At 53.9% G+C, this 68350-nt stretch overlaps 4 protein-coding genes across 11 annotated transcripts in view; 2 read left to right on the top strand and 2 right to left on the bottom strand.

Annotated features, from left to right (window-relative positions):
- LOC104636482 (uncharacterized) overlaps positions 1–6575 on the top strand; it is a 36270-nt gene extending 29695 nt beyond the window's left edge. For 4 of the 7 annotated variants that reach the window (XM_075768555.1, XM_075768550.1, XM_075768556.1 and 1 more), the window contains 6 exons: positions 375–530; positions 844–951; positions 1118–1165; positions 2758–3283; positions 3501–4057; positions 5410–6575. In XM_075768555.1, coding sequence (XP_075624670.1) covers positions 375–530; positions 844–951; positions 1118–1165; positions 2758–3045 — 600 coding nt within the window. In that variant the 3' untranslated portion in view covers positions 3046–3283; positions 3501–4057; positions 5410–6575. Of the gene's footprint in view, positions 1–374; positions 531–843; positions 952–1117; positions 1166–2757; positions 3284–3500; positions 4578–5409 lie in introns of all 7 variants that reach the window. The other 3 variants (XM_075768554.1, XM_075768552.1, XM_075768553.1) reach the window with 3 other exon arrangements.
- Positions 6576–14899: 8324 nt separating this feature from the next.
- Positions 14900–29291, bottom strand: LOC104641183 (sacsin). Of its 2 annotated transcripts, XM_075768504.1 has the most exons (7): positions 29168–29275; positions 28656–28743; positions 28396–28498; positions 27932–28078; positions 26207–27539; positions 25875–25963; positions 14900–25245 (listed from the first exon to the last, which is right to left on the bottom strand). In XM_075768504.1, exons 1-7 carry the CDS (start codon positions 29188–29190, stop codon positions 15119–15121), a joined length of 11910 nt encoding a protein of 3969 aa, XP_075624619.1. In that variant the 5' UTR covers positions 29191–29275; the 3' UTR covers positions 14900–15118. The 2 variants fall into 2 exon arrangements, with proteins under 2 accessions (XP_075624619.1, XP_075624618.1); XM_075768503.1 differs by lacking the exon at positions 28396–28498 and having other exon boundaries at positions 28656–28727; positions 29168–29291.
- A 3325-nt stretch (positions 29292–32616) lies between these two features.
- On the top strand, positions 32617–35074 carry LOC104634998 (osteoclast-associated immunoglobulin-like receptor). Its single transcript, XM_010301670.2, has 5 exons — positions 32617–32974; positions 33065–33100; positions 33304–33573; positions 33820–34104; positions 34774–35074. Exons 1-5 carry the CDS (start codon positions 32716–32718, stop codon positions 34896–34898), a joined length of 975 nt encoding a protein of 324 aa, XP_010299972.2. The 5' UTR covers positions 32617–32715; the 3' UTR covers positions 34899–35074.
- Positions 35075–35280: 206 nt separating this feature from the next.
- On the bottom strand, positions 35281–65202 carry L3MBTL1 (L3MBTL histone methyl-lysine binding protein 1). Its single transcript, XM_075768587.1, has 24 exons — positions 65044–65202; positions 57744–57929; positions 57334–57496; positions 54942–55165; positions 54020–54164; positions 53723–53861; positions 52925–53048; positions 52201–52288; positions 50701–50792; positions 49956–50060; positions 48939–49074; positions 48319–48419; positions 47150–47301; positions 46104–46180; positions 45597–45682; positions 44913–45023; positions 44525–44639; positions 44184–44283; positions 43791–43840; positions 43030–43153; positions 42678–42724; positions 41570–41727; positions 40676–40738; positions 35281–39707 (listed from the first exon to the last, which is right to left on the bottom strand). Exons 3-24 carry the CDS (start codon positions 57467–57469, stop codon positions 39573–39575), a joined length of 2508 nt encoding a protein of 835 aa, XP_075624702.1. The 5' UTR covers positions 57470–57496; positions 57744–57929; positions 65044–65202; the 3' UTR covers positions 35281–39572.
- Between the last annotated feature and the right edge of the window lie 3148 nt (positions 65203–68350).

The following is a 68350-nucleotide window of genomic DNA, read 5'->3' as shown; positions in this document are numbered from 1 at the left end:
GTTTCTGAAACGTTACAGACGGTTTCTGTAACTCAAGGTCCCCTTAGATTTCTGAGGTACAGCTTTTCTGATGTATTAAAAAGAACGGAATTTGTACCATTGCCTGATCAGGTTAAAGGCTTCGTTGCACGTTCAGGATGTACTTGTGCCACAGTCCAAAACGCATGAAGGCAAATTTGTGTGGATTTCTTCAAGGTGATCTGGAGGAGGCCCCTAGGAAGAGAGTGTGTTGTTTTGGCCTGTGGAGCAGGAGGAGAAGAAGGGGCTTAGCACTGTCCGTTCCTGAGTCTGGTCACTTGCCATGACCTGTTGTTTCTGGCCCTTCTCAGCTTTCAGTGGCACCAGTTCTCACGATCTCCTCTCTGTGTACCCAGCAGGCTACTGCAGAAGGGGAGCAGCTCTCCTGGCTCTCGGAGAAGAGACTCCTATCACAGCGGCTGGAATGTCTGCAGCGAGCAGTTGCAAAGCTGGAACTTGAGAAGACGGAGCTGAAGCAACTCAATGCTGAGCTCAGGAGGACTCTTGAGCAGGTGCCTCTGCAAAGCCTCACAGTCCTCTGGAACACAACACACTTCCACACATCACCCTTTGGAGTCCTCTGCTTGTTCCCTTCCCTCTCCCACTTCCCCCTGTGGACACACAGATTTGACTCTCTTGTGTCGGGAACTGTTTCCTCTTGCTTTTTCTCTTCCATAGTCTACACTGAATGCTTTTTGCCCCCAACATTCTCTGGTGCAATTAACAGTCTCTGAGTAGACATGTCCTTGCCGTGCCGTCCAAAGGTCCTTTTGCTCCTTGTTTCGTGGCAGGTTTCTGTGACACTTTCTCTTATCCAACGCACAGGTGGAACGTGAACGGAGGAGACTGAAGAGAGATTGTGGTAGTCAGTCGCTGCCAGATGCGTGCGGCTTTTCTCTCTCTGACCAGCACAAGGTGCCTGCTTCTCGACAGGTGAGAACAGCTTCGTACTCAGTGGGAGGAGGGTCTGGCCATACAGAGGAACAATGGCAAATCCCAGCTGCAGCAGCCCCCCGTACAGACCTAACAGAAGTCAAACATAAACCATGACCCTGACCACACTGGAGACTAAAAAAAGATCCTTGCATTTTCTTCACAGGAGGAGCCTCACGCTTGCTGCAGTCGATTAGCTGAGTTGCAGAACCAGGTGAGGAGTGGGAAAGCTCTCATCAGTAGCTGCTGTGGCCGTACTGCTGGGCACGACTTTGCACGATGCTACAGCCCGAGCTTGGTTTGGCCGTCAGGAAGCGAGTGCACCGGGCAGTGGAAATACCCAGTCAGATGCAGCCGTGGGCCGTGGCCAAACATCATTCACCTAGGTCTAGTCTCTGACTTGCCTAAAGGTCAGGCAGGGTGGGAGAGGGATCGGAGGAAATTCAGAAAACTAGAACACGCCTGAAAATACAGAACATTCTAAGGTTGCCTTGAGTCTTACTCATCTTGTTGATTGTTTCCATTTTCGCTTGACTCCGTTAACAGTGGAGCTTGCATCATATCAGAGCTCCAGGGATCTGAGGCAGTGCCAGAGCTTATCATCTTCAGGCAATCATTAGTCTTGTATTGCTGTTCTGTGCTAATCATGATCCCAACATCGGACCGAGTCAGAGACCTAAGCACTGTTGTATCGGTGTAAGAACATACGGTCCAGCTACTGAACCGTATTGCTTCCCTTGACAGCGGTACTGGCAGTGGCAGGCATCACCAAAATTCTCTCCCATGTACTTTTATGGGTCTGGTACACCCCAGTCTCCCTGCAGAGGTGAATCTTTACAGGTGTTCAGGGCAAAATGCGTATAATGTTTATGGGAGTAAGGTACATGATGCTTAGCTCTGGCAAGTGAGCCAGGAATACTGCTGAAGCCATCAAGGTATATTTTAAGGATGTTTTTCCCAGGAAACCTCAGTGTCTGAGGTTCTGTTGCCACACAGAGCTAACTGAACCCCCTTCCCCTTGTGACTGTTGTGTCTGCCTGCACTGTGGACCTACTTCAGCAGTTCAGCAGGAAAATGGAGGTACTCTCCCACCAAAAAGCCCAGCAGGCACAACTCCATGTTGTCAGAATAGAATTTGAGGAGTTTCAAGGCCTCAGTAGTCCTTTACAGCTCATTTCCCTCCTGGGGTTTGTTCATCAAATTATGCTCTGCTCATTTGTGAAATGGTCTATAGTTAGGAAAAAATCAGAGTTTGCTCCTTTTTCATAGGCTAGCTGTCAAGTTTTTAAACTAGATCATAACAGAATAGTTCTTCAGCACCTTGTGTAACCAGTAGTCCTCCCGCTGAGGAAAAAGCATGTGGAACTAGGGTGTCAGTAGCGCAAATCTCACTTTTGGAAAGAAAAAAAATTAATCATAGAATCATAGAATGGTTTGGGCTGGAAGGGACCTCAAAGCCCGTCTAGTTCCACCCCACTGCCATAGGCAGGGACACCCTCCACTCGACCAAAAGCCTTAGTTAGGTTATTAAATCCTATAGGAACCTCTGTCTCTGATATACCTGTAATGTCTTGGTGTTGTACGTATGAATGGTATGCCAGAAAGAAACTGGAATTGTTGATGATCTGAGCTGAGTTCAGGGCGACTCTGGGACTCTGGGAACCTGTTGCTTCCCCTTCCACAAGGACAACGTGTTTGTGAGGGCTGGAGTTAGCGAGTGCATCTTCCCTGGCAGCCGGTACCGTGGGGCTACGGATGGTCCTAACAGCGTGGGCTTGTCTGAGCTCGGTCTTTTGCCTCTTTCAGGTGTCCCTTCTGCAGACGCAGCTGGCACAGGAACGAAAATACAAGCAGGACTATATCGAGTGCTGTGCAAAGACCAGCCAGGAGCTGTCAGACCTTCATCAAGAGCTGTCCTACTCCTTAGCAGCTGTGGTCAGGGAGCCCAAAGCTGCTGTTCTGGAGGCAGAGACCCGGAAGCTGGATCGCTCTCTGAACCTCAACTTGGCACTAATATCTCTGGACCATCGATCTCCTGAGAGACAGCCATTGCATTCAACAGCCAGATCCGCCAGAAGTGATGACCTGAGGTAGCAGGACCAGTGTACAGTAAACAGCCTCAGGAGGAGCCAAGTTGGGGTCCTGCTGTAGCAGGGGGCCTGTGGCAGGGGGCTTGGTTCAAGGCGAGAGTCCCAACATAAGATAAAAGTTCAGAGCATAGTGGTCACTGCAGGTTCTCCAGCAGAAGCAGTGGTGGGACTAAACTGGTGCTTGCTTTGTGTGGATGGGGTCAGTCATAGGCCTGGAAAAGCAGGATGAACCTGATGAGCAGGTAAAATTTCTTCCTTTTCCACAGCACTCCGTCACAGCATGCCTTGTCAATCTCCACACAGCCCTCCACGTTAGGTTGTTCCTCTCAGTCTCTGTACTGTATACAAAGACCTTTTGTCTGGTTTTATTTTTTCAGTACACTTATTTCTCCAAAACACTGCACAGTTCCTGAGCAGAAATCTTGCAATGACGTTCTGTTGCTCCTCTGCTTTCTTCAGCAGCTGCTCCAGGTGGGCTTTCTCTGCGCAGAGCTCTTCGTTTGTTCTTTTACACAAGTTCAGCCTCTCCTGGTCAGAGATCTTTGCTCTCTCCATGTCAGCCACTTTACCTGACAGAACTTCACTCTCTTGCTCCAGCTACAATCACAGAAGGACAGAGGAAATACAATACAGTAAGATTTACTACGAAGAAGGTTTGGCTTGGGCAGAAAAAGGAGCACCATTTCCACATTCAGTCAGTCATGCTGTCGGAAGGCAAGAAGTCTGAGAAGAAGCCCCAGCTGGAGATGAATGCCTGGCAAGATCTCTGGCAACTCTGCTCACCTGCAGCACAATTTTCTTCAACTTTATCCAATGCAAGAGCTTCATTGATGCCACTCATGTTCGCTGTTGCAAGACATAGATCAGCTACTTCAGCGCTCAACTTATTCTGAGCCCCTGTCAGCTCTGCTATGGACTGCTCTGCCTGAAGAGACAGAAGAGAACATTCCTCAACTCAGGTCACAGAAACTGAATAGCAACACATGCTAAAACATCTGATAATGATGAAAACCAAGGTAAAATATGAACAAAGTCTATGCTGCAGCAGTACCTCTAGTAATAAAGTGCTCAGCGTCCATTGGTCAGCTGAGAAGAGCATCGCATCTCCTTACTCAGGAACCAGCCAGGAGGGAAAGCACAGTAGAAGTGTTATCTTTTCTAGATACAATGGGGGTTAAACTTTATCAGCTCTTGGGGGTGAAACTTTATCAACTCTTGAGTCTTCCAGTTAGGTATACGGGAAATGGGAATATGGATGGATGAACAGATAAGAATTGAATTAACCCAGCAGAGCTGGACATTTTGCTTCAGTTCTCTAAAGACAGAAAAACAACTTCCCTCAATTTCCAAATTACATTTCCTTCCAGGCCTGGGGATTATGAGAAACCAGAAGGAATGCAAAGCTGTCTTTAATGACTGTGCAGAACAACTTTCACCTGGGTTGGGTACATGTGTATAAATATGGAACCAACGTCAACAGAACACGAGAACAAAGGTGTTACATAGGAGCAGAGAAAAACAGCCACACAAACAGCAGTAAGTGCAGTGAAATAATCGCACTGGGATTTCACATCATGCAGGCAGACACAAAACAAAATAAAAAGGACAAAATAACTTTTTTCTTACAAGTGGAGAGACTGTTTCGGGTTTTTTAACACAGTTTTAGTTTTTCACCACTTCCAGTGTTTCTTGTTCCCTCAGACACATGAGTATTGCATAAAGACAGGGATGAGAACTTGTGTTAAAACAAGTGAAATGCCCAACACTTACTTTGCAAAAAAATAAAGATTATCAGGAGACCATCTGAGGTCCTTTGGGCATAAAGATTACCATGGTATGAAGATATTTAAGAAACAGTTCTGGGTATTTATTGGGTAATGTGTTTTTTCTGAGAAAGTGAGATGTTAGGGGCTTGATTTTTTATTAAAAACCCTCAGGATATTTAGACTGCCAAACACAAGTGAAATGTGGTTTGAATCTATTTCAGCAGATGTTACCCTATGATGAGATAATGCACTTGCATCACCTAAGAGCATAAGATTCATAGGCTACCTGCTTCAAAACTGATTCTCGTTAGTCAATATATATGTCTGCGTTAAGACATACCTACGACATTGCCAGTAGGTAACTCAGAATATCCAAATGTGGTTGTAGGTAAGAAAACCTGATATTCAGTAACCTGATATTAAGAAGGGCCTTGGTGAGGCTCACCCACTCACACAGTATTTAAAAATGAAAAAAAAATTGGAGAGCAATTGGTGATAATCAGATTTTGGTGGCTACTCATTAGCATTTTCCTGAATAGGAAAGTAACTGAATTTAGATAATGTTAGCAAATTTGTACGTAACTTCAATCTTTTTTTCCTAGTCTAAACAGGAACTCTGATCTTCTGTGGCTTAAGGGAAGGATTTCTGCCAAGCCAAAGACAGAATCAAGGCTCGTGGATATGAGAAATGGGATGAACTCCTCTGGGCAAGGCCGCTCCCTGTCTTCTACCTGTATTCCTCTCACATTCAGCTGGTGCTGTCAGAGCTCGCCTGATGATGAGTACTAGAATCTATAAAGCATTATTTCAGGCAAATTATTTCTGGGGACAAAACATGAGTATGCAACAACAAAAACAGGCCAGGAGAGAGATCTGTGTATGGAAAAGGAAGACCAAACAGGAAATGAATAATCCCTGAAAAATAAGACTTCTTCTGGAACACATCTATCCTAGAGCAGCTACTTAAATACAGTAAAAGGACATAAAGGTTGAGCTACACACGACTAAAGTAACATAACTAAACCAAAATAAAATTGCACCTTATTCAGTGCTGGTTCTGGTTTGCATGTCTGTTAGCCCCCTGTCTTCTTTTACTTCTTACTCTGTTTTCTGAAAAAAGCAATTTCAACTTGCTTCTACCCAGGAGAGGAGTCACAGTTTTGAAGATGTGAACACTAAGCACATGACAACAGTTCAGCAGCTCAGGTCAGAATTACATTTACGGTCAGATTTACAAAGCGCTTCTGATTAGGACCCTTCGCACTGCCACGAAGATGCCTGTGCAGGTTCCCTGGCTGGACACCTCTTAAACAACAGCAACAGAAGTGGAGAGTAACAGCATAAGAAACTGAAAAGCTGGTGTGCTAGCTTCAGTATTTGAATAGCACCACAAAATAAAAGTATGGACTCGGGACTAACCATCAGTTTACAAACATGGTGTAGCTCCTCTGACATGAGGCAAGAAGAGTGGTGGAATGGAACGAACTTTCCATAGTACTGACATTCACCCCTCCTGTTCTCTACTGATTGAAATCAGTAGGGAACAGAAGGCAGGAGCAAAAATGCTGTCAGTCATCACAGTTTTGTGCCAAATAGGTCTAGTAAAATTACCATTTTTTATAGGATTGTTAATGTGGTTTGTGATGATAACAGTTTGAAATATTCATACTTCTCTTAGACATTCAGCTTCATCCTGCACGACATTCTGTTAAGTGTATTAATGGGACGGAGCGTTAATGTAGACCTTATTAAAGGGATCAAAAAATCACACGCATGTAAGTTCTTGTGTTGAATTATGATCCAAACAAGATATATCCAGGGGAGCTCACAGAACTTTGACCAGTACTGGTCAAGATCTTTATCTGTAATTAAAGGGGAAAACCCCCTCCTTCTGTAAAGTTTAAAAAAAAAAAAAAATTATGAATAAAGGTTATACTTAGGCAGAAAACAGTCTCAGTTTCATGTACAAAAAAACCCTAACCCAGCTCTGAGCTGTCCATTTCCCTCGGGGGTCGGGGAAAACTCCTTGGTTGTTGGTTGGTGCCATGAAGATGTTGCCCAGGAAAAGGTGGGGAAAAAACAAAAAAGGGGAGGGGAATCTAATGTTACGAATAACTAGGAAAGCAAGAGGGGGCAAAAGGAAGACAATCATGCCACTGCCTATGTAATGCTTAGCCTGGATTTTAATCCTGGGTGCAGTCTTGTACCTCCAGACAGAGCCGAACTGAAAGGCTCAGAGAAATCCAGCAAGGAAGCTCGGAGGTCCAATCGCTTCAGCAAAGGACCATCTGCGTAAGCTGGAACTCTTCAGCGGGGGAAAGATGTGGCCTGTAGGCTGGCACAGGAAAGGTCTACGACATCCTGAGAGGGAGGGAGAGAGCGGGCAGCGAATGTTCACTCTTCCAACAGAGGATCGAGGGCTGTCAAATACAGCTAGTGGGAGCAAGCGAGGGGAGGTGGTTTTTCTCACAGCAGAGCAGACCTGCTGAGCGCCTTGCAGCAGGGTGTTGTAAATGCAAAATGTTTACACGGGTTTGTGGTGAGATGGGAAAAGACAGACCTGAAAGACAGCCACTGAGGGACCGCAATAGGCCATAACAGACTCAGGAGAGAGCTGAAAACAGTTGCACATGGAGAAAAAGTATTAGAAGCCTTTATTAATAATTATTTAATGTGACAGAATTCCCAGACAGTGGAAAGTTTATCTGCCCATCATCCCTCCTCCTACTTCTTTTCACTGTCCTCAAAACATTAATATTCCTAACTCTGCCTTCCAAAGGTTTGCAGTAACTATATCATCCTTTCTGGTTTTTACCTGTATTTTCCCCAGTGTAAGCCCTTCATTTTTCCGTTCAGTTGTGCAAGACTTGTGGGGCACATGCAATTAGAGAGCTATCCTGACCTCATCCCCTCCCCTACGTACTCCAAGTACTTGCTCTCAGGACAGCCAGCTTGTGTTCGTGCCGATTAGAGAACAGATGCAATGTAGAGATGTATCTCATTGACTTGGATACGTGCTGTGAAGTTGTAAATCCTGGCTGTAGTAAGGTTGCTGATGTCATGCTAATTTAAGCACATAAAGCAAGTTCTGCGGGAAGAAGTGAAATATTTCATTAGAATAACTAATATTGTGGGGAAAAACAGGCAACGTTTTTGCACAAAAGTGTTTCTTCATTTCATCTTTAGAAACTGTACCCATGATGATGCTCAAATCACAATGCCTGGCTTCATGAGTAAAAATAAAGACTGTGATCTCCTGGAAGAGTACACGAATATGTAAAAAAACCCCAGAACTTGAATTAAAAAAATTACTTCTAGAAGCCACTTGGGTATGTAATTTGCATGCCCAAGTGTTCTCGGTTTGGTAACCCTTCAAATGGCAAGGTAGTTACATAACTATTTGTATATCTCATACAATCATAGACTCACAGAAGGGTTTGGGTTGGAAGGGACCTCAAAGATCATCTAGTTCCAACCCCCCTGCTGCGGGCAGGGACACCCTCCTGCTATCCTACTATCTCATACTACATTTTCATACACCTTACAAAAAACACCTCTCTGACCAGTTTCAGCTTTGACAACCAACTTGCAATTCTTGCTTCCACTGTTTTTCTGAAGATAGCATTCCTCTCCCTCCAGCGCCTCGTCCAGCAAGCTGTTTGACGTGGTTTAGCCCCAGCCAGCAGCTGAGCACCACGTGCCGCTCACTCGCCCCTCCGCCAGCGGGATGGGAGGAGAATGGAAAAACAAAGCTAAGCTTCTCCAGCCAACAGGCTTCCTACCAGCCCACACAACGAAACACAGAATTACTGGAAGTGCTGCTCGAAGTACCCAGCGGGTCTGGCTGGAATCACAGCGTAACCACAAGGGATCACCAGTTCCTCTGTGTCTGTGGCCCAAGCAGCACTGCAGCGCTCGGAAGCACCAGGCACACTGAGCCTCTCAAGCCCTCGGCGAGTAGGAAAGCTATCCCAAATATTCAGAAGTCTGACTCGCAAGCATAATTCTGAGATGTTTGGGGCTTGATTTTTTATGAAAACCCTCAGGATCTTTAGACTTCTAAACACAAATGAAATGTAGTTGGAATCTATTTCAGCAGATGTTACCCTATGATGAGATAATGCACTTACGTCTCTTAAGAACATGAGATTCATAGGCTAACTATGCTAAACAAACCCAACTCTGCTGTGGGAAACCCAGGGTGAAAAAACGTCCTTAACAGTTTGGCAGCACAGACGGGACCATAGGCCATCACCTTCAGATCCTCTTGTCAAACATCCAACTGCCGGCAGTGGTTGAGTTCACGTAGGACCTTTGGAGTGGGAGGCACCAAAGGGTGAGTGTTAAATTTCCCCGAGCAGATTTGGTGAAAGTACTTGCTGCAGCTGTTTGTGGTGCGTGGCCAAAATTTATGGTACCGAGTTTGTTGAAAAAGCACGCAGTTACTTTGTGTCAGGAAGATTGGCTATTTATAACTAGAGATGTTAGCCCAGCAGAAGACAGCCACTGCAGGGAACTTTGGACTAACAGAAACGCACCTTCCTGCAGCACCATCTAGAAGATAGATTTCCAGAACAAATGGATTACTGGGATGATTGGGCATGGGAGAGGAAACACCCAGGTAGAAGGCATGAAATGAAAGAGGCCCTACCAAAGGTATCACTTGCAGTGGAAGACTCTGGTACCCCAAAAGACTCCAACTGCATCTGTTCCACCTTATACAACTAATACTCCCTCTCTTTCTTCTACCCCTCTGGCTGCCAGGCTCTATCCTATGGTCTCAAATGTTTTGCCTAACCCTGTCACTATGCAACAGGGGGTTGAGCACCCCTGCAGGTACCTGCACCTACTTACCAACCAACCTTGGAACCCTAGCGACTCAGCCTTTTGGGACAGTAAGATGCCGAGGCTTAGGGACAATGCTTAGAAATATGCTCAGCTATTTTTCCAACATGTGTACTGGATACAACCCGAACTGGGGTGACACTCGGGTGCTTTTAAGAGAATTATTTTGGCTGGATGAGAGGGAAAAGATAATCAATAAAGATGCAGAACTGGCACAACAGGCCAGAGGAAATTGAAACCCCTGGCCAGTGAATGATCCAAACTGGGATTATAATAAAGCAGAAGATATAGCCACTGGTCAAACAGAACTCCAGAACCTAATAGAGGCAATTAGAGAATGTGGTGAACTAAGGGTAAATTGGACCAAAGTACAAGAGTGTAGGCAGCAATTAGATGAATATCCTAAGTGATAGTCACTGGGGACAACTCTGAAAAGTCCTGTTAAAATATGGGGGAACGACCCCACAAAATTTTAATGATGCACTAACAGTTAGTGTTTTTGTGGATCAAGCAGCTCTTTGACATATGGAAATATTTTAAAGAGCATGTGCCAGGCTGGCAAGGAGAAAATTTGCAGAAAATTTTAGATGTGGCAGTGATCATATATGATCGTCAAGAGGAAAGGCAGAAAGCAGAGCAAGTGAAGAAGAGAAGGAAAGTGGATGAACAGCAAGCCAAGTTACTGGCAGCTGCATGGGCAAAAAACTTGCCAATAAAGAGAGGCAGAGGAAGAGGAAAGCTAGGTATGGGATTTGGCCGAAGACAATGGAATAGGGAAAGGAAAGCAGGGGAAAATGGCAGGAGAATGTCATTGTCATGGATATCTGGGACATATACAACAAGAATGCCTTCTCTGTGCAAGAGAAATGGGAAGAGGAGGTCCAATGTTGAGCTGTCGGAGTGAGTCCAGAGGAGGCCACGAAGATGACCCGAGGGCTGGAGCACCTCTGCCATGGAGACAGGATGAGAGAGTTGGGGTTCTTCAGCCTGGAGAAGAGAAGGCTGCGGGGAGACCTTAGAGCCCCTTCCAGTCCCTGCAGGGGCTCCAGGAAAGCTGGAGAGGGGCTGGTGACAAGGGCAGGGAGTTACAGGACAAGGGGAATGGGTTTAAACTAAAAGAGGGGGGATTTAGATGAGATATTAGGAAGACATTCTTCCCTGTGAGGGTGCTGAGGCCCTGGCACAGGGTGCCCAGAGAAGCTGTGGCTGCCCCTGGCTCCCTGGCAGTGTTCAAGGCCAGGTTGGATGGGGCTTTGGGCAACCTGGGCTAGTGGAGGGTGTCCCTGCCCATGGCAGGGGTGGGACTGGGTGGGCTGTGAGGTCCCTGCCCACCCAAACCAGTCTGTGGTTCTATTCTATGATCCCATGAGCAGGACAAGTGCCAACAGCAGGCCCTGTGAGAAGGACAGCAATACTCCAATTGCAGAAGGCATTGCTAAGGCAGGAGCTCTCGTGAGGTTTTTTCCCAGCGAAAGCCAGTCCCGTCATGGTAAAGGTAGCCACAAGTGCCAGCGCCTTCACAGTGGCTTGAGGGGAAGATATTTTCACTTGCAGGTAGCAGCCAGCTGGAAGTGTGGCAGTGTGCAAATGGTGCAAGGTGGTGAAGCAATAACCAGATCATTTACTGCCAAGTGTTACTTTCTACAGTTCTAGTTTGTGTCTTATTTTTCTCTCTTGACTGCTAAGGCTGTCTAGGTAATAATCTCCAATACAGTGGAAGCCTAAATATAATTGAGATGGATTCAGCTCCGTATATTTTAACATAGCTGAAGCATCATTAGAAATCTAGGCAAAACAAAAAATATTCAGAGCCGAGGGTGGCATCTTGTGAAGCAGTGATTGCGAAGAAGGGTTTAGGGAATGAGCTCTGAAAACCTGCTTTATACGAAGTGGCTGAAGGAACTCTAGCTTATTGATCAGAAGGTGAAGAGAGAGGTTAATTTAAAGCTATAAATTCCTGTCAAATGAGACAAAGATAGAAAAGAAATCTAATGTCTGAAACTGCAGCTAGACAAGTTCAATCTAAAAATACGATGCCCTTCTGAATACAGCACTGCTGCTGGGTGAGTGGATCATTTTACGCCGGCTCAACTTTTCATATCTTCCTGAACTCAAGTGCTGCTCTGTAAGAGCTTAGAGCTCTGAGCACTCGAGTCCTTGGATCTACAGTGGGAACGAGTTCTCCAGCCTTGCTAGCAAACTGCTGCGGCCGGAGCTGGGCTGTCGTCATGAGGCTTGATTCCTGGTGGCCTGGCTTCATTCTCACCTGCAGTGTTTCAGGTAAACTTCTTGTGTAAGGTCTCCTGACATTCTTTCTTGTTCTGGATCCTCGCCATTTTGAGACTGCTCGGATCCCAAGACAACTGGCTTTCCGTTATTCCAAGTGACATTCCAAAATGCTGTTTCCTTGTTCATGCCGTGCCTGGCTTTCTGGACGCACTACCGATGCATCATTGCAGCGGAGAGGTACTTCTTAGCACCAGTGTTCCTGAGACAGGACGTGCAGCGGACGGTACCCCTGTGCTTTGCTCTAGGCTTGTCCCACCCAGAGCTCACTACTGTCCAGAGGCGTAGTCAAGTCTCTTGATAACCAAGGGCACAATTCTTTCTTTGGACTTGCGCTTTTTTATTTATCATCGTAACATTGTAGTACAGCCTTTTAAAATTATGCCACAATTTCCCACCTTAGTAGGAAATTTATTATCTTTGTTTTGCTCTGGCCCAAGACAAGAACAATTTTTAACGACAGCATCTCTCGGTTTTCTGTAATTCTTTCCTTTCAAAAAGCACAGAGCTGTTAAGTTCCTTCCTAAAATTACCTTTCCATACTTTTAAAAATCATTCCCCAAAAAGCTATGGTGCTGAGGTCTAAATTCTCACAGAAATGTAATGTTAATTAATTTTAATAAGCAAAAGGAATGTGATGGCAAGTGGCTTAATATATGGAGTTTACTCAACTCGACCCTGTCTGCCCTGTCTGCCCTTTCTGGAAATTAGTCTACCTGGGAAAGGACGAGGAAATTCCTGATAGCCGACAAGAATGAAGATTTCCACGTGCAGCTCAAACTGCAAGTTTGCATCAGTGAACAAATTCTGACTCTTGGCATCACGTATCCGATGGAGCCTCCTTGGAGCCGTGTTAGGGTGACCAACTGTGTACGGTATAGTTTAGAGTGCACTCAGGGAGCTCAGGGCTCTGTGGGCAAGGCCGGCATTTTCTGCTTGGCTCAGCCCCTGCCTTTACTCCACAGCACCCTCTGACAGACCAGGCAGGCGATCTGATCTTTCCAGGGGGACCCTGCTGCTGCAGCACGGGGGAGGACTTTGGTTGGCTGGAGTTCGGTGGCAGCGTTGCATCCAAATGACAAACATCTGCAGGTGGCAATATGATCACAAGGTGTACCTTGCTTCAGGGAGCACATCAGGTGTTAGCGTGTGCCTGTGCACAAGCATTAAAGAAGTGTGTGGGAAGAAGCCCATATCCTGGAAGGCACTGTGCACCGTGGCTACAGGGTCTACTTCGTTGTCACATGGAATGTGCCAATATCTCGACCTGGGTAGGGCCTTTTATCCTCCTTTGTCCCTTCTAACCCAAACCATTCTATGATTCTATGATTCTATGAAATTATCAACATGAAAGGTTTACCTGGGAAAATAATGATCACTTGAAATGATTAGAGGAGGGAGACTCAGTGAATTATAAGGGACTGAGGGAGCTGGAGATTTGGCTCTATCAGCCACTCCTCCCAGTTTTATGTCATCAGAAAACTAGCTGAGGGCAGACTCTGCCCCTTCATCCAGATCATTAATGAAGGTGTTAAATAGGACTGGACCCAGTATTGTCCCCTGGGGTACACTGCTAGTTCCCGGTCTCCAACTCGACTTGTGCCACTGATCACCGTGTATTTAAGGAGGTAGTGATTTTGATGCTTGTCTGGTAAATATTCAGGAAGATCTGGCAGTGATTTCTGTTCCCTGTTATAAATGGGAAAAAATATAATGTTTCATGCTCCCGCTCACCAGAGGCGGTTAAAGAAAAAGTAGTACTCTTTTTGGTGACAATGGATGTCATCCGTACAGGGGCCATGGTAGGCTGGTGCAGCATATTGTGGAAAGGAGTACTCCGAGGAAGCTGAAAGCTGGGGTTTTGAGATTATTTGAAGACTATTCTTCAAACCATGTGAGCCCATATTTTGTGGAAACTGGGAACAATTTATTTCCTCCCAGGACAAGGGCTGAAACTGATTCTGTAAGAGCCTTTCCCTCCCAGCTCAATTCTTAAATTAATGATAACAGATCTAAGCTGAAACTTGCCTAGTCTGGATAATTCACTCATTTTATGGTGAGCTTTGATCTGAGTGAGGACTTCTTCATCTGAAAACACACAAGAAGAAGTGGCTGAGGATGTGAAGGTTGAGGGTTGAGGGCATAATTTAAAATGAGCGGATTTAGCAAGGTGAAGAGCAGAATCACAACCCTGGATGACAAGAGAGCAGATGAACAGGGAACTCCTGACCAAGCTCAGATCAGAAAGGAAGTACTCAAAATGTGGAGGAAGAATCAGGCTATCCAGGAGGAATGAAGAGACATTCCTGTGGAAGCAGTAGGAGAGTTGGAAGAATAGTCAGGCAGCTTTTGAGCCAGTTAGACATACACCAGTTCCTAGGACTGGAGTGTGCTAAGGGAGCTCTCTATCGTCTTCGAAAAATCATGGCAATAGAGGATGGCTCCTGAGAACTGGAAGGAGCATTACACCAATCTTCAAGATGGACACAAAGGAGGGTCTGAGGAACTACAGGATAGTCAACTCCATTGCACTCCCTGGGGAAGGTGATGAAACAAATCCTCCTGGGACCCACTTTCAAGCACCTATGAGGGAAGGGGATTGGGAACAGCTGGCATAGATTTACCAAGGGGAAATCATGCCTGACCAACCTGATTGGCTTCCTCAATGAAATGAATGGCTCTGTGAATAATGGGAGATCGGTGGTGGTGTTTACCTGACACGAGCAAAACATTGAACAGTCACATAGGCTCCTTATAGCCAGACTGGTGAGATATGAATAAGTGAATGGTGAAGTGAGTGGAAAACTCACTGAACCAGCGGGCTCAGTTGTATGAAGTGGCCAGTCCCTAGTGGCACCTTCACCTTCCACACACCCCCAGTCGCCCATGACATCTCCATGTCCCCGACCATACTGTTAATGAAGGGTCTACCAGCACTGCAACATTTATTATTGTACTTTATTTCCCCTGCTCTCAAGGCATGCCAACAGCACATGACTTTCGATGTCCTAAGGCCCCTGTCGGCCTTAGTCCAGCCATGCTGCAGGGCTGGACAGTCTGGAATTGCCTGTGGCAGGTTTGTGGAAAGTCCATAGTGAGTCCACGATAGGTCCGTGGTGGGTGTCTGGTGGGTCCATGGTAGTCTCGTGGCCCAGCTGCCAGTGCCCCGCTGCCAGTGCCTCACATTCCACCCACATGCTCCTGCAGCCTCCCCAGCACTCTTTGCGCTCGCTTCAGTACCTCCTCCTCATCCACACTGTGGAAGGCCTCCTTGGGGGTGATGGGGAAGGGGTGGTAACTTGGGTACTGTGTGGCCTTGCCATCCATGCCACAGCCACGCAACCACTCCACCTCCTCTGCCAGGCCCCTCAGCTTTGGCTCTGCTGCCTCCAGCCATTGGGCCAGCCCCACCAGCCCCACTGAGGCCTCAAAGGCTTCACCATAGCAAAGTACAGCAGCCACCAGCGCCTTCTCCAGGGCCTGGTGCACCTTGAAGAGGACCCAGTTGGGACAACAGTGCCTGATGTCATTGCTGGCTGCCTGCAGGTCACTCTGGGCCTGCCGCAGCCACCGCTGGGCCTCTGGGATGGATGGAGTTGGGGCCGTGGCCTCCTTATTGCACAACGAGGAGCCATGGCTTTCCTGTCCCCAGCAATGGTGTTGGGCAGCGCTTGCAGGGTTGTACCGAAGGTAGAGGTCCTGCAACACCTTTGGCCGCTTGACAGCACACAGCTGCCCAAAGGTTGTCAGGCTGTGATCCGCATCATCTTTTACCTCTGGCATCAGGCTGTGCCAATCCTTCCATGGCTTCTCCTCTGCCACGGTCTCCTCCTGCAGCGTCTTCTCCAGCTCTGGTGCAGCACCCACCAGTGCCACATTATTCTCCTCCAGAACTAAGGCTACATCCCGTGGCTTCTGGCAGACCAGCATTTCACGCAGCACTGACAAGGCAGGTGCCTCCATTTGTCCACCCAGGATGATATTGATCTCCTGCACTAGCGTCTCCAGGACCCTCAGCTGGTGCCGGTCCAGCACCATATCTGCATGCCGGATGTAGAGGAGCCGCTGGGCACCACCAGCCAAACACACATGGATGGCCCGTGACTGGGAGCTGCCCTCCACCTTTGCCCCACAGTGGACGAGCACAGTGCGGATGTCCTCACAGCACTGCACTTTCAGCTGCTGCACTGCAAAGCTACTATCCCCCTGCATTCTCATCATAGCCTTGTGGCTCTGCCACCGGAGCAGAGACTCCAGCCCAATCCTAAACCACGGTGATACCAGGAGGGTCTGCAGATGCCTCTGCCCAGGGCAGTGAGAACCATAGCGACATGGCCGCAGAGTACCCTCCTCCAGCTGCTGCTTTGTAACCTCTGACAATGCCCGCGGCCGCAGGTGCTGTGGTAGCTTTTGCAGCAGCCACCAGGCATTACACCCTGTCCCTGGCAGTTCAGCCATAAACACAAAAGTCTTCTCCAAGGCCCTAGAGGTACTTGAGGACACACAGTCATTGAAGTACAGCCTGTGGGATGACTCTAGGCAGTCAGCAGTGCTCAGCAAGTACAGCTCGGTCACAGTGGAGAAATCAGGGGGCTCTGGTGCATCCTGCAACAGCTGGAAGAAGTGCTGTGTGGCCAGCAGGACTGTCTTCTTCTGGATAGCGTTGAGGGTCCTACTGACACAGCTCTCCTGGTGGATTTGGGCCAGGACACGGCTGTAGTGAGTCAGTGTGGGGAGCAGGACCACCCCAAGGTGTTGCAGGAGGTCGCCATAGACAGCTATGCGAGGGTCAGGCATAAGGAGATAGGGGTAAAAGTCAGCCTTGTTCGGGAGCGATGTCACCACTTGCCATGGCATGGCCATGTCCCCTGACTTGGCCAGCACCACAGGCAGCTGAGCAAGGCGCCCTGCATCCACCTCGTTCAGATGGGTCTGCAAGAAGTTGTACACCTTCTTTAGCACACTGGCCCGTGTGATCACCTGCTCTGGTGTCTGGCAGGCTGCCTTGCACACCTGCTCCAGGTTGGCCACCACCAGGGCAGTGGGTATCTCTACAAGGACTCCCATGGCCTCCAGGAGTTCCTGCTTGAGTACAAAGAACTTTGGCAGGATGGTGGCTGATGTCCACAGGAGCTCAGCCACATCTTTGCAGTGGTAAACGCTGCCCTTCAGGGCCACGGACTTAGTGCAGGCTGCAAAAGGGGGGTGGAGATTCATCAAGTTTGAGGGGATGTCCAGTGGAGGCACGAAGCGGATTGAGGCAATTTGCCCCAGGAAGCCCTCTGACAAGGGATTGTCTAACAGGGTGCCAAGCTTTTTGAGCATCTCCTGCTGTCGCACCAGCAGGTCTTCAGTGTGGCACCCAGCCTGAGTGGCTTCATGCTCTATCTCCAGGGCCAGTGCCACAAAATCCTCCAGAGAGAGGCTTGTGCGGACACCTGCCCGAAGCAGGAATTTCTCAGTAGCTGTCCGGTTGTAACCTAGCTCCGCAAAGAAAGATTCAGGCACAAAGCGGTGTTGGAGCCGCAGAGTGCAGAAGGAGGGCACGTTGTCATAGAAGTAGGAGGCCAGGCGCAGCTTACCATGGGCATCAGGTATAAAGGCCACATTCCGAAAAGCTGCCACAACATCTTCCTCAAACTTAGAGTCAGAGGTGCGTGGCAGAGCAAAGAACAAGCGCAAAGCTTCCGTGAGCTCTTGCACTGTGAGCTGGGACAGCCGGGGCAGCACGACATTCATGAAGAGCTGCTGTTCATCTACGAGCTCCCACTGAAAATCCTTGGCCAGCTTCTGGTGGATCATGTCTTCTGTAAGCAGCAACATATCCTTCTCCAGGCTGTACAGGGCTTGGGCACCCTGAGGCAGTTTTGGTAATGGCCTGCTGAGCAACAGCACCTTGCGGTAGGGTTCCACAGGTACGTAGTCCCCACCATACTTTCGAAAGAGAGGCAGGAGCTTGAGCTGCTTCAGTGCCACTGAATCCAGTTTTCCCTGCACAAAGTTCAGCAGGACAGTCACATCCCACTCTTTTAAGTCCCTCCAGTGGAGATTATCTCTGGAGTCTGCCAGCTGGGCCACCACAGCCATGGGATCTGTGGCCTGCAGTGCTCTTGTTTCCAGGCACTTGTAGGCAAAGTCTAAAGGCAGCAGGGACTTCTGGAGCACAGGGATGCCCAGTTTGTGCAGCACCTTGGCCACATCCGTGAAACAGTCAAAAAGAACGTTGGGGAGGGAGGATAGTGGCAGTAGGTGGTTCGAGCCTCTCTTGTTCCCCTGAACAGGCAGCACAACCACATTCTGGAGATGATTCATGAATGACTTCATGTCTGCCTCCAACTGCTCTTTGGTCTTTGTGGATGTGTAGACCACAGTGCTGAAGAACTTCCACAGCTCCGTGAGCCACTTCTCCCTCTCTGTGGTCCAGTTCAGCTGTCCCAGTGTCTCTTGGATGAGTGGTATGGCCTCCAGGAGGCCAAGCTCCTTCACAAAGCAAGGCAAGGTCAAGAAAGAAATGAATTCGTTGGCAAAGAGATGGCAGTGGTGGGGGAAGAGGTGGGCAAAGGAGTTGTGGAAGACTGGGTGGTGGCTGCTGAGGGCATTTAGGCGGCCATCTTGTGTGGCCAGCAAGGGCAGGCCTTCTAGTTCTTCCTTGTTCCCACCCTTGGGCTCCAGGCAGTGTTTCAGCAGCATGAAGCAGCTCCTTGGGGTCTTCAGGGGTGTCTCAGCCAGCATGCAGGGCACAGGGAGTGCCAAGGCCTTGAGGAAGCACCGGAGAGAAACTGGCTGAAAGGCAACAACCTCCACATGGGCTTCAATGAACTCATTATAGATCTGCCGCAGGTGGGCAAATGCTGGCACCAGGTTCATGTTCAGGTCCTGCAGCACCTCCTGGAGATCTGTGTCAGGTATTGCCTGGAGGAAGTACGGCTTTGTTAGCACATCCCCACAACCTGGAGATGCCCAGGTGATTGTCACCATGTTGCCAGGGGGCTTCATGTGGTACACAGGCATCAGGGGCAGGCGTGTGTGACTGAGGTGCCTATAGACATCCCTTACCAGGTCCTGAAAGGTAGGATTTGCCATTGACACAGTAGGGAAGAACTGGAGGTAGCAAGAGGTCAGGTGCTTCTGGCAGACTTTCAGGGACTCAAAGTGGAGCCCTTCAGGCCCCAGGGCTTTCCACTGCCTGGTGAGAAAGGCACAGTATAGTGGAGCTACCAAGTGCCGGAGCAAGAAGCCATTCCAGGCTGCCTCGGTGCTGCCTGGGTCCTGGCGGAAGTTTCGTCTGGCTGCATCCACAGAGAAGTTGGCATTGATGTGCACAGGCAGCCCTGTGGTCAGTGGCAGTGGGAGGGTGCAGAAAGCTTTGCCCGTGACTTTTTTCAAGCCCAGTGACTTCAGGCAGGCAGCCACAGCCCCACAGGGCAGCCGCCCAAGCACTGGAGACACCTCAGCCCCCTCCTGAACCCCAATTTGGGAGATCACCCTCCACACGGTGCTGGCCTTGGCCTTGGCCTTGCTGGTTTTGACTGTCATGACATAGGAGACAGAGGTGGGGCTGTTCCCATCCGTGGCTTGGCTCAATCTTGCTTGAAAACTCTGTCTCAGCTCTGCATCACCATCTGTCAGCTCTGTGGACACCCGCAGCCTCTCCAACAACTGCTCCCCATCTGGGGGAATCTCAGAGAAGATCACGGTGCGGAGGTGCCGGAGGAAGAGCACAAAGTCCTCACCTTCCTCAGCCAGCGCTGTCATCATGGCCACAATGTCTTGGTCCCGCACAACCATGCCAGACACCTTGGACGCGGCAGCCCCGGGTGCAGTGCGGAGGGGCAGCCGGAAAAGGACACCCTCATTCAGGGTGAAGAGGGAAGGTAGGAAGGTGCCATAAATGTCTGGAAAGGTCCTCTTGAATTCAGGGTTGACAGCGAACATCCCACCAGGACGCTCAGTTGTGGCTCCAGGCACGTAGCAGCAATGAGGATCAAAGACACACAGGGCACTGTCTCCAGTAAGGAAGGCTGGGCAGTCAGTAAAGTGGAAGACAGTGTTGAAGCCAAGGCCATATTTGCCTGTGACATCCTGCCGGCCTTGTTTGCCACCCACCCCCAGACGCTGAATGCCTTCAATGTCCTGCTGCTGGAAGGGGTTGTCATTGTAGATGCAGAGAGCAGGGCCCTGCAGGATGTTCCACTTCTCACTGAAAGTGGCATCCACTGGGTGCTGCCGGCGGTCCCACACGAAGTGCACAAGCCTCGCACCAGCATCGTCTGCATTCTGGAGCAACTCTCTCACCATATCATGAGCAGCTGCTGAGTACTCACCCAAGATGTTCTTCAGACGTGTCGGCAGGTCTTCATGGGCACCAAATGGCTGTGCCCAGAGGCTCAGATCTGCAGTGAGCAGTCGGCTCCTCTCTAGTATCTGGTGCCGTGTGGTAGGCACCCCACAGTGCAGGGCTATGGCTCGGGATAGCTGTTCATGGCACAGCAGGACATCTCTGTCCACTGGCATCCATGGCGTATCATTGTAGTGGAGCTTGTCCCGTGGACGCAAAACACCCTCCTGGTCAGGTAGAAAGAGTTGCTGGGTCTGGTAGGCATCTGGCTTTTTATCATCTGCCATCAAGCCAGAAGACACCAGCCGCAAGGCCAGAGCCAGCTCCGTGGGAGGCAGCGGCTCTCCAGCATGCATCTGTGCCAGGATGCAGAGCACTCGGGCATAATCATCCCAGGTGAATGTGCGGCGCAGCCCCACACACTCCCAGAGTTGGCTGTAGGGCCGGTACTGCTCTGGAAGCTGGTGAAGATATGGGACAGCCTCAAATGACAGCGTCTCAGCCACAGCCATGACTGGCACAAAACAGGAGCTCACCAAGATGAAGGGCTCCCCTTGGGCCACTGCAGAAGCCACCTCACCCCAGCTGGCGCGATCGCTCTGGAGCAGCATGTTCAGATACCTGTAGCAGTGGTTTGTGCTGTCCTGCAGCTTCTCCAAAGGCAGAGCGTTGGAGCTACAGCTCAGTGCCTGCAGCTGCTGAAGGACTGTAGCTGCTGGTGGCTGCCGGGACAGGCCCAAGAAGGACACAACCTCATTGGGGAAGCTGAAGTTTTCTCCCAGCACTTTAGGAGCCAAGACAGGGTGGATGAGTCCCACTAGTGGGGCATGGATGTGATGGTAGAGCTGGACAGCTGGCAACAGCACATGTTCCCCAGTGGGCAGTGTACCAGGGAGGAGGGGCACAGTCTGGAAAGCTGCCTGCATGGTGTTGTTCATCCTCCCTTCCACTGCATCGCGAAGCAGCTCAAGGATGCAGGCAGCCCTCTGGCAGCCCTGGGCGTGGTCCTTGGTCCAGATAAGTTGCACTGTCTTTGCCCGCTCCAGCAGCTCTGAGAGGGTCACTGTGTCTTTAACCATGCCCAGCCTCTCCAGTTGGCTTAATCTTTCTGGGGAAAGGAAGGCATCCCCAGTGGGGAAGCGCCCATCCTTAGGATCATATAAAGAGGCAATGCGGCCTCTGGGATGCACCAGGCAACTAATGAGCTGCAGGTGGCCATGAGGGGTGACAGGAATGCAGGGCACTGTCTGCAGCACTTTGTCCACATCATCATGGGACATATCCAGCGCATGGAGAAGCAGTGAGTCCCGGTCAGCAGCAGAGAGGTCTTCCAAGTTGGGAAGCACAAGCTCACAGTAAAAGCGGGGCCAGTCATAGGTGCCAGCATCCACTGCCTTCCCGAGGCCCCTCTGCACGTGCTCTGGCAAGGTCACAGCTAACAGGGGGTGAGGCAGGGTGGTGGCAAAGACATGCTTCGCCACAGCACCCAGCTTGGGGTGTCTGATCACAGCCTGATGCAGGAAGCGGGCGTCCTGCAGTGAGCACCATGAGCTGCCGTCAGAAAAGAGTCTGGGGCCATTTGTGGCTGCCACAGCTTGGTAGAAACCAGTCACAGCCTCCGTAAAGGGGTAACGGGCAGTGCTAGCGTCCGGCCAGAAGACATGATATTCATAGTTCTTCAACTCACCTGCCTCGTGCATGGTGCGGAGGTGGTCCAGTGCCTGGAGCCAGGCAACTGGCATGGCATTGCGGAGCAGCACCCGGTTCCACTCACCCCGCTCTGCCATGTTCCACAGCCCCTTGCGGTTTGAGAGGATGCTGAATGCCCCATGCACGTGGATTGGCAGCCCTGAGGCAATTGGCATGGGAAGGTGGCAGAAGACTTGCCCCTCCTCTGCACCCAGATGTGGCAACCACTTGCCATCTGCAGTAAGGGCAAGGGGAAGGGCCACACCAGCCATGGGAGGCAGAGGATGGAGCCCTGCCTGTGTGTTCCGGTGAAACAGTTCCAGCAACTCCCCATCATCTTGACGTACCCAAACTAGGTAGTGCCATGTGGTCTTGGACGCCTCCTCACAGGCTGTGAGCTGCACAATGGCTGCCCAGCCTGGGAGGTCCTCAGGGGCCCCCAAGTCTTGGATCTCCTTTCGCTGGACTGTGGCCAAATGTGTAGTATCCTCCGCAGAGGTGGCCATGTCTGGCAGCACCTCCAGGGACATCTCCCTCACCTTCTTCAGGAAGAGCAGCAGGAGCCGGTTAGAGCCAAGGAAGCTGGTGCCAAGGGACTGGATGCGCTCCATCCCAAAGGCCTCTGAGCAAATCTGTGATGTCACAGCTTCCTCTTCAGTGCGAAAAGGCAGATGGAAAAGGCTCCCTGGAAAGGGCCCTGGCTCAGGCAGGCGGCACCCAAAGATACCATGGTAGGGCCGGAACTGCTCAGCAAAGGCACGGAGGATGCGTGGTCGGTTGGAGAAGTCCAGGCGGATGCCAGGGCAGCCAGCCCTGGGGATGTGCTTGCCCAGATGCGTTCCATTGGGATCAAAGATGAGCAGTGTCTCCCCACTCAGCACTGCCGGCACGTCTGTAACACGGTAGACAGAGCTGAAACCCAGCCCAAAGCGGCCAATCTTGCCTGCCTGGCCCTCCTTTGTAGCAGCCCCAACCCGTGTGATATTACGGAGGTCATCCTCTGTGAACAGGGCATTGTTGTAGGCCCAGAGGGCTGGGCCATGGCAGGCAGCCATGCCAGGGTCTAGCAACCCAGAGGTGGCCTTTCTGCAGCGTCGAAGGTCCAGCAGGAAGCGGCACACAGTAGCTCCAGCATCCTCTGCATTCTGGACAATCTCTGTGAAGAGGTCGCTCTCCTCGCCGTACTCCCGGAGGATGTTGCGAAGCCGTAAGGTGATGGGCTCTGAGAGGCTGCAGGCCGTGAACGGCTCCGGCCCCAGCACCCGTGTACTGAGCAGCTCCGTGCCGAGGAATATGGCTGTGCTGGATGGCACCGCCTCATGCACCACCTCCTGAACATCCTCCTCTGCCTCCAGCTCCATGTCCAGGTACACAGTAGAGGCAGCCGGGCGGAGAGCAAAGCCCGAGCCCTCCAGGATCCTCACAGGAACCGGCACCATGCCCTCGCCTTGATGCCCCCGGCTCTTAAGCCACTCCAGGACAGCTACAGCCACCTGCAACTCTGCTGCAGTGCCAGCTCTGGAGCTGCGTGTGTCTATGTCCTGCCCCAGGCAGCGCAGGGCTGCAACCACCCTCTCCTCACTCACCCTCATCTCCACCCCCCAAGCCCTGAAGAGGCAACTGTAGGGCAGGAAGTCAGGGGGCACCCGGGGCACCAACATCCCCAGCTCCAGCTCTAGCTCCTCAGGATAGCCCAGCACAGCATCACATGGCAGGACAAACCCAGTCCCCGTCCACACTACAGCATCATCCGGGGCAACCCCAAAGGTCTTCAAGTTTTCCTGCATGTGCCGGTAGACAGGCTGGAGTGCAGAACCTACCTCACCCATGTCCCTGCACCCTGCCAGCTGTCTCAGCTGCTCCCACACTTTCTCTGGTGGTGGAGTCTGGCTCAGCCCCAGCATCTTCTCTGCCTCTGGCACAAAGGCATCAGTCAGGTGCATGACAAGCCCCACCAGGGGCTGGTACTGGGTGGATCGCAGATCCTTGGGGGGCAGGAAGAGCTGCCCAGGGTTTCCAGTGCACTTGGAACGAGGAACCCATGGCAGGGCCTGGAGCTGCCCAAGCTTTGCAGCGCTGAAACCAGCCAGTGCCTTGGGGCAGTTGCAGACCTTGATCAGTGCCTGAGCCCTGTCCAGACTTACTGCGTTATCCTGACTCACACTTGCTGCAGCCTCTAGGATGTCTGAAGGCACCAGGCACCCCTCACCGTGCCGCAAGCCCAGGACTCTCAAGGCACAGAGGACAGGGGGACTGTGGAAGGCGGCAGGAGGAAAGCGCTCAGGGCCCAGCAGAGCCTGCAAGGTGCTCTCACAGGGGTCGTAGAGGTCTCGCGGGCACATGGGGCCATTGGGAGTCTCCAGGAAGGGCAGACTGCTGCAGGCTTGCTGGAGCAGGGAGCTCTGTGCGAAGAGGATGTCTCCATGCTGCAGCACCCAGAGCAGCAAAGCCTGTGTCTCAGTCGCCCGTCCTGCATAGGCGCCCCGGGCCACAGCTTTGACGGCTTCCAGTGCCATGTGGGCTGCACTGATAAAGGAGCTCTGGAGCCTCCCCAGGAGCTGCCGATCAACTTCATCCCGGCACTGCAACATGGTCTTTGGCAGCACCACATCTCTGGGCAGCTCCAGCTCTGGCTCCAGCACTGGAGTGGCACCAGCTGGTACCAGCTCCGTGGGCTGCGGGTTGGCCAAGCAGGGCAGTGGGCTGAAGAGGGGCAGAGCAGCCAGTGTGGCCCTGTCCTGCTCTGTCAGGGATGGGACATCTGCCAGGTAGAGCCGGAGGGTGACCACATCTGCAGCAGGCAGCGAGGCCAGGCGGGAGGCCACAGCTGCAGCCCCCTGCCTGCCCAGGGCCCGCAGGGCATTGAGGGGGGATGGAGGAAAGACATAGCGGGACAGGGAGCGGTGCCATGTGCCTGGCGGCACCACTGAGCAACCCAGGACCTCCAGGACAGAAGCCACAGCAGGTGGCAGGCACTGGTCTTCCCATGCCTGGAAGATAAGACCAGACTGGGGTATGAGCAGAGCCAGATGGATGCTGGGGCCATCCAGTGGGGACAGCGGGATGAGAGGGAGCCCCTCCAGAGGGCCTAGGTCTTCCACGTGGTGGGCCAGAAATTGCCACAGGGCTGGGAACCAGGAGGCTGGGGGCTGAGGGGGACCTTGGGATGGGCACCAGGTCACTGGGGTTGAAGACTGAGATGTCCAGGTGGGGGGCAGAGCCAAGCGTAGGGTCTGGACAGTCATGGCTGGATCCAGCAGAACCAGGTTGGGGAAGAGACCTGTGTGAGGGAGGCAGAGGCTGGATGAGGACTACATGGGACCTGGCAATGGGACCCAGGATGTCGGGGGAAGAACCTGAGATCTGCAGGGGATGGGGAGCCCCCCATACTGGGGATGGGAGGACCCTGGCTCTGGAGGGACAGTAGATACGCTGAATAGGAGGAACAGGGGAACCCCAGATTTGTGGGGATAGAGGAGATCTGAGAGGGAAAAAGGTGTTAGGGGGAGCAGTACTGGGGGGCACAGAGGTCGACAGGGAGATCCAGGATCTGAGGGAGCACAGCAGGGATGGAGGAATGTGGGAAGATCAGCAAGGACAGGGGAGTCTCCAGAAATACAGGGAAATGCAGGATAGGAGAGGTGGCCCTGGGCCCGGATAAAGCACCACAAACTGGAGAGAGACAGTGAATCTTGGGATCTACAGTGCTGTTGAATGGATGGGGGAAGCCCAGAAAGGGGCCTCAGCAAGGGATCAGGGACCCCGGATGTGTACAGGGAATATAAGTGTGGGACAGAGGGACATTGGGGCTACAGAGGAGCCCATGGGTGTACTAGGGTGCCTAGAGGTGTTGGGGTTTAGAGGGGGATCAGGGGACCCAAAGGTTGCCCTGGACCCCCTGTCTCTTACCCGCCTTGGCAATGCCTCGCAGGAGGCTGTCCAAGCCTGGCTCCAGGTCTGAGGGCAGGAAGGACCCGGCCAAGCCGGGCAGGAGCTCCCTGTGGGGACAAACGGAGGTGCTGAGGAACTAGAGGGGTAATGGGAGGTAGGCAGCTTCCTAGACACCTGGCTCAGCTCCCACTTGGTGAGACCGGGGGAGAGGAGGAGGGCGGTGAGGCACCCAAATGTCCAGGTTCAACCCTGGCCCCCCTTTCAGCTCAAGAGTGGGAGCTGCACCCTGGGCAACCGGCTCACCTGCCCACTGCCACAGGGAATGGGGCTACCTGGGGCCGTGGACTCACCTGGGGCAGTCGGACGTGTCCACATAGACAATGGCTGACGCAGTCCCAAAGGCCACAAAGGTCCCATCAGCACGAGGCAAGAGGGGGAGACCCCGCAGTTCATCATGGCACCCGTCGCTGGTCACATAGAGCAGCAGGGAGAGACGGTCGGCGGCCAGGAGGCCTGCAGTCCCATGGCGCCGTAGCACCTCCCGCACATGGCCCGCTGTGGCTTCCCGCATGCCTTCCGCCATCCCCAAAGCAAGTGCCCTCCGGACATGAGTTGGGACCTCAGCCACTGGCTCCCTGGCTGCCACCAGCAAGGCCTGGACTGCCCGCTGTGCAGCCATGTCCCCTGCAGCCTCTGGCAGCAGCACAGCCTCAGAGGCCCGCAGCCGCCCTGTGGCCCCCTCTGTGGCTGGCACCAGGGTGGGGGCAGCTGCGAGCTCCCGGCAGACATGGGTCACCAAACTGCGGATGCGGCCACAGCTCGGCATGCGCTCGGGGTCTGGCCAGATGCTGTAGGCATCTGCACCAGGCAGAGCCGTGGCCACGGTAGCCATGTGGCCGTAGACCTGTGGCAGGAGGCCAAGGAGCAGCAGGGCGTTCCAGCGGGCATCTTCCTCACCCTCCTTGCCCTCCTCGGGCCAGCGGAGGTGGCGGCGGTCATCGGAGAGGGCGAAGGGAGCGCTGGCATGGACAGGCAGCCCTGTGGCCGTCTCATCTGTGGCTGGTAGGGGTAGGAAGCAGCACAGCTGCCCTTGGCAGGGCCCACGGAGGGGGTGCGCCAGGCTCAGCTCGGGGCAGCACCCCAGCCCTGTGCCCAGCGCCACAGCTGGCCCCTCCGTGGCCCTGCCCGTGGCCACCAACCACTCGCTCCTATGCTCCACCCCGTCCCCATGCAGGGCCACCAGGCACCATGCCAGACTCAGCCCCTCATCCCCTGATGGACCTGGGACAGGGAGAGGCTGAGGGGATGCCACAAGGGTCCCCATGAGGGTTTGGACCCCATCAGGGGCCACATGGTGCAGGGCCACACGGCGGACATGACGAAGAAAGAGGAGGGCAAGAGGGGCCTCAGTGAGGAAGGTCTGGAGGAGGCTATGGAGGCGCTCAGGACTGGAGACCCCTGCAGCGATTCCTGAGGGTTGCCGTCGGAGGGGAAAGCGGAAGAGGGTGCCCTGGGCAGAGCCACGGTGCTGTCCCACAGCTTCCAGCCCAGCCCAGAAAGGCTCGAAAAGGCCAGGAAGATCCTGGGCTGCAGAGACATCCCAGCGGGCACCAGCACCTGGCAGCACCTGGCATTCAGGATCCAGCACTCCCAAGGATGGGGAGCTCAGCACACCTGGCAGGTCTGGGGACATGGGAACCATGAGGCCACAGGGATGGCATGGGCACCACTGCCTCCCCAGATCGTCTGAACTCATCAGTGCCCCAAGTGCCCACCCAGTACCCAGAAGTTCAACCCGCACATTGCCTTCTGTGATCCCAAGCTTTATCCAAATTCACCCGTCCTCCCTCAGTTTGCCCCTGCAGCCCTGCCCTCCAATGCAACCCAGCCTCCCCCCAGCTGCCCCCCCAGCTGCCCCCCAGCCTCTCCCCAGCCTCCTAGTGCTCCAGGTTTCCTCACTTCAGACACAGCACCCCTCAGTGCCCCCCAGTACTCCCCAGCACCTGTAGTTCAGTGCCTCCAGTACAACCCATGTCCCCAGCTCAATTCCAGTTGAGGCCCCCAGTGCTGCTCACCCGTGAGGTGGTAGACAGAGGTGAAGCCCAGGCCGAAGCGCCCCACAGTGCTGGGGTCCTTCCTCTTGTGCGACACCCCTGGGCACATGAGCCCCGTCCAGTCCCGGGGGGACATCTGGGCATCATTGTAGGCCAGGAGGGCTGGACCTGGAGGGGGTCAGGACCATGAGTTAGAGAAGACTTGGGACATGTAGGGGGTATAGTGACCCATACTGAGTGCCGCCACAATCTCAGTTCCCTCTCCAGTCCCACAAAATCCCCTTCAGTGCCCCCAGTACCACTGAGTACTCCTAGTACACTCAGTGCCCTCAACACATCCCAGAATACCTCACTGGTTCCAGTTCCCCCAGTCCACTATGACCCCTCTTCAATTCTTCACCAGCATCCCCCAATCCCTCCCAGTACCTCCCAGTGCCACCCCTGCACATTGTCCAGTCTCTCCTAGTGCCCGTAGCGCTTCTCACCCTGGGTGCCCTCCAGCCCCCCTCCGGTGATGTCAAACTCCCGCTCGTCAGACACAAACACGACCTCGTTAGCGCCGGCATCATCCGCATTCTGCACCAGCTCCTGGGTTCAAGGATCAGTATCTGGACACCTGGGCCCTCCCAGCAGCCAGAGAAAAGCATTGACCCGCTCTCCCAGCTGTCCAGCGAGGTCTAGGGACTGGTGCTGGCCAAGGGTCACCACCCACCTCAGCTGCCAGACCCAGCCCTGGGGATCTCACCTTGAGGATCTGCCCCCCGTCAGGGTACTTCTGCAGGATGCTGTGCAGGTAGTCAAGGAAGATGGGTGCACGCTGGAAGAAGGCTTCCCTGCAAAGCAGGGGGGGTGGGGGTGGGGGGGCAGTGGGGTTAGCCTCCATGGGTAACCAGGACCCTCATGTCCTCCTCAGATCCCCCAGGATGTCACCCTCCTTGGAGGTTCAAGGACCCTATCTCCCGCCAGGACCCACTGAAACAACGACCTCCAAGGACCCCCCCCACCTTCCCAATGCCCCCATTTCTTCCTGGGATCCTCCAGCAACCCTGAAACTTCCTGATATACCCCCAGCAAGCCCTAAGCCCCAAATAATCCCCACCTCCCTGAGTACCCCTTCAGGTCTCCCCGCTAACCCCTGAGCCCCCAGTCCCACAATAGCCTCCAGTGACCCCTAGAACCCTCCAGCCATCTCCCATATCCCCCCCATAAAATCCCAGTAACACCCCAGTGAGGGTCCCCCCCACCAGCCCTACTCACGCATTCGGCTGCTTGAGGGCCATGACGGACACTACAGGGGGGATGCCTGAGTCCTCACCGATGAGCTGCTCCGTGCTGCTCCTGGACGCCTGGGTCCCAATCGCTCGGTGGCCATGGACCCGCCTTCCTCACTCAGCAGTTTCGTTTCCCTGTAGTACACGCCTCTCTTTTTCAACCCAGAAATTGCAGCGGGGAAGGGGGCGGGGACACACAGGGCCAGGAGGATACTGTGATGGGTCACTGCGCGGGGGGGGGGATGGACTGGGGCCATGGCTATGGGGCAGGGACATGGGAATAACCCCATGAGGCTGTGGGGCAATGGTATGGAGATACATGGGGATATGACTATGGGGCAAGGACCATCAGGCCATAGCAATGGCTATGGGGTGGGGGCACTGGGTGACAGCAGTATGGCTATGGCATGGGGAGGGCATGTTGGTATGGCTATGGGTCGGGGACCATGGCAATTCAGGCAGGGAGAGGCATGGGGATATGCTGTAGGAATGGGGCCACTGACGCAGAGATACATGGGAATATGGCTATGCAGCAGAGTACCATGGGACCATGGCTATGGGCCTGAGGCCATGGGACAAGGGCCTTGGGGCCGTGGCTATGGGTCAGGGGCATAGGGATATGGCTATGGGTCAGGGCCCACAAGGCCATGGCAGTGGGATGGGGTCCATTGGGGTATGGCAGTGGGGCAAGGGCTATGGGGATATGGCTATGGGGCATGTGGCCAATGGGCCATGGCAATGGGGTGGGAGCCATGGGTATACAGCTATGGGGTGATGGAGTTACATGGGACATAGCTATGGGGTGAGATTGCTGTGAGTAGGGGCACATCACTGTGGCATGTGGAGACATGGAAACATAGCTGTGAGGTGGAATTGCTATGGGTCAGGGAGACACTGGGATGTGGCTGTATGGTGGGGGCATGGGGGACACGGCAGTGGAGTGGGGAGAACATGGAGACATGGAGTGGGTAGTATGTGGAGTATGTATATGGGGTAATGGGTACATGTGGGACATAGCTATGGGGTAGCGGGGGGGACTTTGGGATATGTCTGTGGGATGGGGTTGCTGTGGTGTGGGTGGGATATGGGGTTATGACCATGGCTTGAAGGGCTGTGGTGGGATTGATGAGAGGGAAGGCTTAGCAGGTCTCTTCCAACTACCCATGCCCCTGGTCAACAGGAGACTCTGGGTGACCATAAGCCCACCTGACTCCTTCAAAAAGATCACCTCTTATAAGGATGTCCCTGCCTGGTGGACCTGGCAGATCCCATCTGGCATCTGCCCATGGACAGGCAGACAAGGACATCCCCCAGTCACAAGACCTGGGTGGGGGACAGAGGGAATGGGAGGATACAAGGACCTGGAGGGCACTGAGAAAGGCATCCCCAGGGACATAAGCACTGGGAAACAGACTCAGCTTTTTATATTTAAGCTCAAATTTGCCTCAAGGGGCACAATAAGGGATCCGTCCTGATCAGCCAGAGCGGGGAGGAGGACAAGGCTGCTGGTGCTGTTTGTGCGGGTGCTCTGTGTGCCTGGATTGACCTGTGTGGCTGGGCGTGTGTATGTGTGCATTCATGTGTTTTATAGGCGTGCTTGCGCATCTGCCTGCTGGAAATACGGCATCAGCTCCACAACTGGTTGGACCTGGGGGCATGAAGCTGTGGCAGCCTTGTCTTCATGGGCTGCTGGATGCAGCAACCCCTAACAGTGGTGACGGAGGGCAAAGCTCTTTCCGTGGTCCCATGCCCCGGACTAGAGCATGGGAGAGAGACCAGAGGTAGGTCTCCAGCTGGAAGATGTGAGAAAAGGCTCTGCAGAAGAGGGCCCAGGAGTCAAACGTGCCCATGGATGGGCAGAGAGCAATGCCACCAACTCTGTCATGGACTGCATTAGCCAGGGCATAGCCAGCAGGCTGTTCTCCACTGGGCACTGGTGAGGCCAGAGCAGTTTGGGGTCCCTCAGTCCAGCGTGGACAGTGGAGGCTGTTGAGATGAGTGGACCTGAAGGGAGGCTGTCCAAGGAGTTGCCAAAAATTGGTCAAGCCTGGGGGGGGCAAAGAGGAATTAGACAGGAGATGAGGCCTGAAGAGGTGCCCCAGAAAAGAAGGCCATAGAACACCCTGCTGCAAAACTTCTCCTACCCCATATCTACAAGGGAGACCAAAAGGGCTGAAGGAGGAAGAAAGAAAAGAGTAGAGAGTGTCTGGGGAGACCACATGGGGCACCCGAGAGTCCACGGCCACTTTGCCTTTTACTCCTAGATTACGGTCACATAAACACTATCTGCCTAGCCCTGAGCCCTGTGGTTTTGTTCCTGCTGGGGCCAATTGTGGCAGAGATTGTGCACAGATGAGCGCAGGACGTGTCAGCCTGCAGCTTGCAGGAGGGCAGGGAGCTACAGATGCTGGAGCCCTCAGTAGGGTGGGATCCCTGGACAAGCTGCCACCTGTCGTACACCGCTCCAGTCCCACAACCCATCCTTTCCCTGCTCTCTTTGCTCCCACATCACCCAAAGGTGGAAGCAACTTCCCCTGTTTAATTAACCCTTTGTTATTGCCAGAGAGCTCTGTCTACACTGCTGGCCAACCCAGACTAGATGGTGGCTGAGGAGACTGGAGGTCAGGCTCCAGGGGTGGTGGAAGTGAACAGTTATTTGGAGTAAGGACCTTGCTGTTGCTCCAGCATAGGACTTGGGGAGGCCTGGATGGATGAGGAATGGGGCCAGCCTGTGGGGTGGATCCAAACCGACAGGTAGGAGATATTGCTGTGTCTCCTCCCATGAAAGACACTATAGGCCAGGTGGGATGAAACAGCCCTTGAGGAGCCCAAAAGGGAAGCCAAGTTACTTCCCTCCTGTTCCACTCTGTGGAGCCACCAGGCCTGCCCCACAACCGTAGGGAAGAGCACAGCCTGAACATGGCCTGTTGCCGGACCCAGTGTCCTCCCCCCCTCCATCACCTGGTCCGCAGTGCGGCGGGGGGCACCATGCAGGGTTTCTGGGCATGACGAGGGGGCACGACATGGTGCAGAGGTCTTCCTGGACCTCAGTGAGAAAGGTCTGACAATAAATGGAATAATAAAATATATGTTTTAATGGTATAGAATAAAAAAGAGGAATATAGATCAAAAGTAAATCTTATGCCCCTTCAGATGCTGGGCACATCTCCACAGATGGGATTTGCATAGCATGCCGTGGGAAAAATTCTATCCGGGGTCCATCAGTGCTGCAGGAAAGTGGGGTGCCCTGCCAAAGGGATGTAAGATGCACTTACTATCTATAGTTCCCTTTTTATGCTGACTTGTTAAAACATTTTAAGATGCAACTTGTTGTTGGAGCTTTCTCACTTAGTTTCAGAAAGAGTCCTGCGCTGTCTCTTCTCCCCACCCCAGCTGCAGAACATCACCCTATTTCGCAAGAGCTGAGAGGAAGCCATTTCCCCATCAAGTGACCAGAGCCAAGAAAGAGAAACAAAAACGCCCCAATAACTTCTCTCCTAAGGTCTGCAGGATCCTAAGACCAAGTTGTCACGGATGCCCAGTCCTGGGCAGGTGACTGGGACATTCTGGTTCCAATTCAATCATCCCGGCCCTGCATTTGAGTCTGCAGAAACTGAAGCTGTGGGTCAGAAGGTGGCTTTTGTCAACAAGAGCATATCAGGACCCAAAAGAAGGAACCCAGCTGCTCAGTGCCTCCGGCAAACACCTTCCTCTGAAGAAGCCCTGCTTGAGCAGAAGACAGAGGGAGCCAAGAGGGACACGATGCTGCCTGTGACCCATGTGGTAGCCTTCGGTGAGTGCCAGAGGCTGTGCAGGCTCCCAGCGGGGCACGTGAGGCATCCTGAGACTCCACAGAAACGTTATAAGGCTGTTTTGCTTGCAGGTGTTTGGCTGGTGGTACAGAGCAAGGCTACACCAAGTGAGTATCGTGATGAGGTAGGCGGGGAGTTTGGACACATCTCTGAGCCCACCACCCATCTCCCAGGGCTCTTCCCCAGCCCCACAGAACAAAATTCGCCCTTGTGTAGAAGTGAAGCCTGGAGTCAGCTCCAGGCTCACCGCAGGGCAGCTGGGCACTGGGGACCCCCATCTCTGTCTGGCAGCATCTCTCTCCCTGTGCAGGTGCCCCCTTAATCTCCATCTTCCTGAAGCCACCTGGGGTGATCCCACCGGGAGGCTCCACCACCATCTGCTGCAGTTACCAGCGTGACAATGGGAAGTTCGTGCTGTACAAGAATGGCCACCAGCTCCGTACCCTGGAGCTGCGTGGCAGCAGGGCCGAGTTCTCCATCTCTAATGCCACCTCAGAGGACAGAGGTGCCTACAACTGCCATTACCTGGTTGGAGACACTGTGCTGGCTCGCAGTGAAACCCTGGATGTCCAGGTGGAAGGTAAGGGATGCGCTGTTACTCCTTCGCGTGGGGTCAGATGCCACATGGGCAGACCGGGATGCACTTGGCCACTTAGATTCCCCGTCCACGTAGTGGGCAGGGGTTTCCCCTCTTCCCTGGCTTGGAGAGGTGGGGACCATCTTTACCTCTGCCTGAGCCGGGTCGTGGGGTCATGGAGGTCTCGGTGGCTCCTGGCACCATGTCAAAGCCCTGCACACCTTCTCATGCCCTCTCCTCTCCCCACAGAGTTCCGTCTTCCCAAACCTGTCCTCTCTGTCCTGCCTGGGCATGAGGTGGCTGCGGGAACTTCCGTGATTTTCCGTTGCACCATCGCACACTCCCGTGCTGGCTGTTTCCTCTACCTGGAGGGCCAGCTCAAGGTTCTCGACTTACTCTCAAAGGAACAAAATTATTTCAACCTCTCCCGTGTGCATAAAGGCAATGGGGGCCGCTACAGCTGCCAGTGCTTCAGTAAGAGTGCTTCGTTGGAATGGTCTGCTGTCAGCAAGACCCTGGATTTGGTAGTGAGAGGTGAGACATCCCACCAGCCACAATCTACTCTCCACTTCGTCCCTGGCATCTACCACATCCTGGGGGAACTACAAAAGAGGATGTGGGGGAAGGAAGCAGCTGCAATATGGGCCCAAGCAGAGGATTGCAGCTGCCGTCAGATGTGTTTGAGCCTTGCCAACTCCCCAGAGACCCTACAGATGACCTATAGACCCACACAGGGTTGCTAGGCTACCAGTTGGGGAGCAATGGTCAGGGGATATCTATGCCTGCACTTACCAGCCCCAGGGACAGTTGCTCATCTTGTCGTAGCCCAGTGGCACCATCTGGCTGGCAGTAGCAGGTGAAGGCCAGCTCTGTGTTCCTGTCTTCCTCCCCATCTTTGGTGGCACTGGGCAGGGTGACAGATCAGGACTGTGGGTAGGGGGTGTCTTGGGGGGGCAGGGATGTGGGAGGGAGAGCTGACAGGAGCCCTTGGGGCTCCCTCTGCTCCCTATGAACTTCCCTTTATACCTCTCCAGCCCAGGAGCTCCCCAGCGTGCCCCCTTGTCCATACACGTCCATTTGCTCTGGGAGCCCCACACGTACCCCTTCCATCCCCATGGGTCCCCTGTTGCCCCCATGGGACTCCTCTGGTCTGGGGGCTCCTCCCAGGGACCGCCAGTGACTGTCCCTTCCTGTCCCCTGCAGATTACACCTGGAGCAACGTGGTGCGCCTGGCCCTTGGGGCTGTGGTCCTGGTCCTGCTGGGGCTGATAGTGGCTGAGGCCATGTGCAGCCACCGGCGCAGGCCAGGGTGGCCGGGGCCCCGCTAGGACAGGGCACAGCTCTCCTCTGCCTCCGCAGAGAGACGACCCTGCTCCAGCTGCCGGAGCTGGATGGCCGGCATGCTCCCCGCACGCAGTGCTCTCCGTGACTGGGACCAGTATCGGAACACTGGGATTCCCTTCCAGCACCTCACGGTTGGATAAATAAACCATCCCTCCCCATCCAGCTGCCTCTGGGAGTCAGTCTGTGGGATGGGCAGGGTTCCGGTGGGCTTTGGACTCTGTGTGGCCAGGGTGACCTGCATGGCAGGGTGCACGGCCCACCGCCCTCGGCGCGTCGGTGTCTGTGTCCGTCTGTCCCCCGCAGGAACAAGCGCCCTTCCCCAGGCGAGGCAGCAGGGCTGAATAACCAGTCTCCAACTGCACAGACTTCCATTGCTCACATTCGTTTATTATTTTAAAACACTGACAAAACACATCACACCATGATCTATATATATAAATTTACTTTTATACAGATATAAATTTATATATATAGGACCTTTAAACCTCTGTATACTCAGGACACGAAGTTCCAGAATAGCTTTACTGGCTACAACAAAAGTATTTTTGTTATGAAAACACAAAGAGGAGGGAGGTGCGAATATCAAAAACGTGGAAAAAAAGAAATTAAAAATGAGTGCAAAATGAATGAAAGTGCAAAAAAGCTTTTGTTATCATAACCACACTCCATCCAAAATACGCACCCCCTCTCCCTCCTCCAAGGATGAGCGAGCCTCAGGCCCAGAGGGAAGGGGTGGATGGGAGGAAGGGAGCTAGGCTGCAGCCCTCAGGTCTTTCCCTCTCCTCTGTACCTAGGAGTCCCCTCCCAGAGGTTAAGAAATGAGGAACAGAAGAGCAGAAGCAGCCAAGTCACATCCCTCGCAAGGCTCGCTCCTCTTCTCCATCGCCCCTCATTGCACTCGTGCCCAGATTTGCCTCTGCAGGCAGCAGCTGCCCTAAGCTCTCAGTGCTCCTAGACAATTTGGAGGTTTCTTTCTCTTCTAAAAGTGCTTGTGATCGACGTGGAGATCACTGGAGGAAGGCAGAGGCAGGCAGCTGTGCTCTGGTGAGGCAGGCATGGCCTCCCTCCTTGCTGAGCTTCAGGCTGGCTCCTCTCAGAAACAGACACCTTGGCTTCGCACTGTCGTGATGCTGCCCATTTCCATGAGGAGGGAGGAACACCTTTCCGAGAGGCTCCAACTGCTCCCATGCACTCAGAGTCACCTGCGGACCAGCCACCCCAGAAGACACCCTGTGCCTGAGGCTGAAGCGCACGGTGGGACATGTCCCATGGCTAAGCCCTGCCAACACCATCTGTGGCAGCAGGGGCAGGAATGACAGGAGCACAGGCGTGGAGGCCTCCACTCAAAAACCACATTTGACTTGAAAAATTAATTGATTTAGAAATTTTGGCTGCAGTCACATCTCTCAGAAAGACCCCAGAAAGGAATCTGTGGACCAGACTCTGCCCCATCATCCTCTCTGGCTTCTTGGTGACATGGCAGTGGCCGTCCCTGTGAGGAGTTTGGTTGGGCAACAGGGGAAGGATGAAAAACTTTGGTGCTTCTGCCTTGGTCACAGCTGCCCTTGATGCTCCCTGAGGGGGGACTCCCAATCAACGCTCTGTGGAGTTGAAGGACCTGCCAAGGCCAGTGTTGCAGCCAACCTTTTCTTCTCCTGGCTCATGGAGGACACATCACTCGAGACCCTGGGACCAGAGTCTGCCACCTCCACAGCCACAGAGACCACCACATTGAAACAGCGACACACCGACAGTAGAGGAAACGGCGTCATGGTACTTCCACAAACACCCACCCACACGTACGCGCAGAATGCTTTGGGTTTGGTTCCATTTGAAATGAAACAAGAAGGTTGTAACAGTAAATAGCCCTTGACCACCTACAAACCCTGTAACTTTCTCACTCAAGATGAATCCAGAAGCTTTTTACCCACACAGCTGAGTCAGCCTGAGAGCCTGATGAACTGACACAGGTAAGTGTGTCCGACAGAGACCTTCACATCTCCCATCACCCTTCCAGCGGGGCTGGTTTTCCTGGCAGCTGCTCATGGCGCAGAGCTCAGACCCAGCAGAGACCCGGGGCCCAGCTGTGCAGCCAGACCCCCCAGTCACGGGGAAGCACCGCGGCAGTCCTGTCCAGTTTGCATCTGCTGTCTTAGGAAGCGGTCAAGAGAGTCCCGGTAAGGCAGCGCCCCATGGGCACACCTTCCTGCTGGCTGGTACAGTCTGGAGCATGCACCTCTGTTTTGCTGGTGCCCAGGCAGAGCACGGCTTGACTGCACCCAACAGCAGAGCAAGAGCTGATGGTGTTGGTCATACCCAGTCTTGTGGGCTGGCCATGGCTTGGCTCATGGCTCCTCTTCCCCTTCAGCAGGGATCTTCTGAGCTCACCACTACCTCTGCTTTCCAGGGCAGCCCTGTGTGAGACAAGGCTCTTCATCCTTCATGCTAGCTTCAGATCTGACACCTGGGTAGCACCCAGGGACAGTGCTTAGCCCCGTCCTCAACAGGAGGAATGACTTAGCATGAAGGAACGGAGCAGATGAGAAGAGGATGTTTTCACAAGACCTTTGTTATGAGCTCAGTAACCACATCCTGTGCAAGGGAGCCGTTCCGTTCCAGACTGCACCTGGAGAGGTCTCAGCACTGATCGCACAGTCTCACAGCTGAAGGTCCCAGGGCTCCTCCTCTTCTCCCCCAGCACACAGTGCCTGAGAAAGAGACTCCCCATCAACTGAAGAGACCAACTTCAGGACCATTTACGGTGGATCAAGGGTGACTTGGGGAGTGACTGTGGGACCCAGGGACATGGCTGTTCCTTCCCACTCACGCTCTCCCCACAGCTGGTCACACTGCAGTGCTTGAAGAGACGGAAGAAAATAAAAAAGGAAAGGAGAGGGAGAGCTGCCTAAATCAAACCCAAGCATTGACAAAACAAATACATGGACTAGTTGCAAGTCCTGTGTGAAGAGCAAGCAGCAGACGTTTCAAGAGCAGGTCAAATGTGACCCCAAATATTCAATAAGAAAGAGTCAAAATGCTACATTTCCATGGGAAGCCTAGAACAGATTGACCCAGGTGTGACAGCGGCTCCCAAGGCAGTGCTGCTCCAAGCCACATTGCTGGTGCACTTGCTAAGATCCCTTCATCCCTGTCTTTGGGTGCTAGGATAGGGGGAAAAATTGTTTTGCTACTGATACGTCATTCTTAGGAACAGGAAAGAAAGTGGATGCGGGACATGGATCACAATGCGGCAGAGCCCATGGGACAGGTGGGCGCCCTCCAGCACTGCACACACCGCTGCTCCAGCAGCACCCACAGCAGGCATGCACAGAAGGATGACAGACGCAGGGACTAGCAGAAGCTGCCTGAGACTTTGCCAGGACCCCCCAGGCACATTGGTTTTCCTGGCTCTGGAGTCCCAGACTACTCAGCCCCTCCTCTGTTACGAGGGACAGTGTTACATGGGCATTCCCAAAGCACCTGCACCCTTGTTGAAAAGGCGCTATGTTACTAAAAGGACAGGGAAAAAAAGTTAACTGCTGAATTTCTTTTAGCTTGGCAGGTAAGGAATCCAGGCACAGCAGAAGATCCTGCTCTTCAAACAGCAAAACCTGGGGGTGTCGCAAGGGCAAAAAAGGAGGAGAAGGTGGCTTGGCAGGATCAAGTCAGCCAACTGAGGAACGCCTTCAGAAGCGAGTCATGGATCTGCCTACGGAGTAATGATGCTTCCTTGCTTCTAATACATGGACCAAAGAGAGCCCAACTCTCCTTTGCAGAGGATTTTTTAATTGCTGCAAGGGGAACAAGTTAACCAAGCATCCTTTCTCTCAGAGATGTGGTGGCCAAGACAGCCTGAAGTGCAAGAGGAAATGGAGCTTGTTCTGCACCCACCCAGCCCTGGCCGAGTGGCCCTGGGGCTGCTGCATTACAGTAAAGAGGAATAAAGCACAGACGCTGATCGTGGGCAGAGCAGCAGCCAGGACACATTGCTCCCTGGAAGGGGCAAGAGGTGGGCCACTGGTTCCCAGTGGGGTGAAGGGGCAAAGCAGAGTCGTCATCTTAAAAGGGAAAGTCAAAAGAATTCAGAGAAAAAGGCAAAGTCAGCAGAAGCTTCTTGAGAGCGTCGCTTGGAAACGACGTTAATATAAGCCCTCCAGAGGAACACGTTGAGGGGAGAAAAATAAACTCTCCTCAGCTGCTGAGCAAAGATAAGACCAGCCTTTAAATGGGTACAAGCACGTACACAGGTAGTCGGTCCCTTCCCTTATCTGGGTGACTTCAGCAGTGGTGTCAGCCCCCCCACTGCTACACCCTTTGCTCTGCTCCCCCATCCCTCAACACCCCCCCAAATCAGTGCAGTAACAGCAGGACGTGGGGGCAGCTGTCGCACTAGGACAGGCTAGTCCTGCGTCCGCCCGCTGTCTCTGCGGCTGCCCCTGAGGCTTGGGGTCAACCTGTACCCAGCGCCGGAGGAGAAGGGCAGTGTGGAGTGGAGGGGAGAGGATGGGGGATGAATTGGAGGGAGAGTGGAGATGCAGCATCTGAGAGGACATGAGCAGGACATGACAAGCTGCGGTCGGTCAGGGAGAATCTCTGTCCTGACCAGACAGTTTGGCAGCACTGGTGCTGAGGGAGGGTCCCGATCAGGCCAAGAAAAGTCACTTTAAGGTGTCATCAGCGTTCTTGAACATGAGGATGGCATTGTAGATCTTGAGTGCCGGGCCCAGCTTGACACTCATAATCTTGACGATGTCAGCCTGCGTCAGCAAGAGGAACGCCTCGCCATCGATCATCTGGAGGGGAGAGCAGGGACAAAGGCACTCACCGAAACCCAGGCTGCGACTTCCTAGGGACAGCCAGCACAGGCATGACCTGGGGACACGCACGGTCGCACTCATCCTCAGCCAGGTGCCACAGGCGGTCCCAGGGCCTAGGGCAGAGGCCACCCACAGCGCTCCCACACTGCCCCAGACAAGCCAGAGCTGGGAGCTCGTGCACGCAGGAACAGGGGGGAGAGGGGGAAAAGCCCTTCCAGGGGCTGCCCCGGGAGCTCACGCTGCAGTCGGCCCTGGGCTTCTGCACCAGAGCACAGTGGGCACAGCGCGCAGCCAGCTCTGGGCAAACACCCGTCCATTCCCTGCGCCGGGTCCCGGCACGCATGGAGGCTGCCCGCAGCTCAGCCTGGCGTGCCTGCGCACCCTTAAAGCACAGGGGCCATTTATTAACGGGCTGGGACGCTTGCTGTACCCAGTGTGCCTAGGATCAGCCTGCCCTGGGTGTACTGAGCGTGCCGGAAAGCAGCCCCTCTGCGCATCCGTCCCCAGAGGGATCTAAAAATGATGAACCTGGCTGACAGACAGCAATGCCACCAAACTGCCGTGCTGGTGAAAGAATGCAGGGAGGAAGGATGAGTGGGTGAGGGGTAAGCAGCTTCCCTCAGAACATAATGGTGCTATTAAGGCTGCAGCACCATCCTCCTCTCGCTCCCCCATCCAAGCCTCCTCCGAGGGGCCCTCCCTCACCCATGCTGGGTCAGCACATCCCCTCCTGCCACCGCATCTGCACAGGCAGACAGCTGCACGCTCGAACGCAGTGGGGCTGCTGCTTCCAGGGCTGCGGGGTGGGATCGCTGCCAGGTGCTGGAGGTGCTCTCAGCATTCAGCAGCAACCCGTTGCAGGAAGGCCACTGGCCAATTCCTCCCTGCCCTGTCGGCAAACAGCTGCCCTTGGCCGCCTGCATCCATCCTCCAGCCCTTCTCACCTCATCCTTGAAGAGCTTGGCTTGGTCCTCACAACCCGTCAGAGTCTGAACAAAGCTAAAGACCTTGGAATAAACAGAGAAAAACATCAAGACAGAAGCAATGTTTCTTGCTGGAGGCCCCCCCATGAGGCCACAGAGGCATTTTGCACCCTGTAAGGAAACGTGGCTGTTAGGGCCAAGGCTGCAGCACCCTCCTGTGCCTAGAGATCCCCCTTGGATGAGGGCACAGGCCCTACCTCCTCCAGGCCCAGAGTAGCAAATGCTACAGCAGCTTTATCTCCAAAAGCCATCTCCAGCACAGCGAGACGATTCCACTGAGGGCTGGGGGCAGGAGAGGGGCAGGCAGGAGGGTAACGGGGAAATCAGGAAGGGCTGGCTGCTGGGGCTGGTGCCAGAGTTCCAGCTACCCAGGCCTTAAGAGGGGCCATCGCAGGTGCTCAAGAAAGGGAGTGAACGCAATGATGAAGAATCTAAGGTAAAGATTTATTTTTCAGAGAAACAGAGCAGTGACTTCTCATCTGCAGATTCTATGGTTTAATTTTTTAACTTGGCAAAGATGAAACTGATTTCTTTGGAAAACTGTAACACACTAAATGAAGAGACTGCTGTTTGCCTTCAGCTGCCTGCCCTGGGCTAGCATCACATTCAAGCCAAGCGAGAACCTGGTAATTCTGCACGCGCTTCTGAGAAGCTGCCATCAGGGCTTGTGTCTGGCAGCTGTCCACACCGTATCCCACAAGCAGGTCCAGTGGATCACCTTCTCGCTAGCCCAGGGAAGCTTACTGAAGCACCTCTGTGCCTGTGCATGTACCATGGTGCTGCACAGCCAGGTAGAGCGCTTCCAGCCATGCCACTGGGTTAGGAGCCAGCACGCAGTCTTCAAAAACATCTTACCTCGTCAATGGTCCACTTGGCCACTGTAGTTGCTGTGATGCCAGCCACCCCTGGCAGGAGCTTGCAGTGCTGCTCCCAGCAGAGTGACAGGGAGCGGTCGGGATGGGCAGACAGGGCAGACATGAAGAGCGACTGGTGCATATTGTCTGAAGAAATAGCTGGCAATAAAAATGCAAGATGTGATACAAGGTAGAAGGGCGAGAACATCCCATCCTGTCCTACAAGACTTGGGGAGGGCCCTCTTCAGGGGAGAGCCCAAGGCTGGCCAGATGGTTTCATGGGTCCAGGTATGCAGAGCTAGTGGTTGTCCCTTGAATTAACAGGATATCAGAGTATCCAAGTGTCCAGTTTGGTGGGACTGGGAATGGCGGGGGAAGAAGTTTAGAGACAAGCTTGGTTTTGCCTTGTTCTCACCACCTTCAATCACTCGTTTTTCATACTGAACTAGATTTCAATGTCGAATTTCACACCACAACGCCATCCCACATCATTCAGTTCATTTCACATTTTTAACAAAGCTTTTTCCTTGTTCTCTGCTCCAAGGAGTCAAGGATGGCTCCCAAGAAGAGATCCTTTTCCTTCACCCCCAGCGCTAGGGTAGGCAGCAGGACAGCCTATGGTAAACCAGATACTGGCTAGAATAAATGTCAGTCATGGTATTATGTCAGCCATCAGAACTAAATGCCAAGCAAACTGTTCAGCATCAGTTTCTGCGCTGCAGCATTAATTTGGCACTTCACAACCACACGGACGTTTTGGGGTATGGCAGCCACAGGATGAAGGCGCAGCATCCCTGTCTGAAGAGGACAAGTGCCAGGGAAAATGCACTGCCATAGAGAGGGGATCCTAATTCCCTGCCCCAAAGCACTCAAAGATTCACAGACGTACACCAAGACACCTGACAAGGGACCAAGCAGAGCTCTGCTAAGAAGCAGGGATGTTCCTTGTCAGATGGTCAACTTTGGCAGTCAACCACAAGCTCCTCACTGGTGCTGACCCACATGAGGTCTGGCTGAGTGAACCAAGGGAGACCTGCTTCCAACAGCCACCACCCCAGCTGCTCCAGCCTTGCCCCTGCAATGACATGGCGGTAGAGGATGGCACTTACTCTGGAAGTCTTCCTGCTGGATCTTCCGGTACTTTGGAGGTCGCCCTCTAAAGAGACAGGAAGACTCATTTCCAACTGGGCTGGGAGTGGCCCGAGGGTCCTCCTCCACACTGCACAGAGCAATGCCTTGGCAGCAGGAGCAAGGATTACCTCTCGGACTCTGACCCAAAGGATTGACAGCTTAAAGACATAAAACATGGGAAAAAAAACCAAGAGAGGTGCCCAACAGAGCTGGAAGGACAAACGCCAGCTGTCAGCAACTGTGATCCCCCACGATCAAGGAGCCTCTCTGGCTTGGCCATCCCTCCCACAAATGGCCGTCATGGTCAGAGCTCACCAGGCTTGCCCCTACCTCCCATGGTGCCGAGATTTCTTTCGCTGAGGAAAGCCGATCAGGTTCCTCTTGCGAGTTGAGGCCTCTGTGTCAGACAAATCCGCCTTAAGCCTGCCCTGGTTCTTCTCCGCCAGCGGGCACCCTGAGAGGCAGTAATGGGCCGTGAATCTCCCAGTCACGTGTCCTGACCCATCGCAACCTGGCGTGGGGCACTTCCTAGAGAACAGAGGGGAGGCAAGCGTTGGACCCGGCTCAGAGCAGCACAGTGGGGGGTGAGTGAGCAGGGCCCCCTTTCCGCCTCCAAGCACTGGAAGCTGTAGCCCTGGCCACGGAAAGCAGAGTAAAGACATGCTGAACCAATTCCTGGGGCGAAGCCGCTGGGTGCACAGACAGGGCACGTCCAGTCCCTCCAGGTACAAACACCCATCCCACCGTCTCTGCTGCTGTCACAGTGACCCTGTCAGCACAGTGCTGATCAAGCAGGTCATTGGGGTTCACAGAGTCTCCATCTTCACTTCCTGGCCCCCACAGGCATCCAGACTAGCTTCAGAGTGAGGAGGAAGCAAGTATCACGAGTGTGGCCAGTGGAGAAACCCCTGGGAGCCAGATCTGCCTTCCCCGTCCTCACAGACGCTCCACCATACTCACTGCTCTCGACGCCAGCCTGCTGCGCTGGGGTCGGCACTACGCCGTGCCTGGTTTCCCCTGGGAAAGGTCACACAAGCGACTGACTGAGCTGGGGGAGATGCACTGTTCCTGTTTGGGACTTCCCAACTCACCTTGCAGTGAAAGGCATCCAGGGAGGACGGGAGGAGCATCACCCTCGAAGCTGGTATCAGTGAACAGCATCTTAGAGGCGCTGTCCCCTACGTAGCCCATAGATCCCCACAGGTAGATGGGGACGCAGGGCACCTCCAGGAGCTCTGGGTGCCACAGGACAGGCGCAGAGCAGGAGCCCACAGGAGTGACATTAGCCGCAGGCTCGGGGCTGCCTTGGGGCCTGGCCTGGGGAGAGCAAGGGCTGCCCCTAAGCAGGGAGCAGAGCCAAGCGTGGGGTGGGCGCAAGGAAGGGCTGGTTGCTGGTGGGGGTGGTGGGTGCGGAGAAGCAGAGGAAGGGCTGGCATGGGCTGGCAGGGAAGCCGTGCCCCTCTGAGTCATGCTGGGGAGCTCACCTGTGGTGAAAGCTGTACTTGGAGCTCTTGGTGTGAGGGATGCTCTTGCAGCCTAGGGTTGGGAAGCCCCCGTGGGCAGAGGAGGTTGGTTCCTTTGGCCCTAGACCAGGAGGAGAAACAGGAGAGAGACTGTAACAGCTGCAGCAACAGGCAGAGCCAGGGCTCTGGGCTCCATGCCTGTGCCAAACAGGGAGGACTTTTCCAGCTGACAGCTCCACGGAAAAGCCCTTCCTCCCTGCTCATCTTTAGCCAGCACCTGCCCTCCCATTTCTGAGCACGGACAGCGGGGATGTGGCAGGCCTGGCCCTGGTAGGAGGGACTGACCCAGGCACAGGACTTACTGAGAGGAGGCTGCAGCGGGTGTCCAGTTTTTGAGCACCAGCCTACGGGGTGGATGTCTGGATGATCCACGTCAATCCAGAAATCATAAACGTGGCTCCAACCATCAAAATGGATCTGGGGAGACAAGTAGAGAGGTCACCCTTCAAACCTCAAGGCACCTCCCTGAGGAGGTCTGGAGCCCTCCAAGCTGACAGGTAGAGCTGAACTGCAGCACAAGGCTGTGCTCCACTCCTGGAGCCAGGCACTGGGACCTGCCATCCTGCACACGGTGTGCTTCCACAGACCTCCACACAGTTTGCCGCTGCAACTGGCAGTGAGTTGGGAAGGGCAGGAGCAAGCCAGCACAGAGCCTGGACACAGGCTCAGCACCAAGACTCCAGCACGCACCTTTATCCTGTGATCTTCCACATCCTCCACGCTGGCTACTCGGATGAAGGAAGGAGTCCTCCTGTCCACTGCCTCCAGCTTCATGTTGACCAGAAAGCCATGAGGTGGGCGCTGGGGCCAGAAGAACCCAGGTCAGCGGGGAGCAGGGCCGTGCTTCGGGCTCCCGCGCCCCTCGGCAGCTTTCCCAGCAGTGTGTGCTCCTCAAGCCCAGCTCCCAGCCCTGGCCTGTCCGGGTAAGAGCCATCCCAGCAAACAGTGGCAACAGGAAAGAGGGGGGACAGGTCTCCTGGATCTGAGCTGTGTTTTAACAAGATGGGAGAGCTGTGCCCAAGGGAAGAAGGTCTCTAAAAGACACATTTGGGGGATCTATATTGCAGCCGCACTTGGCTGGACACAGCTGCTGTTGCTGCAGTTGGAGACAACAACTATCAAGCAAGCCTAAATGATTTCCCATCAACCGGCTCCTGTCTAGCTGAGGGGATGGTCACACTTCCCATTTTTCCCAGTTTTGAACTATTTTCCCAAGATAGCCCTGACTTCTCAACCTTGAATACAGATCTGAACCCCAACCCATGGCAGGAGCATACTGAACATCGCTTGACTTTTCACAGAAGCAAAGACGTGACAATGGAGAAAACCCACATTCCTGCCCAGGTACAGTGGAACAGATGATGTGGCACTCACCACTTTAAAGGCCCAAGCCGGGACAGCAGAAGCTCCAGTTTCCTTTAAGTACTTTTCCCAGGTGAAGTTGTCAGGGTCAGGATAATCTAGAAGAGGGAAGATGCAGAAAGTGAGACATGCCTGCATGAAGATGGCAAGTGCCCTAGAATGTCCTACTGCCTGGAAGGACCAAGCAAGTCTGTGCCAGGCACGTGGGAACCTGAGAGACATCAAGAAGTGGTACTATTTTCTCATGGACCATGAAATCCAGGGTATAAGGAAGCAGAAACATCTGGGCCTGCACAGACAGCTTGGGTCCTCCTTGTATCTCCACTTGGCCCAAAACACCCACCATGCTGCAGCTGAACACGTGTACAGGAGCCTCGGCAGCACCGTGTTGCCTCCCTGGCTGTGGCCTTGCTAAGGCAAACTGGGCTGGCAGACAGGCGAGGGCCACGGGGTTTGCACCCTCAGGCTCCCCACACAACCCTGGGAAGCAAAGGCTGTGCTCCCAGGCCACTGACTCACCTTGAGGAGGTGTGAGGGGTTTGCCGTGCTCCTGACACCATCCAACTGGGTGGATGTATGGACTGCTGGGGTCACACCTAGAAAACACACCCAAACTGTTACACAGGGCTGAGATACCAGACAGTGCGGGCTGTGGGGGCCCAGGGCAGGCCACTTGGCAGCACCCGCCAGCCTGCACCACCTGCAAAAGCCCCTGCAGAAGCCGAGGTCTACAGCACCCTTGTCCCTGAGTGACCCAGGGAACCACGGGCCCTGGCAAGGCAAGGGCCAGAGCAAGGGAACTCCAGCTCAGCGGGGAAGGACACAAACACGCCTCAGGTGCAAGCCCTGCTGCAGAGCTGCCCAGGGAACAGCAACCCTTTGCTATGAGCGAGGAGACAGGCCATGCCCTTCAGAGCTCGGGGTGGCGAGACATGAGCAGAGGGGCTAATGTCCTGGTCACAGCTCCCAGTAGGTCACAGCAGACTGAAGTGCTGCTGCTTGGCAGGTGTGCCCTGCGACAGAGCAGGCAGCTGCCCAGCACCGGCAAGTGAGGAGCAGCTGGGGACAGAAACCACTGCAGCCCCACAGCTCCTCGGGGCAAGAAGTAAGAGGTCAGAGGGCTCCAGCCACAAAGGAAACAGAGTTGCTCTCAGGACCCTGATTGTGCTACCTGGCCATTTTAATCAGCCTTAATCAGCCTCAACTGGGACACCTCCCTGCCCTGGCTGCAAGCCCCCACCTCCAGATCCAGGAGCTCCTTTTAAGATCTCTGCCTTGCAGGTGGCTCCGTGTCCCAGTGGGTTTCAGGGCAAGCCCACAGCATGCAGTCATGCCTGTCTTTGTCCCATATTAACTACAGGGCCATAGCAATGTCCCATGGAACAAGTAAAGGTTTGTTCCCCAGCACAGGGTGGTGAGCCTCTGACTCACTGGACCACTGGTGGCCTGACTGCAGCAGCATGCTGGGATTGCCCCACGCTTTCCTGAGCACCCCGTCACTCTTGCTGAAACAGTGGCAGGGTGTCTCCCCAGCACTGGCACCCCAGGAGCCTCTGTGTACTCACCAGTAGTCATAAGTATCATCCCAGTTGTCAAAGTGCACCAAAAAGCGATTGTCCACCACGTCAGTCACTGTCGCAACACAGATCAGGGAAGGGTTCATGCGGTCCACAGCTTCAAGCTTCATGCCCACCTCAAAGCCTGGGGAAGACTCGTGCTGAGAGGACAGAGGGACACGTTTCTTTCAAAGCTGCAGTCCCAGCGCCCTCCTCACCACTCCCTTTGCCTGCTGCAAGGGGGTACCTGCCCAAACCCTCCCAAAACCAGACCCTCCCTGGCCTCCAGGTAGGCCCGGGACCATGTAGGATCCCAGAAGGGCAGTGCCCTACTATGCATGCAAGAAAAGAGGCAGAGAGTAAATAACTCAGCTTGGCCACACAAAGAAAGGGGAAAAGAAGTCTTCAGACCCTCAGGATCTGAAGCAGTGACCTCCAAGACAGCCTCCAACTTACACTGATTCAGATTTTGTCACAAAACACTTGTTTGCATCACTCTCCTCCAGTGTTAGCAGCAATCAATGCCCTAAGCTTGGCAGGAGGAGCTGGGGTGGGGCCCTTCATCCTACCTTGCCTTTATTTCTTGGATCCAAAATCCGTGCAAAACGCTGCATCGCACACGCTAGTGGGATTGTTGCAGCAATGAACAGGAGGGTTTAGACGCATTAAATAACTTGGAGAGGCTGATTTATCAGTAGATTGAGTTTCCTCTGCAGCTGACAAATGATCAGCATTTTGCACTCGCTATATGCCCACTTTTCCTACCCAAGCTGCCATATGAAAAATAAAGGCAGAGACAGAAACCAGAGACAAAATAACTATACTTATGAAACATTATCTGAGGGTTTTGGCAAAATAATTGTTGAGAGTAACGGTTACTTCTCCTCTTTTGCAATAGATTTAACTGTCCATGAGACTGACCTGGATGAAACAGTGAATCAGACCAACACTAATTTTGGGCACACCAAACTAGTGTCCAAGCTACAGATCTTCAGCAGCAAAGCATGCCATGTGAAGCAATGCCAGCAGTACGCTCCCCTGGCCCTCTGCACTGTGGGCTTGAGAAGTGCGGGGCTGACAGAGAAAAGCCCAGCACCGGCAGCAGCATTCTGCTCAACTGGAGGGGAAGGAGTCACACCTGAACCTGCAGGCTCTGGCAGGAAGAAGCTGCTACTCACAGTGTTTCGGACCATAAACAGGTGCTTTGGAGCTGCCTGAGCCTTTGTTATCTTCAGGTAGTTTGTCCAGCTGAATTCTTCTTCCTTATAACCTACAACCCCTCAGGAAGAGAAATGAGAGCAGTGAGTTCACAGAGAGCAGCTGGGAGGTCGTGAGGCTGAGCCCAGCCGTCCCCAGCCAGCCCTCACCCCACCAGGCATGTCCTGCTGTGGGCAGACAGGGTCTGCAGCAGCCCTGGGACACCTAAAGCCTGTGGCTTAGGCCCAATGGCTGATTTTGAAGGGATGTTAGGAAACATTAGCAGTGGAGTGGAAATCCAGAGCTCAGCTCCTCCACGGAAAGCACCAGTCCCACTCGCCCTGTGGCACAGCTGCTGGCTCCAGCCTGGCATTGGGACAGCCAGGGTGACAGGGCTTTGCCCAAAAACGGGAGCAAGCAGAGATCTTTAGTGTGATGGGTGCCTGAAATGTTGTCCTGTGGAACCCTGCCAGCACAGCAGCACCCACTCCTGGGCCCCATGGAGCCACCTTGTCCCCACCTCCAGCTCTACGTTTCAGGGCCCACTACTTGTCCCCCTCCTTCGACAGGACCCACCAACTGATACTCACTAACTCCTTACCTTTTGGGGGCTGGAGTTTGTGCCCTGTCTCCTCAAACCAGCCAGCAGGGTGGATGTCAGGGGAGTCAGCATTCAGCCAGAAATCATGGCACTCAGAGTAGCCATCAAAGTGGAGGCGCATCCGGTAACCGCACACCTACCAGCAGGGAGGGCAGGAAAAGGACCATGGAAACCTGCTGTCCCTGTCCGAGCATCGCATGCACCTCCCCTCTCACACACAATCTCAGCGTTATCACTTAGGGAAGCCATGAGTCAATCCTATGCCAGTGCCCAAATTGGGAGGCACGTGCCAGTCCCAAAAGGCATCCAGCATGGAACAAGGTAAGCGCAAGGCCACCGTAAGCCAGCCCTAAGAAGGGAGGTTCAGGCCAGTGCATGAGATGCTGTGGTGGGGCACCTTGCTGGGTCCAACAAGTGCAAGAATTCCCTTTTCTGCACCCAGGGAAGATGCTGGCACAGGGATTTTGGTTAAGTGCCATGCTGCTTTGATGAAATCTCTCCAGCAGCAAGAACAGCAGCCACTATTGTATGGCTGATCTCCCTGGCTGCCTGGGAGCACTGCGAGGCAAGGCTGGTTCAGCTGCCACACAGCTGAGCAGAGAGCCCCACAGACAGAGGGCTTCCACGGACACCAGGAAGAGCAATGGGATGCCTCCACACCTCCATCTCAAGGGCTCAGACCTGTCTGAGGGGCATCAGCTCGAATATAAGAAGCTGTTGCCATCACCACTGCCTCTACCCCCAAGGCCCTGCTGTGTCAGGGTGATAGACACCAACTAGGCTGGGACATGATGGCTGCTCCACAGCACTGTCTCCTGCCCCATGAACTGGAAGGAAACTTCCTATTTGCTTGACCGAGGTGCTGGAGCACCAGCTCATCTCAGGCAGTGACACGCAGGCCAGGGCCCAAAGCTGGTCTCCTCCAGAGGCCAGCTGGCAGCACCTCCCCTCCCACACAGCCTCCCACTGCCCAAGCGTGAGGAGGAACCAAGGAACACGGAAAGCGGAGTGCCTTACCTCAGCCACTGTCAGGATAAAGTACATGGATGGGTGCTGTGGGTCGATCCCCTCCAGTTTCATCCCCACTTTAAAGCCATTCTTGTGCTGGGAAGCTACTTGGTACTGAAAACAAAAATTAAATTACAATGAAAAAACAACACCGGTAGTTGGGCCTAGAACCATCCTAAGGCGCAACCATCAGGCAATGGGAGCTGCTAGGACCAGGAGATTGTGGGCCACAGGTTTTGTTGTCATCCAAATTTTAATTCTTTTCCCGTAGAAAAAAACCCACATTCTTCCACCTCCTCGTGGGTTTGCATCTCTTGCTACCGGCAGGGCAGGGTGTCCCTGGGCTAACAGCCGCAGTCGGGGAGCGTGGGGCACGGGCCTGGCTCCTCTTGCAACCTGGTAATCAGACACCTGGGAGCAGGGGTGCAGTGCAGCAACGTGGCCTCAGGAGAGCCCACCCCTGGCTTCAAGGAAGGGATGGAAAGGCTCCACCACCCTGCCAGAGCCACAGGGGCGCCCCAGGCGAATGTGGGGTGCTTGGGATGGGGGACAGCACCCTGCTGGGCAGTGGGACTTGGGGCAAATCAAAAACTGGAGGCTGACTGGTCACCTCCAGGTGACGATGGGAGCTTGCTTATCACTCAGAGTCCCGCAAAACAGGGAAGCAAGGAAGAGAGGAGAAGGAGGGGCGGGAAAAAAAGGGAAAGAAAAGAGAAGATGAAAGAGGGAAAAAGACAGGAAAATCCCAACTCACATCCTGGAAGAGATCTAAAGGGGCAGCGACAGCTTTCTGCTCCTCCAAGTAGGACGCCCAAGACCAGCCTTCTTTCTTCTCCTCACTGGCACCTGAGCGCAGCACAAACGCACACACAAGAGGCGCTGCTGAGGGTCCGCTCCAGCCTCCATCCTTGCCTGCCTCGGGGCAGCGCGGAGCGCAGGCAAGCGCATGGGTCCCGTTGGGGCCGCATCCCACTCTCACGCACAGTCCTGCATCCCTGCAAAGCTCAGCACCATCCTACCAGAGCCCATTCTCCGACAAACCTGGCCAGCTGTCCGAGGAGGGACAGAGCCAAGAGGACCACTCTCACAAAGGTCCCCATGACCCACACGTGCTCCGTCACTGTACAATGCTCTAGTAAGGCACCTAAGGAGCCCGAGGGACAAGCCATCCTGTGCAAAGCATCTGGACACCTCTGCAACCAGTCCTCCTCCAGCCACTACATCCGAAATGGCCACAGCCCTGATGGATTTGGGACAGCCAGTAGGATCCATCCAGAGGTCTGGGAATCACTCCCAGCTGCAAGGAGCTCCCGGCCAGTCAAACCAGCAGTGGGTTCACCTCCCAGCACCGCTCCAGAGGCACCAGCTCTGCTATCCTCTGCTCTGAGACAACCACCTGAGCCCCCCTTGACACACCAGGGCCACCCTGACACCCTAGAGATGCATTTACCCTCGTGGTATTCACAAAAAGAAGACAGCATTGTCTCTTCACAGGCAGGGAGGTGATCCTTCATGCCTTTGACCCCTTCAGGAAGGCCACAAAGGTTTCCCATAAATGTTTATTTTCAGTGTAAGTTTCAATATAAGTTCTCCCTCCCGCTCACCCCCATCACACTGCAGGGGAAAAAAACCAAACAAGCAAACGCTGCATCCCTCAGCTCGTCTCCTCTCCCTCTGTGTCGACAGCTCTGTGTTTGAGATCTCCTCTGATATGGTCCAGGAATATATCCCCATGAGGTGAGACAACCCCAAATTACACAACTTCAGCAGCATCAGACCTACAGGAGCAGCTCCCAAACTTGTGAGCTCCTGATCATGTGAGGGAAGGTCCCTGTAAGACCATCCAAAGGCGGGGCAAAGCCAGACGTGGCGCAGAGTCACGTTATTGCTCAGGATAGTGCCTCTTGCAGCAAAAAAGCTATCCATGAGCAATACATTCAGCTCCCAAGGGGAGGGACCAGAAAGCACTGTACAGTACAGCCCAATGCCTAAAGAAGACACAGCCGTATCTGTAAGGGTGCACCCTTCCCATGGAGAGAAAGAGAGGAAAGGAGAGAAATGGAAAGAGACAGAGAGAGCAGGATCAAGCAAGCAGAGGAGCTTACAAGCCTTCAGGAACATGTACCAGCACGTTGCACTGGGTCTTTGACTCTGCTGGAGCACCAAAATGCTGGCCCAGCCCCACAGCACCACAGCAGGACCCTACAGCCGTGGTGGGAACACTCACCCCACCACCCACCCAACCCCTCCATACCGTGCTGGCTCCCGTTCCATGCATCAGCCTCCACACTGCTGATGGCAGAGTCTCCCGCAGAGTTTTTTCTCTCTTCCTGCTTTTCCTCCTAGACATGAGAGCAGACAGAACAGAAACCCATAGTGTTGGAGGTCTGCACAGAGGTTTATGCTGTGTGTTGTACCATCGCACCAGTCCCAAGGGCCATACTGTGCCTTTGCAATGTCCATGATTTGACTGGCCCAGAAACGGGCAGCCGAGAGGATCTGATGATGGGAGCCCAAGGGGGATTTTGGTGCTGAGTGGTAGCAATCACACCTGGAGTGGATCTGCTACAGTCAAGGCTGGCAATTGCCTTCATTGCCTTGTCAAAGTCACTCTCCCTTCCCCAGGGTACACATCACGAAGACACTCTCTTATTTCAACATTTACTTTGGTGGGGCAGACTCAGGAGAGCAGTTCAGAGTGCTCAGTACCTACAGCCCCATCAGGACATGTCTAGCACTGCCCAATCCAAGGCGCTTGGCATGCCAAACAGCAGCCAAGTGTCTAGAAGCCCTGAGACTCCACACATTCAAGTCTTTTTGACATTAACAGCCAACACGTTACTCCTTCGACATAAGCTGACACAGCACTGCAAAGCACCAACGAGCACTGCGTGCACCCGCAGCGCATACGGGGGGGCCCATGGCCCAGCCTTGACATTGGCACTTGCACACCCACGCCTTCCCTGCCCTCTTCTTACCATTTGCTCAGATTCATATTCTTCCTCTGAAGGGCTCTGGTAGTCCTTCCTCTTTCGTTTCTTCACCGGCTTGAGGATTTCAGTGGCATTGGTGCTGCTGGCAGAGTTTTCCACGATGACGGACCTGCAGAGAGGAAGGGAGAATAAACCACTGCAACATGCTTTGAGGCAATGGCTGGGGTGCCGGTAAGCAAGTGGTTGCTGGAGAATCGCTGTTACCCTATTGCTTACTCACACATGCTCCCATCTCTCCTGACTAATGTAGGTGCTCCTCTTAGCGCACAAGTCGGCAAGAGGTTAGAACCAGGGTACAGACCAGAATCACCATCACATGCTTGGGTGTCAGAAACCTGAACCCAAGGATGGATCAAAAGCATCTAATTTCATAGCAGGGCTCCATGCTGCATCAGAGTCACACAGAGATGCTGGAAAACAAGTCCCAGGAGTCAGACCTTAGTAAGCAGAGGGGCTGCAAATGCCCTCATGACCCATGCCTCCCACTGCCGCTGAAGCCTGGAAGCACCCACTGCGGCAACCTCCTGCTCCAGCAGATACGTGTTTATGAGGCCACAAATTGGGCAGGAGAAAATCTGGCTCCTGTGCTTCCTGCTGTGCCCTGGGACAAGTCTTACTCCCCCGACACTGCAGCCAGGGTTGCCTACAGGGAAGAGGGAAAGAAGTGGGGTCCCAGCATCTGCTGGAGACAGATGCACTTGCATCCCTTGCTGGAGCATGTGGAGGCAGGGCAGACAGACAGATGGATATGGCTCTGCATGGAGCAGACTCCCCTTCCTTTACCTTTCTTTGAACTGCTGGTGACAGTGCTCACTGCAGAAACCCCTGCCTTCCCGGGCTCCATCCGACACATGTCTCCGGCCGCAGGTATCACAGTGGCACATGCTTTCTGCTGTTGGTAGCTTGGTCTGCTCCGGCACATCTGAATTAGAGAGGAGCAGTGAGGCACAAGGTGCAGCAAAGGAAGGAGAGCAGGAAGCAGGAGATATTTGCCTCACTCAGTGCCTATTCCAGACAGTGCCTGCTGGATGATCGTACCACCCCAGAAGTGCCACCATGGTGGTGGCACCATGCCCTTACCCTGAGCCACAGCAGGATTGTCCCTGCTGGTGGGTGCCACCTCTGAGTCCTCATCTTTATCTGCGTGGCCCTCCTTTAGAGCTTCCACTGGAGGCACCTTGTCAGCACTCATGACCTTCAGTGTCCCGTACTCATTTATTCGAAACTATGTAATTGAACCAAAAAAAAAAAAACAACAAAGGGAAAATAGTTAACAAGGAGGAGGATAGAAATATAACTTGATGGCTAGTGGGTACACGTGAGCTCTGAGAACGAGAGGGACGCGGTTCGGTTATTAGTGCGACCAACAAGAAAACAGCTCTTCCAATCACAGAGGCGAGCCCAGCACCAAAGTCACCTGTCCTGCTGCCCCTCTCCGCAGTCTGTGCTGGACTTGGGTGAGACCAGCACCAGCTGGCAGCAGGATGGGCAGGGACACGGCCAGAGGATGTGGCGCCCTGAGGCTGAGGAGCAGCTGAGAAACTGGTGCGTTTTGCGCAAGCTATTTCATGTACTGAGGGGTACACCTAAAGGCACCCACTGTCTGATGAGCACATGGCCACTGCTTCCAGGGTGAGTGCAGGAGTTTGGCAAGAGCCAACTCCATGGCACAGCTTGGAAAGGAAAGATGCCTTGCACAGCAGGTAGCATCCCTCTGCTTCCCTGTGCAGGGCAGACCTGCTGCAGCACCCCAGGCACCATGTGCGTGCTCTCTCTGCTAAGCTCATAAGATGGGAGGGGCACAGCGATGGGGCACAAGAAGAGCCTCGCAGAGCCGGAACGGCCGAGGGATCCTCCAGCTGGAGTGCAGAGGGGCTACAGGGCCAGGGGACCACGTCACATCCTGGTGGTCCCTGTGTGGCCCAGGCTGGGGGACTGCCACTTACAAGGGCAAGCAGCTGCAAGGAGGGGGGCAAACACGGTGTCCCAGGGCTACACTTACCCTCAGGTTACTCCCAGGCAAAGTAGCCACCCCATCTTTCCACTCCAGCACACGGACTGTGCTGCAGGTCTGCACCCCGCTGATCTGGGGGATGACCGTAGCTGTGATGGGCTCAGTCCCTGCTCCCCTCTCTGGCCTTTCGGCCCCTGTGCTTCTCTGTGGTTCCCGAGGGAATCGCTGAATTTCTAAGGTGCTCGTGGGGAGGTTGATGGTAGTGGCATTTGCTTGAGAAGAGAAGAGAAGAAACAAACAACCAAAGCCATACACAGAACACTTAACTGATGCAAACAAGGCTCAAAGGCAGTACGAAATGACAGAAAAAAACCAGTCTCCCAGCCGAGGGCTCGGTGTTGTAGGTTAAAGCACCCACAAGCAGGCAGTGTGACCCCAGAAGATCTGCAGCCAGCAATGGCTTGTGCTGGGGTGTGGCACCAACACTATCCATCCAAGAGTTCCTACTTCAGCCTAACCTCAGACTGTTCCCATGACTAGGATGCCCTGATGTGGCAGGAGTGTGCTGGCAAGCTCCTGGACTGCATCTTCCAGTTTAGTTTCATCTCAAAGGAACACGCTGTGCAGGCCAGGGCCTCTCTGCAGTGGGAACCGAGGCACCAGGAGCAGGAAAAATTGGAAGAATTGCTTCTAAAGAACACTCCTGATATCACCTAACATACATCCATGCTTTGCTCACACACTTCCTGAAAGACACTGGTCAGCTGTGCTGCAAATTGTCCCAATTTTCAAGAAGGGTAAGAAGGACAACCCTGGTAATTACAGGCCTGACAGTCTCACTTCAGTACCTGGTAAAATTATGGAGAAGGTTGTTCTGGGAGTTATTGAAAAACACTTGAGAGACAACCCAGTCATTGGTCATAGCCAGCATGGGTTCATGAGGGGAAAGTCCTGCTTAACCAACTTAATTTCCTTTTATGACAAAGTCACCCATCTAGTTGACCAAGGGAAGCCAGTAGATGTGGTGGTTTGGGATTTTAGCAAAGCTTTTGATACTGTCGCTCGCAGTGTCCTTCTGGACAAAACGCCCAGCACACAGCCAGACAAGTCCATCATGCGTTGGGTGAGCAACTGGCTGATGGGTCGGGCTCAAAGACGTACAGTAAATGGTGTCACATCAGCCTGGTGGCCAGTCACCAGTGCGGTTCCACAGGGCTCAGTTTTAGGGCCAGTGCTCTTTAATGCTTTTATAAATGATGGATACAGGAGTCAAATGTACATTAAGTAAGTTTGTCGATGATACTAAATTAGGAGGAGCTGTGGGCTCCCTCAAGGGCAGAGAGACCTTACAGAAAGATCTGGATAGACTAGAGAGCTGGGCAATCACCAACCATATGAAATTTAACAAGAGCAAGTGTCAAATTCTGCACCTGGGATGGGGTACTCCCGGTTCTACCTACAAACTGGGGGATGGGAGGCTGGAGAGCAGCCCCGCGGAAAGAGCTCTGGGGCTCGGGGTGATGGCAAGTGGAACAGGAGCCAGCAGTGGCCCTGGCAGCCCAAGGGCCAGCCGTGCCCTGGGGTGCAGCCAGCACAGCACGGCGAGCCCGTCAAGGGAGGTGCTCGTCCCACTCTCCACCGCCCTGGTGCGGCCCCACCTCGAGTCCTGGGTGCAGGTTCGGGCGCCTCAGTACCCGAAGGACGTCAGACTATTGGAGTGCGTCCAGAGGAGAGCGGCCAAGGTGGGGAAGGGTCTCGAGGGCAAGACTTGCGGGGAGCGGCTGAGGTCACTTGGCTCGTTCAGCTGGGAGAAGAGAAGGCTGAGGGGTGCCCTCATCTTCCTCAAGGGGGGCAGCGGAGGGGAGGTGCTGATCTCCTCTCTGGTGACCAGCGATAGCACACGAGGAGATGGAATGAAGCTGTGTCAGGGGAAGTTCAGGTTGGACATTAGGAAAAGGTTCTTCACTGAGAAGGGTGGTCGGTCCCTGGAACAGGCTCCCCAGGGAAGCGGTCGCAGCACCGAGCCTGTCAGAGTTCAAGGAGTGTCTGGACAACGCTCTTAGTCATATGGTTTAGGTGCAGGTGGTCCTGCGAGGAGCAGGATCCTTATGGGTCCCTTCCAACTTGAGATATTCTATGATTCTCTGATAATGTGGCAACCCAGGAGTCCACACGCCTGGCAGAGCAGGCACCCAGCACACTGTGCTGCCCGGGCACAGGGCCCCAGACATCAGGGCTTTGGTTTCAAACACAAGAGGTTTTGATTGGCCACAAATTGTCCCAGTGATGTGGGATAGCCACAGAGAACCTCTAAGATGGCAGCAGCAGCATGGCTTTGCGTCCCAAGGTTTGGGAGGAGCACAGATGTACAAGGAGTGCGAGGTATCAGTGTGGGGGGAGAAGGCTGGGGAGGCACCAGTTAGAGGACAGTCCCGCATACCTGGTATGATGAAGGCAGTCGCTGGCAGGTGGGTGCTCTGCACAGTGCTCTCGGTGGTGACCACATGGACACTGACCTCCCCAGCAGCATTCCCCTTCGTGCTTCTCACAACCTCCATCTCTGCTCTGCTGTCCATCACCTTGCCTAGGCACAGAGCGAGACACTGGAAGACAATAAGAAAGAAATCAAGTTGGATACAAATACAAACACAAGAGTGAGAAAGATACTGTGGAGGATGGTCCCTCCCTTTCCACCATCTCCCAGCAGAAACCCCTGTAAGATGTATTAAAGGCCCATTGAATCCAACAGAGAAGAGCATGAAGGTCACAGCTGGTACCAACATGACCTAGTAAAGCCCCTGTTGCAAGATTCCAGATCAGAGTCTACAAACACTGAAGGTTTTTTCTTACCAGGCACCACCATAAGATGGTATGAGCACAGCAGGTCCACCACAAGCTACGGCTTCTCCTGGCTCCCACTGGGGCCTACACCACTCTAACGCAGACTGTGACTGAGGGTTGGCAAATCCTACCCTGGAGAAGACGGAGGTCCCTGAAGTCCTCCTGTTGGGCAGTCACCCTTGCTCTTCTAAATGGCTGTTAAGAGAGAATTTCACAAGTGACAGGAGTTAACTGGGGTGGAAGCGGGTGGGGAACATGAAGTCACTGCACGCAGTTGAGTTTCTCACAGGACTGGCGATGTTCAACCCATTTAGCCATGAATTTCAAGGAGTAGGCAAGGTGTCAGGGCCCTTAGTGGCCCTGACCAGCCTCTCCTGGGACCCCCACCCATGGACCCAGGCGCTCCATGTCAGCCCACTCTCAGCCCGTCTATGCCACGCTGCAGCAGTGCTGGTCTCCAGCTTCTGTCTGGCAGCAGCAGGACCTGACCTACCCGCTGACATCCTGGCTTGATCTGTCAGACCTTGCCTGGTGACCTGAGCTCCTAGCTGGACCTGGCCGCAGCAGCCCTGCCAGCTGCCTTTCTCGGTTCCCTGTCCCAGGGCAGCAGCTGGCCCCTGCCGTGCCCCAGCAGGCAGGACGGTGCTGACACCAGGACGTCCCCAGACCAGGGTCTGCAGGCAAGGCAGAGGAAAGAACAGCATTGCCTCCCAGTGTCCAGGGTGCCTCGGTGAGAGAGAGCTTTGGTGCTGCTCCCGCCCTAGTGAAAGACACGACAGACACACAGAGTTATGCAGAAACCCAGCAGTGTCATCGGATGTGCTCAGGGAAGGCGGATCTCTCTGTGCCTACTGAAAATGATGGTCCGAGCGTCCCAGAGACTGCTGGGGTCTGAGGACACTAGGCTGGGGAAGGATTTTGGACCTGCCCTGTTTCCCACACCCTCTTCAAAGCACTTGCTGCCAGGAAGGAGGTAGGGCTGCTACGGGGACCGCACTCGATTCAGGTTGCGACCTGAATTTGAAAGACAAGACAGCCATGTGGAAAACAGGATGATGATTTCAGTGAAGCACCATTAAATAAGAATTTGGCTACAAAGGGCAAAGTCTGGAAATTTAAAACCTGAGACATTAAGATACAGGTGTTACAACCAGAGGGTAAAGAGTGGGATGGTGTGCTCACATTAGGGGAAGACCTGCTTCTTCCTCTCTCTTACAGTGCTATTGGGTTTGTGATCAGAAATACCTGCTGCTCAGCTGACAGATGGCATGGACCTTTAAGGCCCTCCAGGTGCAACATCAGAAAAGCACTGTTAAGTGTCAGAACTGAAGGAACTGAGTAACTCAGCTGGACACCAGACTCCAACTGAAAGCCAAACTTAATTTGGCAGCCAACCTGTCTTGGTGCTTCCTAATCCCCCCCTAGGAATCTATCTGCTTTCTTAGGCACTTAAATCTGATATTTATCCTTGATTCATCACTTGAGGCAAATGTTTCAAGGATAACGCCTTGTTTCGTGTGAGCTGTTGGCTTTTCTTTTTTATTTAAACAGAACTTAGGACTGGAAATGCCTAGAAAGGAAGAGAAATAACTAGATCCGGTGTCCAAGCTGGGTGATGCTTGAACCCACCTCTGTACAGCAGACCACGATGTGAACACAATAGCAAATACTTGCACAGGAAATAACCAGCAGCAATGATTACGTGTCAAACACTCTCCAAATCCTTGCAGGGCTGCCTGTTGATGCTGTCAAGACTCGTTCTCCTGCGCCTTATGAGTTCAGGGTGAACAGAATTAATTTGGATTATAGATTGCGACACTATTCCTTAAACTGGAAGAACTCAATAATTGAGATTTAGAACTCCAGTCAATCCCTCTTCCACCACCCTCCTGGGAAAGGCCTCGCTGCAGCAAAGGGCATGTCCTCTCACCACACCACAGCCGGGCAGCCCAGCTCAGAGGGTCAGGAGCCCTCCAAGGAGCTTGAGGGAGGCAGAGGAGCCCATCCAGCCCTCGGCCCTGCCCTACAACAAACTGTCACTCCTGTTCCTCTTATCTGCCCCTCAGCAGCAGCGTCGCCACTTCCCTCGGCACCTCTGGCCGGAGCAACCTCTTTCCTGTTGGAGGAAATCTTTTCCTTACACCCTGCCCCAACTCCTGACCTTCAAGTACATGTTGAGCACAAATTCTGCACACAACTCCTCCAGCACATGCCCTGCTCCCACAGGGCAGCAAAGACTTTGAGGTCCTGGACACCACAAAACCTTATGCTTACAGACATCTTAAGCCACATTTCTCTCCTTCTAAGATCCATGGTGGGGGAGACAGGCCCAAAGCTATTCCAAGGTCACACATAAGCAGCAAGAACATTCTTGGTGTGAACTTGTGACTCCCAGGGCTCTTCCACCTCTTGTCAAGGGCTTCCATGGTGTCAGGCAGCAATTTACCACCAATGCTGTTCACATCAACCATAGCACACATCGTTAAACTTTTAAGTCAGGATTTCTGAGGTAACCCGTGCAGACACAGTCCCAAGCTCCAGAGCACCGCACTGGACCACTGCCCTGCAATGCTCTGGAGCATTACTGGCGGGATGGACGTGGGCAAGACACAACACTTGGGCTGCAGAACTCCATCTCCAACCCGGAGAAGTGAGAATCAGGATTGAAGACATTGTTTGCAGCTCACAGTTTTCAAAACCCTGGCAGAAAATCCCCTGGAAGCCCAACCTGCTGTGAAACATCTCAGGTCAGGAGCAGCATATGAGGAAAAGGGGAGAAGAGAGCAAGCATCTCTGTAAAGGAGCACAGCTACGATCTGCCCTAGCATCACTGTCACAGCAGGAAAAAGGCACTGGCACACATCCATTTGGACAACCCCGCTCCCTGAGAGCAGGACCTCTGATAGATGTCAGGGAGAGGATGCCCATGGCTGAGGCGAGTCTAGTTGCTTCAGTGCATGGAGCCAGAGCCTGGGCAGGTACCACCACCCCAGAGATCACTTCAAGGGGTCTCCTGCAAGCCTTGGTATGACCCATTAAGGATCACAGGATAATTCAGGCTGGAAGGAACCTCAGGGGGTCTCTAGTCCAACCCACTGCTCACAGCAGGGTCAGCTATGGGATCAGACCAGGTTACTCAGGGCTTTATCCAGACTGGTCTTGAAAACCTCCCAGGATGGAAACCATACTCCCTGCAAATTAGCACAAAAATTAGCAAAACAAACTAGCGTGATCCCTTTCTAGTGACTGCTCTAGATGATGAACAAAAGGTTTCTTTATTTTCTAAATTTTTATTTACATGGGATCTAAAAAGCTTTTGGCCTACATGTGCCCCAGTGATATCTGATAAAACTCTGCGTGCCCTGACAGGACCAGAATTAGGCCAACACTTAGCAGTTTTCAGAAATCCCACCATCCAGATTTTAAAATAGCAAGCAATTGTAGAGGTGAAAGCTATTTTGGACTTAACAGTGAGGCCCCAAGTTCTCCATTTTTCCTGGTATTTAGTGTAACTCCGTACATCTTGCAGAGAACGTAGGCCAGCTCCACTCCCCAGCAAACCTGCCATTCAGTCTTTCCTTTAGGTCCACAGGGATCTAAAACTCTGCACACCCATTCCTCTCTTCTGCCTTCTGCTGAGGGACAGCCAATGACCTCAGGCTCCCACCCTGGAGAAGACCACACAGGAGAAAAGCCACCCTAGGAAGCCGTGACCACGCATACACCCTGACCTGTGGGCCCTCCAGAGACCACAACACATTGGCTGGAAGGAAGAATTTTTCACAACATCTTTCATCCAGGAGCGCTCTCTGTCTTGGCCTGCTTTGCTCCGGTAAAGTAGTTCTTGCAATCACATCCTCCATGTACGAGTACGTACGTGCATACGGCCATCTGTCTGTAGTCAGACCCCACCAGCCTATTCCAACCAGTTTTGACAGTAAGATTAGATATCTCTGTAGCAGTGGTCTCTGTCAGAGTAAAACCTTCAAGTCTGGGAAACCAAGCATCTGCACAGAGAACTGGGTCCCTGCACTGCCCTGCGCCTCACTGGGGAGGGTGTCCGGACGGGGTGCGGGCTGAACTTCCCGAGCACCAGAGAACGGCTGGGGACACCTCATCTGTGCACACATAATTTGCATGTGCAGAAGAAACTGGCCACAAAACACATATTTTAAGGCAACCAGACTTCACTGGTTCTGCTGCTCACAAAGTTTCTAGCTCATCAAACAAGAAATGCTGGGTGTTGGCACACCAGCACCCTGGACCAGTGACACAGGGGCTCAGAAAGCAAGCATTTCTACGGCTGCTACACACAAGAGCCTCCAGCTCTGCCACAGTCTCACACCCACCCTCTCACAAAACCACAGCAAAGATGGGGAACGAGCCACTGTTTGGAAAGAGGAGGGATACGCTGCGTGCTACAGACCACAGAGGAGCACGGAGAAAAGCAGCTCCCAGCAGAGAGACGCTGTACAATCCCGTCAGTACTTTATAAAGCACAGTCCAGTCAAAAGATGTGTTTCTTTTAATCACAAAATTGGCTTAAAATAACTGTATTTCTAACAATATTAACTTCTTTATTGGTTTTGTGGCTTCTCAGACTTTTAAATATTCCTGAAATCTGCACTGGTATATGCTGGGGACTACCCAGCCGGAAAGCAGCTCTGCAGAAAAGGACCTGGTGGGCACCAGGTTGAACATGAGCTGGCAACGTGATCTTGGAGCAGAGATGGCCAACAGTATCCTGGGCTGCCTTAGGAGAAGCGTCACAGCAGGTGGAGGGAGGTGATCCTTCCCCTCAGCACCGGTGGGGCCACCCCTGGAGTGCTGGGGCCAGCACTGGGCTCCCCAGTACCAGAGACAGGGACGTACTGGAGAGAGTCCAGCGAAGGGCCATGGAGGTGATGAAGGGACTGGAGCATCTCTGCCACGAGGAGAGGCTGAGGGAGCTGGGACTGTTCAGCCTGGAGCAGAGCAGGCTCAGGGGATCTCATCAGTGCGAATAAATACCTGGAGCGAGGGCGCGGAGAGGACGGAGCCAGGTTCTTCTTAGTGGTGCCCAGGGCCAGGGCCAGCAGCTGTGGGCACAAACTGGAACACAGGAGGGTCTTTCTGAACATCAGGAAACATCTTTCCACTGTTGGGGTGACCAAGCACTGTCACACGTTGCCCAGGGAGGTGGTGGAGTCTCTGTACGTGGAGATACGCAAAAGCTGCCTGGACACGGTCCTGGGCAGCTGGCTCTGGGTGGCCCTGATGGAGCAGCGGGTGGACAAGGTGACCTCCAGAGGTGCCTCTAATCACCAGCCTGTGATTCTGTGAATTATTTTTTCAGGAATTTCCTCAGCCATAACAGAGAACTTCCTTAGCCTTAATAACAGCTGACGTATGGATTATTAATTACCTCCAGTGGCAAAATTGAGCCTTTAAGAAAAAGCACCAGCTGGGATTGTGCTAAAAATACAAGCGGTACACCAGAGCACTGCAGAGATGTGGTGGGCTGGGAGCTGCTCCCTTGGATCTTCCCCTGTGTTCTGGCATTGCCCAGGGCAGGCATTTAAGAGACTAGTGGCACTGCAGAAAGTATCCGTTCCGTATACGCACGGGAGCACACTCCGTAACACCCTTCGCACAGGCAAGTGGCCCAGCGGAGAAAGACAAACACGCACGCCTCTTCCCTTCCAAGTCTGACTGCTGCTTTAAACCCAGGAGGCAATGCCTCCTCCGGAATAAACTGGGACCACAAAGTCCTCCTATGTCCTGCTGCAGCATGGGGTGAGGTTTGGAATGGACCGTGGTATTTATCAACATCTCAAAACAGGCTGACACGTCCTTCCACGCAGTAAGATGCTGTTCATGTTGCACGTTTCAAAACAGCAAATAGATTCTGTGAAGACAGAGATCAGAGGGAGAAGGGCCAGAGAACAGCAAGCTGCCTTCAGCTTAAGGTCCATACACAGCTGTCAAAACAGAGACACTTGGGCTGGGTGTCACCTGCTGTCCCCAGGAGTGCCACTGCCACTGGCACTAGCTCTTGGGCCTGTGGATCTGCTCAGATCCGCAAGTGGGGAGAATGAGCACTTACCAGTGATGTCATGTGCCACCCCAAAGGGCTCAAGGTGACACCATCTAAGCTCAATGCTGAGGCCAGAAGGCAGCCTGAAGCCCCAGCAGCTCCGACTGGGCGCAGACCCCCAGACACTGCTGAGAGAGGCACAAAGGGGACACCCGCGTCCCACCTTCCACTCTGCTGCCGTAAGCCACTGCCAACAGAGCCAGCCCTGCACAGAGCTAGGGCACAACACAGGGTATTGTTCTACAAGTTACCCTTATGAGCAGGCAGAAACATCCAAAAAGGATTGATACGTGATCCCGAAATATTTCAAAATGTCCAGTCTTCTATCTCCTTTATAACTAGTAAAGAAAGAAATCCAGAACCTGTCCTAGACCATGTGGAACATCCTCTTTGTAGCCTGGGCTGTTTGTTCTGTATTCTCCTAGGCTGGATTAACGCCCTCCAGGCTGCAGGACCCTTTCAAGGACTGCAGCGGTGTCATCTTCAGGACAGCAAACCTTCATCCAGTGTTTGAGAAACACCAGAAGAAACGCGGTCAAGTATCCACCCTGGAAGGGACTTCCAGCCTCTGCGTGTCCCAGAGAAGATCCCTTGGGAAAGCCAGAGAAGAACAGTCCCATTCCCTGCCTCGCTGGGCCACGCCTGGGCACCGCCTCACACTACACACACCCAGCCGGGGCCAGTCAGCCCAGTACAGAACTTAGCCAAAGGAGATACGCGCCTGCACGTCCTTTTTTTTTTTTTTAATTTTCTGTTAAGATATCCCCTACTGTTGGGCATAGTTGCTTGCCTTGAGGAAAAAAATACTTTACTACACATCAATGTTACAGTCCTAAAACGACCCACAGCGGGTCCGCCGACCCGGCGCAGGGCCGGGCAGGGCCGGGCCGCCCCTGGCCCGCTCCGCTCCCGCAGCCCCCTACTCCCCGCCGCGGCCCGGCCGGCACCGTCCTCCCGCCGCCCCCCTTGGCCAGGACGCGGCGGCGCCGAGCCCGGCCCGCCCCGGCTGGCTTTCGATAAAAGGCGGCGATGGCGGAGCCTCCCTCCCCCGCCGGGCCCGGGGCCGCCCCGGCTGCAGGGGGCGGCGCGGAGCGCATCGGGCCCGGCCCCGCTGTCCCAGCCCCAGCAGGCCCCGGCCCCGCTCGCCCGGCCAGGGAGGGCCTCGCCCGTGGGAGAACATCAAAGGCGGGGAGACAGCTCCCGGGCTGGGCAATGCCCGGCCGCGCTCCTTACCTCCACGGCGGGGCCCCGGCGGCTGGAGCCCGGCCAGGGCTCTGCTCCGAGCCTCAGCGGGGCTGCCCGGCCCGGTGTGCGCCGCGCAGAGCCGCGTTACGGCTGGGCCGCCGCCGCGGCGCCCGCACGGCCCGGCCCGGCCCGGGGCTGCGAGCAGGGCCGCACCGGGCGGGGGGGGGGGGCTCGGGCGGCGGAGCCCGCGGCGGGAGGGGCGCTGGGCCGGGCCGTGTGTGAGTGTGCGTGTGTGCGCCGGGGGAGGGGGCGGTAATTGAGCAGGTTGGAAATGCATGCACTTAATGAGCGCCGTCGCCATGGTAACCCGTGTATTCCTCCACGCCGCAGTGGCAGTGTTTAATCCCGCCGCAGGATTTCGGGGAGCTGCCCGGTGGGAGGAAGGTCGCCATGGCAACGGCCAGGCCCCCGGCGCCCCAAGGCCGCCGCCCCCCGGCTCCTCCGGCCCTTCCCACGCAGGGGCCGGCGGGCACCGAGCCGCTCGTCCCCGCGGGACTGCGGCACCCAGCGCTTGGCACCGGGCTCCCTAAGGCGAACGTTGAGCTCCGGGCTCCTGGCGTCCCCATCCTCACCTTGCCCGGTGGCTGGAAATTCTCCACTGTTTCTCTCTCTTGGGTTAGATGGGACGGGGGGGGGCTTGGAAGCCAGAAGCTGCTTTTTCTCCAAGTCAATAGCATTAACCTAACCCCCCTCAGAGAGCGGTCAGACTGCATCGCTGAGGTAAGGTGTCCTCGTCGCAGCAGCCAAGAGGCCCCGGGGACCAGACCGGTTCCCCAGGCCTTGTCTGAGGGTGGGCAGGGGCTGCCCCAGCCAAGGGGGGAAGGCTCTCCTCCTCAGCGCTCGGTCCACAGCTCAGATGATAACCAGAGAACGTGAACACAAAATCCCCAAGACCGGTGGGGAGCAAAAGGATTGCTCAAATTAGTTTTCCGGAGGAAATTCAGGACTGACTCTTGCACGTGCTGAGTAGCGCTTCCTTAAGTGCTCTGGTCAAAAACCAGGGCAGCTTACCCACCCAGCCGTTAGTATTTTATGGCCACCCGAGAAGCGTGCCTTTTAGACACATGATGTCTGTCCCACTTATCCGCAGAAGATAGGAGTGGAAGGAACCAAGACTGGAAGCACAAGGACCAAAATGCGCAAAAAGCTGCTGCTGAGAAGGGTGCTCAACGTGCGTTGGACGGGCTGGAAAGAGGTGACTGCCCGCTCACCCTGCGGGCCGGCTCCTGCCGTACCTAACCCATGGCAAGGAGTGTCCTGGCTCGCTTCGGGGAGTGCAGACACAAGTTCTTTGTTTCTAGTGTGACTATCTGCTGGGGTTTTTATCACCTTGAGTTTTGTACTCTGAATTTTTTAATAAATTAAAAAAGATGATGTCAAAAACTTTGATGAAGCAATTAGATCCTGAAAATCAGGAAGTAACAGGTATTTCCTTTGCTGCTACTGCTTCCTTCCCCCCTTTGAAATAAACCTTCAGTGGCACAGTAGAGGAAAAGGCCTTCCTGTATAAATCCTTTTATGCTGGAGTGGGAGTTTCAGATTCAAATCAAGAGTAGAGTGGAACTCAGTCACTTGAAAAGCCGCTCAGCATTCACCTTCTCCGTCAGTTCCCTGTTTCTGCTATGCTTGCCATAAAAAAAATAATGAATTCAGAATGATGAATTCCTAGGAAACGGTTACTTTAGGCAAAAAAAGAGGAAGCATCCCTGGCTTCCCTGTGAGCCCTCTGACTGATGCAATACCAGATATTTCTCCCTCCTGTGCCTCGACTTCCATTTCCCCAACCTCTGTGTTAAGGCATCTTAACTTGTACCTGCAAACTGGGGGATGGGAGGCTGGAGAGCAGCCGCGCGGAAAGAGCTCTGGGGCTCGGGGTGATGGCAAGTGGAACAGGAGCCAGCAGTGGCCCTGGCAGCCCAAGGGCCAGCCGTGCCCTGGGGTGCAGCCAGCACAGCACGGCGAGCCCGTCAAGGGAGGTGCTCGTCCCACTCTCCACCGCCCTGGTGCGGCCCCACCTCGAGTCCTGGGTGCAGGTTCGGGCGCCTCAGTACCCGAAGGACGTCAGACTATTGGAGTGCGTCTAGAGGAGAGCGGCCAAGGTGGGGAAGGGTCTCGAGGGCAAGACTTGTGGGGAGCGGCTGAGGTCACTTGGCTCGTTCAGCTGGGAGAAGAGAAGGCTGAGGGGTGCCCTCATCTTCCTCAAGGGGGGCAGCGGAGGGGAGGTGCTGATCTCCTCTCTGGTGACCAGCGATAGCACACGAGGAGATGGAATGAAGCTGTGTCAGGGGAGGTTCAGGTTGGACATTAGGAAAAGGTTCTTCACTGAGAAGGGTGGTCGGTCCCTGGAACAGGCTCCCCAGGGAAGTGGTCGCAGCACCGAGCCTGTCAGAGTTCAAGGAGTGTCTGGACAACGCTCTTAGTCATATGGTTTAGTTTCGGGTAGTCCTGCGAGGAGCAGGGAGTGGGACTCAGTGGTCCTTATGGGTCCCTTCCAACTTGAGATATTCTATGATTCTATGAACTTTTGTTTATTTAAACATAGCTCTTAGTAATGCTTTTATTAAATTTATTCTGACATGGCTTATCAGATTCTGCTATGCCATTAATACCACTTACACCTAACTAGTGCAGACTTAGCAGGGCTGTGCTTAACGAGAGATCCTCTGGGACACGTTAGGCCAGGATTCATCCCCATGCAGTCTGCTCTTCACAGGATGGCAGCATCTGCAGGCGGTTGTCCCTGCCATTCCTGTCCTCAGCCACAGTCCCGTCCCGTGCTCATTTGACCCAAAAGCCCGATAGAGACCTTACAAAACGTGAAGCGACTGGAGTAAGTTTGAAGTACAAACTGGCACCTGTAGCTTTTCTTCCCACTGGGCAAGTCGCTGCAACGCTGTGCCTCAGTTTCACACTCTCTATGGAGAACTACAAAACAATTCTGCTCTGGGTTGTCAAACGTACGTAGGTGACACCTGGTGGACTATGCTTTCAGTTCACAGAGCAACGATTTTTAATTGTCAGGAAATAGACCCAGAGGAGGTAAGTGAAGGGGCTCTCTCAAAATGTTTTCTCCTGCCTCCCCAGTTACTGTCAGCACTTACTCTGCGCTGAGTGCCACGCTTGTACCAGAGCTGAGCAGAACAGGAGATGCCACCCCAGGGCAGCTGCTGCACCCCACCATTTTCCCCCCAGGTTAATTGTACGGCATCACTGTTGCGTCACTGTGATCATGAGAGACTATTTGCTGGATTATTTTCCTCTCACGTTGGTGTTGAGCAAGAATGCTGACAGCTGA

The sequence above is a fragment of the Balearica regulorum genome, chromosome 16 (genome assembly GCF_011004875.1).
Source record: "Balearica regulorum gibbericeps isolate bBalReg1 chromosome 16, bBalReg1.pri, whole genome shotgun sequence".
Taxonomy (NCBI): domain Eukaryota; kingdom Metazoa; phylum Chordata; class Aves; order Gruiformes; family Gruidae; genus Balearica; species Balearica regulorum.
Note: the sequence above shows the minus strand (reverse complement) of the source record. Positions and strands in the feature narration are given on the sequence as shown.

Coding starts and splice junctions, on each gene's coding strand:
- LOC104641183 (XM_075768504.1), bottom strand. CDS start 29,190: ATGGCCCTCAAGCAGCCGAATGC. Junction 25,964..26,206: donor GACACGTCCGACTGCCCCAG/GTGAGTCCACGG, acceptor TTGTCCCCACAG/GGAGCTCCTGCCCGGCTTGG. Junction 25,246..25,874: donor GCGAGGCATTGCCAAGGCGG/GTAAGAGACAGG, acceptor TCCCTCACACAG/GTCTCTTCCCCAACCTGGTT.
- LOC104634998 (XM_010301670.2), top strand. CDS start 32,716: ATGCCCAGTCCTGGGCAGGTGACTGGGACATTCTGGTTCCAATTCAAT. Junction 33,574..33,819: donor CCTGGATGTCCAGGTGGAAG/GTAAGGGATGCG, acceptor CTCTCCCCACAG/AGTTCCGTCTTCCCAAACCT. Junction 34,105..34,773: donor CCTGGATTTGGTAGTGAGAG/GTGAGACATCCC, acceptor TGTCCCCTGCAG/ATTACACCTGGAGCAACGTG.
- L3MBTL1 (XM_075768587.1), bottom strand. CDS start 57,469: ATGGACAGCAGAGCAGAGATGGAGGTTGTGAGAAGCACGAAGGGGAAT. Junction 54,165..54,941: donor TGCCTGGGAGTAACCTGAGG/GTAAGTGTAGCC, acceptor TCAATTACATAG/TTTCGAATAAATGAGTACGG. Junction 42,725..43,029: donor AAATCTCGGCACCATGGGAG/GTAGGGGCAAGC, acceptor CTGTCTCTTTAG/AGGGCGACCTCCAAAGTACC.